Source organism: Tachypleus tridentatus, chromosome 3, assembly GCF_004210375.1.
Source record: "Tachypleus tridentatus isolate NWPU-2018 chromosome 3, ASM421037v1, whole genome shotgun sequence".
Classification (NCBI taxonomy): Eukaryota; Metazoa; Arthropoda; class Merostomata; order Xiphosura; family Limulidae; genus Tachypleus; species Tachypleus tridentatus.
The window spans coordinates 85903231-85975319 of NC_134827.1; the positions used below are offsets into that span (position 1 = coordinate 85903231).

The 72089-nt window shown below is 34.9% G+C and overlaps 1 protein-coding gene across 1 annotated transcript; it reads left to right on the top strand.

Moving 5' to 3' along the window:
- Window positions 1-3597: 3597 nt before the first annotated feature.
- LOC143247396 (glycine receptor subunit alpha-2-like) lies at window positions 3598-45752 on the top strand. The gene is made up of 9 exons (XM_076495399.1): window positions 3598-3778; window positions 18080-18170; window positions 21351-21430; window positions 24661-24728; window positions 25476-25702; window positions 30200-30282; window positions 33724-33858; window positions 37700-38079; window positions 44003-45752. Exons 2-9 carry the CDS (start codon window positions 18109-18111, stop codon window positions 44174-44176), a joined length of 1209 nt encoding a protein of 402 aa, XP_076351514.1. The 5' UTR covers window positions 3598-3778; window positions 18080-18108; the 3' UTR covers window positions 44177-45752.
- The last annotated feature ends 26337 nt before the right edge of the window (window positions 45753-72089 follow it).

Genomic DNA, 72089 nt, shown 5'->3' on the forward strand with positions numbered 1-72089 from the left:
TGTAGTTTTGCGCGAAATTCAAACACAAATAAATACTTACACTCGAGGACCTACAACTTTTGTGAATAGGCAGGAATATCGCAATACAGATTTAATAGTACAGGATATGTGCATTTTTAAATATATATTTAACTGAAACTAACGTGGAGGTTAAAATAGATGTGTGATAATAAATCCGTCCTTACAGCTAAACCTCTCCTAGTAATGGATTATTTATTAAACTATTTCTTTTTCGTGTCGATGTTTAGCTATTAGTATAAACTTTCTTTCTACAGTTTAGCCCTCTATTGTCTCAAAGGCAAATCAAAGGCTTTTATAGGTGAATTTTCAACAAATTTAATAATTGCCTTAGAAACTGTACTTTGGTTAGATATAATTCCTGTGTGGTTGCCATATTTTTAAACACTTTAGTTTTTGAGTAAAAAATGAAACAAAATATGCGGGTCCTCGAACTCAAGGTCCTCTCGGTCGTTCGGCTGTTTCCGTGACGTTTTAAAACTATGACGTAATAGTTGCCAAACACGTTTCGTTGCGCGCCGACCATTTTGTTCCTTTCAGTGCCAGTGTTTTATGTAAATCTATCGGTGCTTTTTTCGGATTACATACTTTGTGAGACTATTTTTTGTCTTGATATTGCTACTTTATGTTTGTTTTATGATAACATGGTTTACTGTGTTGCTTATTACTGTAAAAAATAGTTCGGCATCGAGCAAAAGCTTCTTTTCGTTTCCGTGCAAGAAGAAGGAACCGGCAAGATGGCGACAGTGGGTGCGGATGGTCAATCGGAAGAACTGGACACCTTCACACCATGCAAAGCTTTGTCAAGATCACTTTGAACGCTCATGCTTTGTGTCGGATCCCACAGTTTTAGATTCCATGAGTTTGAAGTTAGGCAGGTTGAGACTGATAAAACCATCGGAAATAGACAGGATTGTTCCCACCATATTTCCTCGTGTAGAGTTGAGGACTGATCTCAGCCTGCAGCGTACAGGTTCCACCCCTCTGATGCCATCACGAAAAGAACAAACTTAAAGTATGTGTGCAGTATAAAGCGATAAACAATAACTAGTATAATATAATAATTTAAAAAGTACAAGTTTTTGAAGAATATAACTAGACATACACATTTCACATTCATGAGCGTGTTTTGCATTTGTGGCACCTGAAAGTCAGTGAAATCTTAATCTCCTAGTCTAGACAGTGGACAAATCTATCCCAAATAGATTATATTCCAAGTTTAAAAGCTGGTTGATCATTCTGTAGATGTTTTTGTATCATTTTTAAATATGGAAAAGTTTGAAGAATACCATTTTTCAAATTTAACATTTCAAGATAAATTGAAATAAGACTATGTCTTGAACATGTTGAAGTGATCAAGTACATGTTATGTATTTTTAAAAAAATTCTAGACTTGTAAAAAATCAAATATAAACACAATAACATATTTCCATAACTCTTCATAATAAAATTAATCTTAACACAGTACTTTGACATTGTCATATTAAATATAAATCTCACAAACCTCATAAAGCATGTTATTTTAATATATAATCTTATATCTTCAGCTTTTAGAGGAAAGTGCTGCTGATGACACAGTGCCTACTTCTGTAGAGAAAGTTGTGATCCAGCCCACCCCTGATAATGACTGCCAAGACTCTAGAGCTGACTCATTTCAGAGTGTGTCTGTTCAGACTCTTGTAAGTAGATCATGATTGTTAGATTAAACATTCATAAGTTGCAATAATTGATGTAAAATTTTATTTACATTAATTTGAATCTGACCGTGAAAGAATGTTATTATTTCAATACCTAAATAAAACCTATTGTTTTAGCCTATCTTAAGTATTCCAAGAGGAACACAGACTGGCTGGTATTCTGTTTCCAGAGGTGTACAAGTATTCCCACCTGGCTTGAAGATTGTAGCTACCCAGACAGAAATATTCTTCCAACAATAGAATTTTCTTGTGGTACTGATAAGTTAGTTTGAATATGAATATGACATTTTCATTCATGATTTAACAATATTCAATAATCAGATTAGTCTTGTTAATATTATTTTGATTATTTATTATAAACTATTGCTGGTAAACAGTACATTGTTCATAAACATGTAATTCTTTTACTGATTTTTGCAGAATCATCACCTGCTGCTAAGAAGTCCTCTGTATCACAAGTGACAGATGCTGATGATACTGATGATGTTCATATAAGTGATGATGAAGGTGCTAATCCTGACTAGATCTTGTCAGATCTGTGTCAAAAGTAACTATTCTAGGTTCGTTCAGAGTAGGTTCGAATTGATATGGCTCTATTCGACACTGTTCAGAACACAAAGTCAAAACAGACTCTGCCTCTGTTTCTCCGTATGCACTGGCCATGTTTATTTACATTCAACGCGCTGGCATTGGCGGTTTGTTTGGCAACTATTACGTCGCAGTACGTTTCCTAGCGGCAAACGTAAAAAATAAAACGTTGGGATTGCCGTTCGGAAAGGGCTCTTTCTGCACCATGTTCTATGTTTCATTTATTAGCATATATTTTTATAAAAAATGTGAACCTGCAAAATTAATCAGTATGAGTAGTTCTTTTGACTGCAAAGTTTTCTTTTTTCTGTAAAATTCACCTTTAACGCTAGAAACCGGGTTTCGAGGTACATGATGGACACAGCACGGTACAAACGGTGTATTGTGTATCTTTGTGCTTTACTATAAACAATCAAACTTTTTACAGTTTATTTCTCAGTCAAATTCACGTAAAACATTTAATTGATTTCAAATTTATCATAAAACATCCCATAAATATGTTACAAATTATGGAAGTAGTACACAAACAAATTAAGCCAAAATATTGTAACCATCTTTTATGGTTACTTCCACAGCCGAAATTGGTGAGTGTGTTTAGAAGTAAATCTTAGATATTTTCATAAGCAGATCTAGAATCTGCCACTCGGCCACACCATATCTTCAAATTATAAACGTGAGTTAAAGTCTCTATAGACCCGGCATTGTCATCAACTTAAGGCACTCGACTTGTTATCTGAGGGTCGCGGGTTCGAATCCCTATTGCACCAAACATGCTCGTCTTTTCAGCCGTGGGGGTGTTATAATGTTATGGTCATTCCCACTATTCGTTGGTAAAAGAGTAGTTCAAAAGTTGGCGGTAGTTGGTGATGACTAGATGTCTTCCATCTAATTTTACATTGTAAAATTAGTGGCGGCTAGCGCAGATAGACGTCGTGTGGCTTTGCGCGAAATTCAAACCAAATTTTATATACTCGAAGCTACCGCAGCAATGACTAAACTAATAATTAATCATATACTGCTTCTAATACTAGCTTACTAAGTACAAACTAAACAATTTCATCGATTTTATTTTCTACGTTTCAGACGTTTCATTCACTCTAATACATCTTTGGTAATTTTGTACCACATAATTATCTGGAAAATGGCTTCTAGTTCAACAGTACTACCTCTATCGTTCTTTAGCGGCACAGTACTTGGAAGGTAAATAGTATATTAGTGATTACCACTGCGCATGGTCTAACATCGTTTACCGCATTCCTATAAAGGCTGAGAAGAAAAGGCGAGTGCAGACTTTGAGATGGCGCGGTGTTAGAAACGCGTGTGTGGTGTAAGAATATCTTAAAAGTTGTTGAATACAGCCTCGTGAAATTCAGATAGAAATTAGCAATGTGACCATTCAGAATGACTATTTCTCACCCTGTTAAGGACACACTTATGAAAGGAAAATCTCCCTTGAACATTTTAAAATTTCAAAGGTAAGTAAAATTATTTTTCTTCTTCTTTGCTTATTGGCTAGAGAGAAAGAAATGTAGCAGCATTTAGTTTTAGTGTATAATGTAATTGACAACTGAAATTTGATTCGTTTTATTTTAATATTTGATGTTACCTATGTACCTATTTGTCTAGAGATTTTTTTTAAAGTAAAAAAAGCTATGGATACTAGAGTCACTGGCATGGCCAGGTGTTTAAGGAGCTCGTCTCGTAATCTGAGGGTCGTGGGTTTGAATCTCCTTGCACATCACACATGCTCGCCCTTTCAGCCTAGGGTCGTTATACTGTAACGGTCCATTCCACTATTCGTTGTTAAAAGAGTAGCCCATGAGTTGGCGGGGGGTGGTGATGACTAGCCGTCTTCCCTCTATTCTTACACTACTAAATTAGGGACGGTCAGCGCAAATAGCCCTCGTTAGCTTTGCGCGAAATTAAAAAAAACAAACAAATAAACTGAAATTGGCATGCTTATAAAATAAGTTTGAAATTTAAAATAGAATGATTGTTTTACATCAATAATGTTGTTCAAAATTATTAAGAAGCATGTGAACTGGGACTGATTTATCTATTTCTAGACTTTGCCTGTCCAAAATCAATATGAAATTTATTTACCACTGAAGTCCTTATCTCTACATTTTATAAATTTATTCCAAGTATATTTATATAATCATCTGCGAGTTTATTAATGTACTACAATACTCTTTAAAGTTTATTTTAATTTTTTAAAAATTGACAAACTGTTCACCACCGAATTCTTCGCCTATTGTAGTGATTATTATCTGGTGGATGTTTGTTTTCGGTCACAATACAGTTAGACGTACTCGTGAGAAGACAACGCAGTTGTAAATTGAGCTGACAAGGAATCTATGTATCTAAGCAAAGAGATACAGGAAGCTGCATTCTGTTTGTTTTCCAATGATGCCATCCACCTAAGTATCAGCCAGTGATAGTTTTCTGTAGGTGCGAATGAGAACTGCTATAAACTAAACAGACTAAACATTCGATTTCTTCCGTAGCAATGATCAGTAATATTAGACTGAAATATGAAACTGTTTAACACAGTGGAGAAGTAACGTACTGTGAAGAATCTTATATGGTTACTATAAGAAACAATAAAAAGATGGCTGTTTGAATAGTTGGTTTCATGAATTATAAAATAATAAAATGATGTGTTTTGAATTTTACACAAAGCTACACGAGGGTTATGTGCTCTAGCAATGTAATCTAATTTAGCAATGTAAGGCTAAGGGGAAGGTAGATAGTCATTAACACTCACCGCCAACACTTGGGCTACTCTTTATAACGCCCCATGACTGAAAGGGCAAGCATGGTTGGTGTAAGGGGATTCGAACTCGCGACCCTCGGATTACAAGTCAAGTACCTTAACCACCTGGCAAACGTAATTTACAAACGTAACAAAAATTGGACTGTTGACCAGAGGAAAGAAAGCCAATCAGCAACACCCTACCATTCATCATAAGGTTTTGAATGTCACTCTTATAACATACCGATATCGCAGATTGGTGTGAAGATATTTTGAGATCCTGTAGAGATTCAAAGCTGCTTGATACTTCCAAACTTCAGAGTTTTATCGTAAGCTCGGCATGGCCAGGTGGTTAAGGCACTCGACTTGCACTCTGAGAGTCGCGGGTTTGACTCCCTGTCACACTAAACTTGCTCGCCCTTTCAGCAGTGGAGGCGTTATAATGTGACGGTTAATCCCGCTATTCATTAGTGAAAGAGTAGCTTAAGAGTTAGCGGAAGGTTGTGATTACTAGCTGCTTTCCCTCTAGTCTTACACTGCTAAATTAAGGACAGTTAGCGCAGATAGCCCTTGCGTAGCTTTGCACGAAATTCAAAACAAACAAACCAAATCAGAGTTTTACCTAAGGGCCAACCAGCGTTTTAAATAAGTTTAAATATTCTGTATTTCCACAATAAATATTTAGGAAATAAATGAACGAAAACATTATAAATGGACGGCATGAGAAAATTTCTTTTACTCATCACTAAAATATTTTAAGGAACTGGTATTTAGCTCGATTTAGAATTTTAGAACTTGTTCTTATCAAAACGAAACATTAGTCTTATTAGGAACTGTTCTATGATTCGTAGAAAATGTTTTATTTTCAATTCGGTGTCGAATGGGAAAGAGTAAATGCTTACTTAATAATTTAGACTAAAGAGACCTGGGAAGAATGAAATACCCATTAAACATTTGTGTGTTCAACTGCATATTTTAGCACGAAGTAGCATAGGATGGATATATTCGGAAACAATAAATTGTGATTACCTCATTTGAGTCCATCTTCCTTTTACATTCGACTCGAGCAGGGGAAATAAAATGCGTTATCTTATAAAATAATTCATAAGACTTCTTTACCTAACCTCATAAGATTTCAAAAGTTTCTCGGTATGAGAAACAGTATTTGATATGTGTATCTTAAACAGTAACACACAAAAATCTCAAAGCAGGATAAATAGTAAAACTGATTGTATCAGATTTAATTTTGAAACGAAAATTTGTTTGGTTGCTGTTGTACGTAAATGTACAGAAATTTATTTCTTTTACCTCTGAAAAAGACCTGTGAAAAGTTTTATTGCTCGGTATCTTTTTGCTTAATATTATGTACCAACCTTTCTTCATCTAACAATATGGCGTCTCCAGCTCTTGGAAACAATCTCCGAATGAGAAATATTGTTTCCGGGTTGAAATGTTTTCCAAAACTAATCACAATTCAAACCAAATCTCCGGAAATAATATTACATTTCATCTCTTATAATTCTTATGAAGTCTGCAACAGAAGTACGTCAAAATAAGCCTTCAGACTGTTTAAAAAAAAAATAAAATTAGTATATAACTCGTTTTATGCCTTACCTACTTTAAACTAACATGTAATTACCACCTTTACTTTTAGGGCTAACTGTTTATTGTATAAATAACTCGTTTACTCAAGATGGGTGTTCAAATACCAAAATCTCAGTATAAAGTTAGTCTAGAATTATTTTCAATTCAGAAAAACAGTTGATTTATCAGCTTCAAACTGTGATGTTTTTTATGTACTTTCTCTTGGAAGTTTCACAAAGATATTTGTATTTTTTTCATCCATCAAAACAGGTAATAATTGATAAATGATTGTAATATTTCAATAAATGACCATTGTCCATAGTTCTGGTTACTTATACAAAACTTTTGGGTTTCATTATGTTTTGAATTTTGTCTAACGTTTCAACGTTTGTTTAAACTTCGTGTTTTACCATCTGCAAAATAAGATGTTTTAAGCAAGCCAGCCCGCCTGCTAATTTGTTCTTTAGCAAATGATGGAACAGTGTAGCAAGAGACTCGTTGTTTTTGTTTGGTTTATCTCTATTAATCTTTGGATCATTAATCAATACCAGAGACATTAAGATTCGAACGATGTCTCCATTTGATACTTGACTGACTTTGATTAGTCCTATTTCATGGTAGCTCTTACTTCTCGCCGAATTTAGTTGGACTCATTTGGAAACACGTAAACACATAAAAATGACTTAATTGACGAATGGAACCCAATATAATATAATATATTATAATATTATAATATAATACGCCCCCTTACATCTCATTTTGAAAAGAGCAAGCTTTGAGGAGATCGAATAATTTCGTTTCTAGCTTTATAAGTTATTTTTTCTTTTTCATATACGTTATTTTGTCATAGTGCTCGACATGACCAAGTGGTTAGGGGCATTTAACTCCTACTCTAAGAGTAGTGGGTTCGAATCCCGTCCCACCAAACTTCCTCTCTCTTTCAGCGAATTTCTTATATGTACATATGCTCTATTTTGATATATTTAAAACATTTGCAATAAAAGTGAAATTGTAAAAATCATAAAACGGTTCGATTTTTCCCATAGTGAAACACATTTGGTAGAAATAGGAGTCACTATACTTTCAAAACTGTAGCTGCCCACAAATAAAGCATTCTTTTGGAATGTTTATTTTGGATATTTGAGTAAAATGACATAAGGGCTATCGGTGATAACCGTCGATAATTTCCGGTTCATACACAAAAAGGAAGACATCGAGTCAACAGTACTCATGACAACAACTTTAATTGAATTGTACGATTTGACAGTCACTCTTATAACGCATCCATGGTTTCATAATTCAGAAATGGGTATTAAGACAACTAAGTACAAACAATGGACCGTCAAATTCATAGTCCGACGCTCTAGCCTCTAGGTCATGCCGAGCGCATGTTAGAACGAAATATATTAACATATGATTATACAATAATAAAGCTTATTTCTATTATTCTAGATTGATATCGATAACGAATTGTAAAGTTGAATAAACATTTATGTTTTGAAATATTTACGGATGCAATAAAACATTTTGTCACATCAACTCGTGCTGATCTATTTACAACAGAATGTCTACCAATATACAAATATGAAAACCAAAACCGAGGTTGCTTACGATGAAATTCTCACATCAAAAAGGTCTATTGCTAGTCCTTGTCTTTACTCATTACCTTACAACGCAAAATGCCTGTGGTCATAGCTGCCATTAGCTTTGGGAACATTTATTCTCTCAAACACCAATAAAATACAAATGTAACACTAGAATACCACTACGGAATTTTCAACTTACGGTTAGGAGTTGAGTATTTTGACCAACAACGTTTCAACTCCTTCTGCCTTCCACTGTCTGCAACCAGTTGTGAAAAAGGCAGTTACCCCAATATAGTGGCATAAATTACACAAGATAAAATAATATTCCAGTATATATAAACCCCCCTACATTTCTTCGATTTCCACCTTCTCCTTTAAAAAAACGTATTCAGGTTTAGTCTGGGTAAACTGAGATCAATCGAGATATCTAAGGTATGTTTGTTAGTTTTCAGTTTATCAATACACTAATGACCGAAATTTAGTTTTTCCTCCCCGGTATATTGAACAAATCGCTACTTAAACATAATTATTTAAAAATTAAAGATTCCTTGAATAACTAGGCACAGCATGGCCAGGTGAGTTAAGTCTTCCGACTCGTCATCTGATGGTCGAGGGTTCGCATTCCCGTCGCGCCAAACATGTTCGCCCTTTCAGCCGTGGGGGCATTATATTGTTACGGTCAATCCCACTATTAGGTGGTAAACGAGTAGCCCAAGAGTTGGCGGTGGGTGGTGATGACTGGCTGCCTTCCCTCTAGTCTTACACTGCTAAGTGAGAGACGGCTAGCGCAGATAGCCCTTGTGTAGCTTTGCGCGAAATTCAAAAAACAAACTTAAATAACTACCGCCCTCTTTACGACTCGACAGATACTACGTACATGATGAACGTAGTCCTAAGTACCTCTCTCCTATAAATATATATTTAAGAAATATAAATCAAGCTGGCCACATGCACTGGACGCTTTATATTTTATGTTTTTTATTTATTTATTTATTATTATTATTATTATTATTATTTATTTTTCTCTTCTTTCTTTTTGTTTTTTTAGTATTATTATTTTAATTTTTCCAATAAATATATATGGGAAAAAATAGAAAATATTAAAAAAGGAATTAAAGTAAAAAAAAAGGGCAAATCAAGACAATACATGGACATTGCCCTGAAAAGTGCCGGAGTACTGTGGGATACTCTGGTCCAAAATCTAACAACAACAAATAGGAGGAAGAGGTCTTGTGCACCTGACCCTCCTGGGTATTTACAAATTGAACATACCCAAATACACACAAACAAGCGTAGCACCCTCTATCTGCGATAGTCGTCCTTAATTTAGCAATGTAAGACTAGAGGGAAAGCAACTAGTCATCACCACCCACTGCCAACTTTTGGGTTACTCTTTTACCAAAGAATAGTGGGATTGATCGTACATTATAACGCCTCTACAGCTGAAAGAGCAAGCATGTTTGGTGCGGCGGGGATTCGAACCCGCAGCCCTAAAATTACGAGTCGAGTGCCTTAACCACCTGGCCATGCCGGGCCTCACTATATTAGAAGTAACTGCCTTTCCACAAATGTCTGCAGAGAGTGAAAGACAGAAGGAGTTGAAACGTTGCTGGTCGAAGCACTCAACTTCTAACTCTTAAGTGATTTTCCTTGAGTTTCGGACTAGTTTGATATTTGCGTATAAATCATGTCTGATAGATGGAATATCTCCACCCCTTTAGAGTACTATTGTCATAAATATTATTCATTGTGAGTTCATCAATAATGACAAGCTCTTGGAATGATTTATTTTAAAGTTAAAATTCGCAATACAAATTTCGGTTTGATTTTTACAATAACTTACGTCAATGTTATGTGTGCTAATTTGATTATCTTTATATACGATTAATGTAGTTTAAAGTGTTAAAATTGTTTACTTATTTCCATATATATGTCTTAACTACATATAAATATATATAGTAAAGAAAACACTAGGCTATATCGAAATATCAATTGTTTACTGTTTTCTAAATATCAAATTATTTTTGGTTAGTGTTAATTGAAAGTTTATTTTTAAAGTTACATGAAATCACGAAAACATTGAAGGTTTCTATATTATTCTTCACTGTCACGGGTAATGACGTATTTGTAGTAAAATTAGTTATGTTAGAAATACATCATGTGTTGCAAGGAAAAGTAATAATACCAATTCATGGATCCATCCTTTTGGCTCGGCAAGGCCAGGTGGGTTAAGGTGTGCGACTCGTAATCTGAGGGTCGCGGGTTCGCATCCCTGTCGCCCTAAACATGCTCGCCTTTTTTAGGCCTGGCATGGCCAGGTGGTTCAGGCAGTCGACTCATAATCTGAGGGTCTCGGGTTCAAATACCCGTCGCACCAAACATGCTCGTCTTTTCATCCGTGGGAGCGTTATAATGTGACGGTCAATCCCACTATTCGTTGGTAAAAGAGTAGCCCAAGAGTTGGCGGTGGGTAGTGATGACTAGCTGCCTTACCTCTAGTCTTACACTGCTAAATTAGGGACGGCTAGCGCAGATAGCCCTCGAGTTGCTTTGTGCGAAATTCAAAAAGGAAACAAACCAATTCATGGTATTGTTAGAAGTTCATTATGTTGGAAAGTGATGTCAAATGTTTGAGATAAAACATTAACTTTCCAATTTGTTCCAACTTCCTTAATGAGTGAATTAATTCAGTGTCAACTACATAATACCTTTTATCATTTAAAGAAGCGAACATGAACGCTGCAATTACCGAATATAATGTAGAAATGCCTGTCCACTGTGCATAAATGCGCATTTTTGATGAACAAGCAAGGGTCGTCTTTCTAAACATTCGACGAAAATTAGAAATCATTGTTTAAACGCTACCAGATTTATAGAACGTCTTTACAAAGCTTACAAACCTTTAACAAAGACATATTATATACTGATTATTTAACCTTTCCTTTATTTTATGGTAAAATTATCAGTATAAAGAAACTTGTAAATAATTAATTCTTTACCGAACAACAAAGATCACCTCTCTCGGTTATCAGAAGAACGTGTTAGATTGCCGCTTCAATCAGAAATATTTTAAATCCAAACATGAAGAAATAAAAATCTTACTTTTCAATAATCTTGTTTTGTTCATTTGTTTATTTTTTTAATTTCGCGTAAAGCTACTCGAGGGCTATCTGCGATAGCCGCCCTCAATTTAGCAGTGTAAGACTAGAGGGAATGTAGCTGGCAATCACCACCCACCGCCAACTCTTGGGCTATTCTTTTACCAATGAATAGTGAGATTGACCATCACATTATAACGCCCTACGGTTGAAAGGGCGAGCGTATGTAGTTCGACGTGGATTCGAACCCTCGACCTTTGGATTACGAGTTGATTGCCTTAACCACATGGCCATGTGGGGCCGTTTAATAATCTTATAGCTTCAAAAATCTTTGTTAATAATTACACAACTATCTTTATCCTTTTCTACATTTAAGTTGCCAATCGCCACATGTCTTTTTCTCGCCAAAAGTAATTTGTCTAGAGTGAATTTGTTGAAACGGTTATATCTGCTATGTCCACCACGGGTAGTATCAGGACCCAGTTTTTAATCGAAATATTCTTAGTAAATGCATGAGGTGCATTTAATTTGTTTATGGAATCGATACTAGAGGTGTCACTACACCAAATGTTCAGTGTTTTCACCATGAATTTCAATTACTTCGTCCAATCTACAACAGTACTGGAAGGATATTGCACAACGTAACGTCTTTCCAGGAATCGCTCGAAACGTTGTGTTCTAGTAGTATCTTTTGCTTGAAGACTTGTTTCTGTGTTAAACCCAGGGTTTCATTGTGTAACGTTATTGCATGTAGCTCAGTTTCGTAGCTGCAATGAGACAGATAGTTCGGAGGCCGCAAAACATACTTGGACATTTTATAACAGGAACGGTTTCATAAAAAGAATTATGACAACAGAATCATCGTACCGGTTCTCTCCCTCTAGCATCAAACCCTGTTTACATCGATAAACCTGCATCTGTTGAAACTTTATGACTAATCACCAAGGTTGTCGGATCAAAGAAACAAAGGATGACTAATCACTAAGGTTGTTGGATCAAAGAAACAAAGGATGACTAATCACCAAGGTTGTTGGATCAAAGAAACAAAGGATGACTAATCACCAAGGTTGTTGGATCAAAGAAACAAAGGATGACTAATCACCAAGGTTGTTGGATCAAAGAAACAAAGGATGACTAATCACCAAGGTTGTTGGATCAAAGAAACAAAGGATGACTAATCACCAAGGTTGTTGGATCAAAGAAACAAAGGATGACTAATCACCAAGGTTGTTGGATCAAAGAAACAAAGGATGACTAATCACCAAGGTTGTTGGATCAAAGAAACAAAGGATGACTAATCACCAAGGTTGTTGGATCAAAGAAACAAAGGATGACTAATCACTAAGGTTGTTGGATCAAAGAAACAAAGGATGACTAATCACCTGGTTGTTGGATCAAAGAAACAAAGGATGACTAATCACCAAGGTTGTTGGATCAAAGAAACAAAGGATGACTAATCACCAAGGTTGTTGGATCAAAGAAACAAAGGATGACTAATCACCAAGGTTGTTGGATCAAAGAAACAAAGGATGACTAATCACTAAGGTTGTTGGATCAAAGAAACAAAGGATGACTAATCACCAAGGTTGTTGGATCAAAGAAACAAAGGATGACTAATCACTAAGGTTGTTGGATCAAAGAAACAAAGGATGACTAATCACCAAGGTTGTTGGATCAAAGAAACAAAGGCCCGGCATGGCCAGATGGTTAAGGCACTCGACTCGTAATCTGAGGGTCGAGAGGTTCGAATCCGTGTCACACTAAACATATTCGTCCTTTCAGCCGTGGGGACATTATCATGTGACGATTAATCCCACTATTCGTTGGTAAAAAGAGTAGCCCAAAATTTGGCTGTGGGAGGTGATGACTAGCTGCCTTCCCCCTAGTCTTACAGTGTTAAATTAGGAACGGCTGGCTCAGATAGCTCTCGTATAGCTTTGCGCGAAATTAAAAACAAACCAAAGAGACGAGGTATAAATAAATTAGTGATTGTCATGACAACCAGTCACATTCACGAAAAAAATAAGTATTTAGTGTTTTACCTGGTAGGTTTGTGTATAAAACAACTTGTTTTATAAGTAAGGAAATATATTTTTCTTAGTTTCAAGGCCTGGCATTCATTACCTGATGGTTAGATCACTCGACTCGTAAGAAGTGGGTCACGAGTTTGCATCTCAGCACTGAACACATCTACTCTTTACCAATTGGGACGACATAAGATACGGTCAATCCCATTATTCTTTGTTAAAAAGATTTGTTTGTTTGGGAATTTCGCACAAAGCTACTCGAGGGCTATCTGTGCTAGCCGTCCCTAATTTAGCAGTGTAAGACTAGAGGGAAGGCAGCTAGTCATCACCACCCACCGTCAACTCTTGGGCTACTCTTTTACCAACAAATAGTGGGATTGACCGTCACATTATACACCCGCACGGCTGGGAGGGCGAGCATGTTTAGCGCGACACGGGCGCGAACCCGCGACCCTCGGATTACGAGTCGCACGCCTTACGCGCTAGGCCATGCCGGGCCTTTGCTTTAAAAAAAAAAAAAGAATCACAAGAGTTGGCGGTGGATGACATTAACTAGCTTGTAGTATGTTACTCCAAAAGTAGGGACGACCAACACAAATAGCCCTCGAGTAGCTTCGTGCGGAACTCAACAAACAAACAAGTTCATCAGCCGACCCTCAGGTTGCGAGTTAAGTATCGTAACCACCTAATCATGCCGTGCCTACGAATGGTGGGATTGAAAATAACATTATAATGCCTTCACTGCTTAACTAAAACCAAGTACAAATTCCAATCTGCTATTTGAGAAGCTCCATCCAGTAATCTTGGATAAGAGCAAATCAAATGAAAGAACACAAAGCTAGGTTTATGCAAATTGGGAACTCTTTATTACCTGTATGTTTTTAGCAGTATTTTGCTCACCACAGTGAAACAGTACTTACATTTACATTAATTTTGTCACCTGTAATGGGAATATGGCAATTAAAGCACCATTCATTTAATTAGCGTTTCACTAAAGAGAAATTAATTACCACAAATGTCTCGTGATTTTCACTTGACCATCTGTATTTAACGTAAGCACAAATATATGCAATAGGTTGTCGTGCTTTGCCCATTAAGGCTATCGAAATCCAATTTCTAGGGTTGTAAGTCCGCAGACATACCGCTATGCCACTTGTAGGAGGTTTGATGAACGAAAACATTAATCTTAACGCTAACAAACGAACTGATATCTGTGTTTTATGTTTGTGTATAAAAGGAAGTGTGCATGCATACGAAACTAAATTACATATTTTTACATGTTATCTACTACTGGGAAAAACGAAGTCACTTTTTTGGGGAATTATATTAATTCGGGTTAATATAAGTCAATGGAATAAAAGTATTCAAAATTTGGTAGGAACTACTTTCCTAGTTTCATGTAATAAATATCATAAATGACAACTAAGAAACTGACAAATAATTTATTGTTGTAATCTACAGATTGCCATGTTGGATTACACACTGCCGCGATAGCCTAAACACTGTTATGGTAATCTACAGACTGCCATGGTGGATTACATACTGCCATGATAGTCTAAACACTGTTTTGGTAATCTAAAAACTTGGCATGTTGGATTACACACTGCCACGATAGTCCAAACGTTGTTGTTGTAATCTACAGATTGTCTTGGTAGTTTACATACTGTCATCATGGCCTGTATATTGCTATTACACAATAGCAAAATTACCTACACAATGCTACGGTAGTCTACACAATTCTCTGATCGCCCTTGAAGTCAAGAAAAATGTGGGGCTTGTTCATGAAGGAAACTGGCGTCCAGTCTTGTACAGCCTCATTCAGGTGGTTTTCAAACCAATTTCTCAATTTCAGTACAAGGTGTCTGCGCCATATACCAGATTATTTGAACGTTTATATGAGTCGATATAGGATCATGAGAGTTATTCTGCTGTACAGTCAGCAGATGGCATTTCCTGGGTTTATCACCCTTTTCATTCATTTCTGTTCTAATTCTTCACACTAATGTTAGATCGATACAGCAAACTACACTTCAAACCACGTTAAGATTCTTGTAAGCTAAAGTGCTTTCACACATGTGTTGTAGCGACAATGGTATCAAATAAGAGTATTAAAACACAAAAACTAGAATCAGGCCACGTGGTATGGACTATCTTAATTTGTAAAAGTTCCTCCAACAGAAACATTCATAACTCACATGAGTAATGTTAAATGATAAGTGACCGAGTGTAACAACTATTTAAACTATTTACTTGGCACTTAAATCTAAAGCCCACTGTTTCTCATGTTCTTCTAAGGTACAGAAACATATAAGTATTAGGTATTTGTTAAGACAATGATTCCTAGGACATTTTGTGTAGTATTTACTACAAACATTACTGAGTCTGTAATAAATGTTTAAATATTGCTTGGCATTAACTTCATTAGCGAAGATACACACTTACGTGGAAGACAAATTTTCCTTTGCGAGAATCCCACTTGGTGAACTGTATAACAGATTACTGGTTAATTCAAAGTAATCATTATGAAGTTATAGAACGAGTTACTTAATTATATAACAACTTATTCATTCAGTCAAAGTTTTGATGAGTTATAGAATCAGTTATTTAATTATATAACGACTTATTCGTTCAGTCAAAATTATAATGAGTTATCGAACCAGTTATTTAACTATACAACAAATTATTGGTTTGGTCAACGTTATGATGAGTTACAGAACCAGGTACAGCCCTATATTATTTATCACGTATGTGAACAATGTCTGTCTAAACGATTCAAATTTGATGATTTTCGATTTGGAAAAGTGAAGACACACCACAGCAGTAGCGGGTCACTGATCCGCAAGCACAACGAAACACAACAAATTATTATTTCCAAAGGTGTCGTATTAACATAAACAAACTAATAGTCATTACAATACAACAGAACGAAACAAGTGTCCTTTAGAACTATACATGAATGGTTCACTCCTCCAAACAGAACCAAACCAGTGTCCTACAGAACTATACATGAATGGTTTTCTCTTCCAAAGGAAAACGAAATAAGTCTCTCAGAATAAAGAGAACGAATTTGACTGAAATCGCGAATATTTATTATTTACACAATACAGAAGCACTAAAACAGAAACAAACCTGGAAAGAGTTCCACAATTGAAGTTAAACTACTACAAAATAGTTTTATTAAATAAATCTATTTAATTGCACGACGTTGAATTTATTTCATGACATTCATGAATTATTGAAATTTAATTGTTAGTTTGTATTTTAAATTTCGCGCAAAGCTACACGAGGGTTATCTGCGCTAGCCGTCCCTAATTTAGCAGTGTAAGGCTAGAGAGAAGGCAGCTAGCTAGTCATCACCACCGACCGCCAACTCTGAGGTTACGCTTTTACCAACGAATAGTGTTATTGACCGTTACATTATGACGTCCTGCAACTAGGAAGATGAGCAAGCTTGGTGACACGGGCATTTGAAGTTGCGACCCTCAGATTACGAGTCCAGAGTCATAACCACCTAGCCATACCAGGCCAAAAATCTAACTAGTTCTTAAACTTTCGATAGGATGCTCCAAGCCTAAGTATTAAGAATGAAATTTATTGAGTTTGTCTGTTTGAGAGTAATGGATTAATTTATATTTACGTTAAGCATTTTGTTTTTTTAAATCTAACTCTTATTTCTTCTTACTGTTTAATTTGCCTTTAAAAATATTGTTGATATATTTGCTTGAATATTAACAATGGTAATGATAATAATAATTACAATTAAGAAATTAGTGCGAGAAATGTGAAATGTAATCGTTTTTAATTTACATATTATTGAGATTCCTAATAGCGTTTGTAAGCATTCAGTGGACTTGATGAATGTATCCCGAAATTTACTCAATTTTGACGTTACTGTATTAATTGCATATATATTTTCACAGAGTTCGTAAACCACATAACATATAATTAGGTTGACATGTGTGCTGTCATTTCCTTTAAAAAAAAGATAATATTATAATTTCTTTCTAGGGACGGTGTTCTTCATATTAAGAGCGAAAACGCAAAATCCTACTTTTTTGGCATGCTGAAAGATCTAATCATGTTGATAGATTGTTTAGGCAGAGTGTTCATAATGAAACTTTGTAGAATGGACGGCACCTGATACAAGTGTGGAGGAAGACGTTTCGAAAGTCTTTCACCTGAAGACGAAAAGCGGAAAACTTTCGAAACTCCGTCCTCTACACTTGTGTTTCGACGGCAACAAAGTTTCATTAGATCTAATCACTGTTATTGGTTATAACCGGCCAGTGCTGGTAACACAGTAACTATCACAAGTGATAGTATGTGTATATAATGTTATTTAGGCTAAACTAACACTGTAGAAATTTATCTCAGTGAAGCTGAACTAACGCTGTAGACACCAGTCCTAGTTAGGCTAAACTAACACTGCACTCACTGATCTTAGTGAAGTTAAACTAACACTGTAGACACTAGTCTTATTGAGGCTAACATAACACTGTAGACACTAGTCGTAGTTAGACTAAACTTGCACTGTAGACATTAGCCCTACTTATGGTAACTGTGTTACCGAAACTAGTTGGGTATAATTAATAATGATTTCACTTTTAATTTTGCAAAAAAAAATCCGACTGTGCTTTTTACTGTTATTAGATAGTATTGATTTAGTGAAAAAATCTTTGTACGATAAAAACCTAATGACAAATTATAGCTTTCTGTTGTTTTTCAGATAAGGCTCTGGAAGAACCTACATGCAAAATGAAAGAACCTAGAGTAATATCCATCATGTTGCTCAACGTTTGTATTCTATTGAGTAAAAGGTATGGATTGCTTTAAAATAGTTTTAGTACCTTATTCTAACACAATGAACCAGTTAATATTCTTTTCTTTCTAAACTTTTATTTCTCCAGTTAATACGAAATATCTCCAATTTATTGTGGTATTTTATCACATACTTTAATGTTGTGCTTCTTAACGCAACTACATCAACTGGTAAAGCACAAATATGACGTTTAAAATAGTTGAGACAGCACTAAAACACGCCTATTGCATCACTAATTAACTTGAAAATTGTAATTTCACACAAAATACAAAGAATACTTTATTGCATATTCATATTTGACACAAATCACTCCTTCGAAGAAACAGTTGTATGAACAGTGGCGTGAATTTAAAAAACAAATAACGCGCTGACTAACACAATACAGTAATAATAATATATGAGGAAATCAGTTTTTACTAGTTTATTGTTTGTTCAACTTTTGCACAAAATAATTTTTATACCTTATTCATTATCCTTGACTACCTTACTCTACCTGCGGTACATTTCCAAAGAAATAGTTGTTAAAAATAATATACTATTGTGGTAAATTTAAGCTTTTATCTCCAACTCTAACTACCATTAAAAATGCAAACAAACCAACTTGGAACTTGTGACAATAGAAAAAAAAAGTGTCCATTGATAGTTAAGGACGTTAATGTAAAACATTGACATTATAACATATTGGATTATATAGTAACGTGTAGTGAGAGTATTCTAACCACACAATGTTCACTATAAGCCATCGTCAACGACGCGTTTTGCCCCATCCAGAGCTCCTCTGGCTGGTTGAGATATAACAAACAGAAAAACGCAAACTAACGTGGCAGGGGTTTAGTTTAGAGATAGAGAAATCTGAAGAATTCTATCTCCAAACGTTGTGATCAGGAACGTTGTGGTTCCTCTTCGTCCCCCTTCGTGAAAGATTATTGAAATTAGCAGGTTTTTTTTTTACTCTTTTTTGGGTGAAGGAATGAGGTTGATCATAATATTGATGAGCGAGACAAAGGTAGCACCGGAGAAAAAAGACAGACCAGAACTCGAAAAGCAGACGTTAAAGTAAATATGAACATGAACATAAACGCGAAACGACCCGAATCAGAGCATGGCAATAAAGTTGCCTTGGCTGGGATCTAAAGATCCAATGCCTATGATTTGGCTGTGGGGGAAAACGGGAGTGCCCCGAGACAACCCACTGACTATTACGCAAACGCTAACTGACAAAAAAAAACAAAAACGGGGCTCTTATTCCAATAATTATTGGAACGCTATTTATATAAGCCATTCGATAGTTCTTGTGGTATATATATATATTTTTTACAATCTTTCGAAGAATGATTACAATCATAGTTATCATAAGACGTCAGCATTAGGACTGTCACATTTTGAAATACTACATTTTTTACCTAGTTCCTTGGGAGTTTCCAAAATTTCAGAGTGTATAATAATAGCATTTCAAAAACACTATATTTACCATATACACTGCTAACGATGTGATTCGCTCAATCCAGTACTCATCAACTGGGTTGGGATACAACGAACACAGTAGTGGACGGAACGTTATTTATGTAAGCTCTTTGACAAGTATTATTGTAATAATTTTTCGCCAGCTCGTAAACGACGTACACACCATAACACTCTAATTTTACCAGCTAAAACCTAATATGTAGCACATGCACGATGCTCGACGTACACACCATAACACTCTAATTTTACCAGCTAAAAACTCCGAAGTATATGTCTAGCACAGGATGCACGAGCGAGCTCGACGTACACACCATAACACTCTACCAGCTCCGGTATATGTCAACAGGATGCACGAGCTAGCTCGGTTCTGTTCAACAGAGGCAAGCATAACAGAAACGTGATATTTAAAAACTTAATGACATGTAACACACTGTACTGAAGAAAAGGTTCTATGACTGTTAAAACACTGAGAAAAACATCGTAAGACCTTTGTGAGAGAAATCAAAGTGTATGTAACAATAATATGTGAATCACTTAACCTCTGCTATATCCAGTGTTGCCAATGAGGCCTTTCACCAATTCCATAAGTCATCAGGCTGGCTGGAATAAGAAAGATATATTAATAGTCTAGGTTCTATTTATAATGTCACATGCTTAAATAACAACTGTATCTGTGTACATAACATTAAGTAAGCGACGCATAATTATTATTATAATATTTTTCCAAGCAAAAGATTCTACGTCAACGTTTATCTTTATTTTTGTGAGAAAACAATTCATCAGCTCACATCTTCTATTCTGTTTTCTTGATATTTCTTTTTGCGGGTTCGAATCCCGTCACACCAAACATGCTTGCCCTTTCAGCTGTGTGGGCGTTATAATGTGACGGTCAATCCCACTATTCGTTGGTAAAAGAGTTGGCGACGGATGGTGATGACTAGTCTTACACTGCTAAATAAAAAACGTCTATCGCACATAGCCGTCGTGCATCTCTACACGAAGTTAAAAAAATAGAAATAAAATTCTCGTATTTTTGTTTGTTTTTTGTTTGTTTCAATTCATTAACTGAATAAAAGTTCTGAAAAACTGTACGTTTACCCTGGAAACCAATAACTGTGGAACTGCGAGGCTTGATTAATCACAGTACCGAAAGTCCAAATATCATTCACATGCATATGAAAGAAAGTCAAGCTGAAATATTAACACCGAACGTGATCTCGAATTCAAAATATTATTAACGTGCACGTATTTAAAAACAAAAGAAAATAAATTTACTAACAACATATCATACAATGTTAAGAATAAATGTACAAAGAATGTGACTGCAGAGTTACCGCATTTCTGAAACTACGAGCAGTCAGGACTTAATAAGTACAACTTCTTCAATTACTAGTGATAATAAAAACCTTGAGCTAAGTGTAACACTTTATTTATCTCTTTATATATACGAGTGTGTAAGATAGTAACACATATGTCCCGTTTTTATTGCCTTCATTTTAACCAGCTACCCATTCCGAAAGCACGTGCTCTCTTTAACGTTCATACCTGGAATATAACTATATCTTTCTTCAAGAATACGCACTTATATGTTAAAATGCAAGATTTAAGGACAGAGGAAATTGCTATTATGGAATTGATTCAATTTCAACTTGTGTATGTGTAGGTGAGCACGTGTATAGGGTCCATTACTTTTAGCCCTTCATTTTAATTTCAGTCAAGAAAATCTGGACCTCGATGGCATTTTTCCGGAAAACCCTAGAGACTACGACCGACTCCAGCCACCGAAAGAAAATGGTATTGAAATTAACTATTATTTTTTATAATACTTTATGCAGTCTATTATTATCCGGTGTTTGTTTTTTCAAGTACAAACTTTAACTTATAGATCTGATCACAGCCGCAGCTACTAAAAATTCCCTCTTGTTCATGAAAAAGGAGAGCTTATTGTAACTGTTAAGATCTAACCCTAAGAGCCATTGAGGTCTCATAAGGTTAGTTGAAACGTTCTAATTTATTCGACAAACTTTATTTCTACTCTAATTATATACTGATTAGGCACGGCCAGGTGGTTAAGGCACTTAACTGGTAATCTGAAGGTCGCGGGTTCGAATCCCCGTCGCACCAAACATTCTCGTCCTTTCAGACCTGGGGGCGTTATAATGTCACGGTCAATCCAACTCTTTCGGTGGTAAAAGAGTAGCCCAAGAGTTGGCGGTGGGTAGCGATGACTAGCTGCTTTCCCTCTAGTCTTTCACTGCTAAATTAGGGATAGCTAGAGCAGATAGCTTTCGTGTAGCTTTGCTCAAACTTAAAACAATACAATTTTAATACTTGATCACAAAAACACAATCATTTTAAAGTAGTTATTTACGTAAATATTACCGTCATAGGTTTCACTTTTCATTCAAGCTCTAACATACAATACTTATAGATATTTATTTGCTATTGTAAATAGAAATAAATTAGAGTTATTTTGTATATACGATACTCTCATTGTAGTTTAAAGTGAAAGTTTTGGTCTATATATTTATTTCCGAAACAATATTTTTACATCACATGAAATAGCATTGTAATTACAATTGCCATGTTACAATAAGAAAAATAACCAAAAACGATTATTGTAAAACAAAAACAAACAAAATGGAATCTTCAATAGCCGTGGCAATTGGAATTATTTTAGGCAGAATTGGAGTAAATTCATCTATGAGGGCTTTTCTTCTTTTTTATTGGCTGTAATTTTGCGCGCAAGCATTACTAAGCATGGGTGCGTATATACACGATTCGCTTTTACTACTGATCAGAATTTCTACAAGTCTAACCTTAAATCGAAATTTTTTAGGCACAATTAGAGTAAATTAAATTATGGTATCTTGGGTATGATAAAATACATCAATCGAAACAGTTTGAACCTCCTGACTTCAAAAGTGTAATTAGATCGCAAATCGGTCAAGAGATGACGGAGCTATGAGCTAAATATTTATAGTTGAAAGAAAAACAAAAACAAATTTAGAGCCGTTCTATGAGCCACTATGCCGCAGCTAAAAACAATGCAACGTATGAATACGTCTATAGCATTAAATACTTAAGTAAGGTATAATGTAGAAGTACAGTTTCTTAACTGGTAAGAAATTATGTTAAACATGTTGTTATTAATATAAATATCAGAATGTTCGAAGCTCCACCTCGTATATATCTGCTCACCAATACACCGTCATTGGTGCAATGAAATTCCAGTAGTCATTACTGCAGAGATTCGGAGGGTCTTTCGTCCCCTTTAAAACACAAATTAACAGTTTTATAATAATATAATTTATGGAACCTGGATCAAACTGTATAGACGATACTTTCTCAGGATTTAACGACAGATTAAAATAAAAGTTGCTCTAGAAAGTCAGACTTCCATTAGAGATTTTATTACATTTATTTATTCGTCTTCTCTCTTACCAGGCTACACATTGTCGCTGTCACGAGGAGATAAAAAAGTTTACGTCTTGCAAGTAATCTGTTCGTTTACACTTAAATGTGTAAATACTACGTTTCAGAAGCATTTAATCCATCTCAGTTATTACTGAATATTTCCTTTACTGTCGTTTGTCAAGAACATAAACATTTCTTTCTGAACCAAAGTCTCAAAATACGCTCGAAAGATATATACAGTCCACCACATTAAATTAAAGCCAAATGAAGAGTTGAAAATGGGTTAATTAGTTCTATCAGCGACACTGAGATGGAAATATGTATAATAAATCGTAGTTTATTTGCATATACCCTGAAATGACTTCATTAAATCTGCTGTATTTTTTTTATATAAGTAACGAAATGTTTCTAATTTCAATTCAACAACTCCCCTACACACACAAACACATCAATGTCATGGCTTAATAGTAAGCATATACTCTACAAAAATTGGGTTCGCAGATATTCCATTGAATAACTTTAGGCTTACGCCTAAACAAACAAAACTTTATATTAAACACAATTGTATTATATGAAAATCATTAAAGTCACTAAAGGTTGTAATAGAAATCGAAAGTTGTATAACTGGCAACAGAGAACAGCACTAAAAGAAAACGCAAGCGAAAATAATTATAATGAAAATGTCTGCTTGTTTCCCCCAAGTCAAGAAAAACAAGAACATTATATTCATATATAATAAGAATGCAATAGCGAGCTTCCTAAATTATATGTTCATTTATTCTCGTTGAATTTTCAAAAAGTGTTTCTGATTAGTTTTGTTGATAACCGTAATCTTTAACCTTTAATCTCTTGGTAATCACTGTGGTTTCCACGTATATCATATCCACTTAACTATCTATATACGAGAATAACTGTACATATTTAGCAATATTCTGAGCTGATAATTTCTCTGGAAACTGAGCTTCGTAATTTTGTTTGCTTATATTCACATTTATTATGAGAAACTCAAGGTCAGCCGGACATTTTGTGCCTGTTTTTGTTTGCGTATGTGCACGTTTATGAGAAACTCAAGGTCCGACGGACATTTTGTTCTTGTTTTCGTCTGAATATGTGCACGTTTTTTATTAAAAACTTAAGGTCCGCCGGACAACTTGTTCTTGATTTTATTTATCTATGTTCACGTTTATTATGAGAAACTCAAGGTCAGCCGGACATTTTGTTCTTGTTTGCATATGTTCACGTTTATTATTAGCAACTCAAGGTGCGCCGGTTATTTTGTTCTTGTTTTTGTTTGCATATGTGAACATTCATTATCAGCAACTGAAGGTCTGTCGGACATCTTGTTGTTGCTCTTGAGATCAAACAGTTGAGACAAAGTTCAAGTTCGTTTAATAGCTAAACCTTATTTTCTTTAAATTATATATAGTCATTTATTTATTGATAAATAATCTCTGTGTAATTACAGTTTTAAATATCCAGTGATTTAACAACTTACTTTTCAGACGTTTTGTTTTCTAATACTCCATATATGCTATATTTATATATAAGTTCCTTTAAAAGAATGTATAATAATTACGTTTTTTACTATTTGATATTTTAATGTACAGGGGAACCAACGATTGTGAGATTCCACGTAACTGTTCTGAGCTTGGACACAGTAGATGAGGAATCAATGGTGTGGATTCTTTCTTGGCCTTTATGCTGTGGTTAATTAAGATCTCGTACTGAAAGTTATTTCTCTTTCAAAGGAGGAATTTTCATCGCTACTGATGAAATTTCCTGTAGCAGGAACACCCAAACGAACTTAAATACTTAAGTCAAATTGCTTATTAAAATTTAAATATTGTGAATGTACCGTTTAACTTAATAATTCATGTTATCCATGTCCATAGAATAAATACGGTGTACCTTATTGGTTCGTATTATCCATGTCCCTAGGATAATAAGTACAGTGCACCTTATTGATTCGTGTTATCCATATCCATAGGATAATAAGTACAGTGTACCTTAATTATTCATGTTATCCATGTCCATAGGATGATAAGTACACTGTACCTTACTGATTTCGTGTTATCCATATCCATAGGATAATAAGTACAGTGTACCTTAATTATTCATGTTATCCATGTCCATAGGATGATAAGTACACTGTACCTTACTGATTTCGTGTTATCCATGTCCATAGGATGATAAGTACTAAGTACACTGTACCTTACTGATTCGAGTTATCCATGTCCATAGGATGATCGCGGTTGAAGCTAATAAATATACATTTAAATTGTGAGGATACATGAGATTGAATTTATAAAAATAAGACAAACAACTCGTGTTGATTAAGATGTTATAATTACAATATTTATCTTTGTTTGTCTGGATCTTGATGTTTTTATTAAAGGCTCAAAAACGTTTTATTCGATATCAGACTTACGTGGCGGACATCTTCCTCTCTCAAAGCTGGAAAGATCACAGACTTCGACTTCCAGAAAACATGACCAACTATTACCGCCTCCTACCAGTAAGTTGGTTGAAACGTATGTGGAGACCAGACTCTTTCTTCAAGAATGCCAAGAAGGTCACGTTCCAGGAGATGACCATTCCAAATCACTATATCTGGTTGTACTACGATAAAACCATTCTTTATATGGTGAAGTAGGTGTTGGTTTATTATTCATTTAAAGTGAGGATATATACTATTATTATATATAATACATATACATCAGTGAACATGATCTTGAACTGTTCTGTTGAGCATTAGACAAGAATAATTATTATTTTTATTATATATCTAACATTCTACTACAGTACCAGTTACTTTTAACTTGTAGACATGAGCGAACTATGTTGAGCCGCACGTGATGACAAGAAAGTTACTTAAAACAAAAATGTATTCTTAAGACGGGAGATATGAGTAGTAAAACTATAATTAAAAATAAAGTACAGAACAACACTTTGACCTTCTTAGGTCATCTTCAGGCTAACAGGTTTTGAGAATGCATATGTTAAGCCTTTTTTTTTGTCATGTCTACCCGAGAAATGGATTTCATTTTATTTATTCATCATAAATGTTGAATAAATTCAAATCTGTGAGCATATTGATCTCAAATGCTAAGCTAAGAACATATAGAAACGAGGCTTAACTACTTTGGTTTCGACTATAACCTTCTACATTGTGTTTGCAGTTTTGAATAAATATCCTATATAGTCTTAGAATTTGCATAAAAGCTGATAATTAATTTATTATAATAACTCATTATAATCACAGTTTGCTCGATTAAGTTAAACACATAACGATAAGAGGTTTTATTGTGATGCTTGACTGAGAAACAACATAATAGGATATGTCATTTCTGTCTCAAACAATATGAAACGGATTAATCGTTCGATAAATTTCAAAGACCTAGAAATGTACTAACGCGCCACAAAGTAGATATTTTAATAAACCTTAATCTTAATATGAGATAACGTGGACCCCAGTGGCACTATAATTGATCGTTTAAAACTTATAGAGTCAATAGAAAACAGCATTGTTCTTATACATGTAAGTTCTTAAACATGTGTTGATCTTCACATTAAACACTGTGGATACGACATAAGTATTGTTATCAAACATGAGTTGATCTCCACATTAAACACTGTGGATACGACATAAGTATTGTTATCAAACATGAGTTGATCTCCACATTAAACACTGTAGATTCAACATAAGTACTGCTATTAAACAGTGCTTTACCTTTTCTTCTTCTATCATACTTACGTATTTCAATTAGAAGAACAAAAGGAAACTTGACAGTGGCCAAGTTGTAAAAGTATAAATTGTGTTTTGAAACATATAATTAAGGTAGAGGTTACATACAGTTTCATTAAATCTGTTAGTTCTATTACCTCGGTGAAGACATGACATTCTAATAAATGAATGAAATTCTCAGGTCTTTGTTAACCTGAAGGTTGTCTAGGAAGGTCGAAACATTCTCTGCTTATCAATAAAAGTGTTAATACCCATACCAGCCGTTCTGAGATAAATGCTAAACTTTTGTGTATTATTAAGGGTTATAATAGCCTACTTTGTTACCACTGGTGTTCTTGTTGAGTTTACAACATCAGTTGTATTCAATTTATTTCATATCTATTCGACTTTACAGACAAACCGTTAGCATAAGTTTTCTCTTAGAAATCTACTGCGAACAAAAGAACAAACAAGCAACTATCAAGTTTTTTTCCTGAGTGACGTTTCGGTTTCTATAATGAAGCCTTCAGTTCCTCAGCAAGAAAGACCGAAACGTCGTCAAAAGAAGAGAAAACATATGAAGTAGTTCTCTGTTTCTAGGCCTAGGGGATCATCAAATAAAAAATAAACTATAAGTTATCCATTCATTGTTGTAACGAAAAGATATACAAAAGATACTGAGTGGATTTATTATATAGATTTGATTCACTATGGTTTCTAATATATACATTAAATATTCTCTACAGTACACAAAACGGACGTTTTTTTTAATTACGTTTCTTCGGCCAGTGAAAAGAAGCGTGTTTTTCTTATAGCAAAGCCACATCGGGCTATCTGCTCAGCCCACCGAGGGGAATCGAACCCCTGATTTTAGCGTTGTAAATCCGGAGACATACCGCTGTACTAGCGGGGGGCGTGTTTGTTTTGTTTTTTGTTTTTGAATTTTGCACAAAGCTACTCGAGGGCTATCTGTGCTAGCCGTCCCTAATTTAGCAGTGTAAGACTAGAGGGAAGGCAGCTAGTCATCACCACCCACCGCCGACTCTTGGGCTACTTTGACCATGCCGGGCCACGGGGGGGGGGCGTGAAAAGAAGAAATTTGTTTCTGGAAAACAGGGCGAACAGCCTCTAAAACAACAGCTGAAAACACGCGCGAATATCTTCTACGAGCAAAGCTGAACACATTCGAGTACGACTTGCAGTAATTCTTTCTCGCTCAATCTGTTGGCAAAACATTGTTACAAACATCAATCCAGATACACTTAGGCCAAGAGACCGTTGGATCTTGGAAGAAAATCCAAGTCATTACCAAAAAAACAATGATATAAGCCACGAACAAGCTGAGGTTGAATATAGAATCAAGAAAACATAACAAGAACGATTCTATTCCTAACCACAGTGTACGAAATGCTTCAGTGAACTTGACAATAGTTCATGCAGGTAAAAATCAATACTACAAACGGAGAAAGCATGACTCGTTCATAAGGAAATATCCCAGTGAAAGATATTTACACTGCCCGAAGAGTAAATTACGTTGCCTTTATTAAAACATTATTTGTTGTTGGACATAGTTATAAATATATGATTTTGTTGTTGTATAAATGTAAGTATGTGTGTCCATATATACACCCTTGTGCAAATTAATTGAAACAAGACGGAAAATTACGATTTTTTCAAATTTTTGCGTTTTATTTCTAAGAATCCAAAAATTACTCAGAAATTAATACATGACATGATCGCCTTTATTTTTCAGAAGTTCATTAATCCGCTTTAGCATCGAGTCCACGAGTTAACTGCAATCTTTACTAATTTTTGGATCGCGGTACCACACCTCAATTATGGTCTCAATCAGCTTATCTTTTGTAGTACAGTCTTTTCCCCGAAGTCTTTCTTTACAAATCGTCCAAAGATTTTCAATTGGATTTAAGTCCGGAGAGTTTCCAGGCCAGTCCAGCACCTTTATTTACGTTGTAGTCATAAAATTCTTAACAAGTTTCGATGTATGGCACGGAGCCAGATCTTGCTGAAAAATGCCAGATCCATCTGGAAATCTCTTTTCAATTCTGGAACGACTCTTCTCTGCAAAACTTCGATGTACTGTGGCCCTCGCATCATACCTTCTACGATATGTAAGCCTCCGACGCCATAATAGCTGAAAAAGCCCCAACACATCTTCTTCAAGGGATGTTTTACGAACTGATTGATGTAAGATTCTCGAAGTTTCTCACCTGGAGATCTGCGAACATGCAGACTTCTTTGACCCTGTACGAATAAATGAGTCTCATCACTGAATAACACCTTTCTCCATTGTTCTTGCGTACAATGTTCTTGTATTTCAGACCCCATTGATACCATTTTTTCTTCACTGAGTTGGTAAGAATGTTTTTTGGACTGGTCTTCTTGCCCTTCTAACGCAATTTCAAATGAAGTAATATTCCTCAAAATTTCGTCATATATACCAAAAATAGATCGACCGTACTATAAAACACAGCTAATGACGCCGTCTTTGTGAGAAAATGACTATTAAAGAAAATCAGCGGGTCCAGCGAGCCTACACCGGCCGCCATGCTAAAAATATTGTAACATGACCATTTTTTCAATTAGTTTGCACAAGGGTGTATTTAAATTGATATTTTGAATGGGAAGAGAATGGAATGGGTAGAAAAGCCACTAATAGAAGAGCAAACAACGTTTCGACCTTCTTCGGTTATCGTTAAGTATACAATATTCGGTCAATGTGGGTTTTCTCGTCATCACGGATTATAAATGTCATTTCAGTTTCGAAATAACAATGACTTAACTCATTTTGATCTCAAGGACGCTAATTTATACCTAAATAGCTAGGCCTGGCATGGTCAAGTGTGTTAAGGCATTCGAATCCTAATCCGAGGTTCGCGGGTTCGAATCCCGATCGCACCGAACATGCTCGCCCTTTCAGCCGTGGGGGCGTTATAATGTTACGGTCAATCCCACTATTCGTTGGTAAAAGAGTAGCCCAAGAGTCGGCGGTGGGTGGTGATGACTAGCTGCCTTCCCTCTAGTCTTACACTGCTAAATTAGGGACGGCTAGTGCAGATAGCCCTCAAGTAGCTTTGCGCGAAATTAAAAAAAAACAAAAAAAAACCTAAATACTTTAAATACGAAATGTTCTAGCGAAACCTGTCGCGGGACTTTTAATTTGGTATAATATTCTATTTTAATATACTGAAATCTTTAATAAAAATTTCTTAAATACCAGGCAGATACATTTTCGAACGCTGTTGTCTCGGATTGGATTTCTCGTTATCAAGTTTTAATCTGTTTCTTGGAAAGCAATATTTTGTCAGATTGTGCTTTATTCCTTTTACAATTACACTTTCAGGTGTAAAAGTCTGTCACATAAGTACAAACGTTTCTAAGCCACTAACCCATTCTCTTTGAAGGTTAACCCTGCTGCTCTCTTGCGCTATGAAGTTCAAATCTTATCCTCATGATACGCAGACGTGTTCGTTGAAAATTGAAAGTCGTAAGTTTCTCTGTCTTATTTTGAATTACAAATGTAATTAATGGAAATTAAAATTGGTTTAATAGGCCTGAGAATTACAACTGGTTTTCTTTATTGCAGAAAATAAAACAACAATATAGAAAGCTCAAACGTTTTCCATACAACTATGTGAGGTACTACATAATCTAATATATAGATGTAGTAGTACATAATCTAATATCTATGTTAGGTAGTACATAATCTAATATCTATGTCAGGTAGTATAGAATCTAATATCTGTGTAAAGTAGTATATACTCTAATATCTATGTAAAGTACTAGACAATCTAATATCTGGGTAAGATAGTACATAATCTAATATCTATGTAAAGTACCAGACAATCTAATATCTGGGTAAGATAGTACATAATCTAATATCTATGTAAGTAGTAAAAAAATTAATATCTATGTAAAGTAGTACATTCCCTAATATCTATGTAAGATTGTACATAATGTAATAGTTATGTAAGGTAGTGTACAATCTAACATTTATGTAAATTAGTGCACAATCTAATATCTATGTAAAGTAGTGCACAATCTAATATCTATGTAAAGTAGTGCACAATCTAATATCTATGTAAAGTAGTGCACAATCTAACATCTACGTAAGGTAGTACATAATCTAATATGTATGTAAGGTAGTACATAATCTAAAATCTGTGTAAGGTAGTACACAATATAATATGTAGGTAACATCGGATACAATCTAATATATATGTAAAGTAGTACATAACCGAATACCTTTTTAAGTTAGTACACAATCTAATATCTATCTAAGGTAGTACATATCTTAATATTTATGTGAAGAAGTACAAAATCCAATATCTACACAAAGTAGTACATAATCTAATATCTATGTAAAGTAGTACATAATCTATTACCTATGTAAGGTTGTACTTAATCTAATATCCATGTGAGGTAGTATTTAATCTAATATCTAGGCAAAGTAGTACTTAATCTAATATCCACGTGAGGTAGTACATAATCTAATATTTATGTAATGTGGTACATAATATAATATCTACGTGAGATAGTATATAATATAATATCTATGTAAGGTGGTACACAATTTTATATCTAGGTGAGATAATAGATAATGTAATATCTATGTAAGATACTACATGATGTGATATCTATGTAAGGTCTTGCACAATCTAATATCTATGTAAGGTTGTACTTAATCTATTATGTAATAAAGGTAATACATAATCTAATATATATATATATATTTTATATATTATATATATATATATATAAGGTAGTACACGTTCTAATATCTATCTAAGGTAGTACACAATCTATTATCTATGTAAAGTATTAACTCAAGTATTATCTTTTCTGAAGAATACAAACGTATGAAGTTTTTAAATTCTGTTCTTGTTAATTATAGAGATTTCATTCCAAAAACAAGTTTTTGAGTCTTAAACTTTAGATAAGTCTGAAGAATGTGTAAGTTAATAAGACCTTTATTTGACATTTAACCATGTGGTCAAGAATGAGTACTCGATGCAAGAAACCTAGTTTAGAAAGAATAAAAACTTGTTTTTCCTGGCCAATATACTTTTTTGTATAGTTACAGTTTGTGCCTAAACAAGTGCTTCAGATCTGAGCCAAAGACTTGACAGTTTTGAGAAGAATAATGATTTAATTAACGAAAATATAATTAATCCTTTAATGTGAATTCTGGCATGTTATTTAATTATAACGTAACCAAAGCTATTCTCACAATATTACTTATAAAGTATTCTGTATATTTGTTTCAAACAAAGGCTAAAAACATTACACTTGTTTTAGAATGAAAGGGTTAAGACCATAACATAGCAGTTTTAAAGATGGCTCCTCAGTCAAAATGGCCGAAATGTTTCAAATTATTTTTCCTAACTGATACAGGAATAAAAAAAATATTATTTTATTAACAACTCTCTGTTCAGGTTTGATTTGTTTTGAATTTCGCGCAAAGCTACACGAAGGCTATCAGCGCTAGTCGTCCCTAATTTCGAAGTGTAAGACAAGAGGGAAGACAGCTAGTCATCACTACCCACTGCCAACTCTTAAGCTACTCTTTTACAAACGAATAGTAGGGTTGACCGTCACATAATAACGCCCCCACGGCTGAAAGGCAAACTTGTTTGGTGTGACAGGGATTCAAACATGCGATCCTCAGACTGCGAGTCGAGTGCTTTAACCACATGTCAATGCCGGGCCACTCCGTTCAACGCTGTAGCTATTGTAATTACACCATAAAGACTGTAATACGTAGCTAGCTAGGTCTATGCATGGATTATCTTTTTGTTCTTCGTGGTAAATATAATGAATTAACTTAATATTTGAACAATTGTTTAATCTGAAGTCTTAGTTTAAGGAATTTCTAATTCAATCTACACTTTAATCAACGTGTGTTATTGTGTTGAGAAGTTAAATTCTCCTGAACTAGTTTAACCCAATAACAGACGTTAATCAAAGTGCAGATCGGGGTCCGGCATGGCCAGGTGGTTAAGGCGCTCTACTCGCAATCTGAGGATCACAGGTTCGAATTCCCGTCACACCAAATATGCTTGCCCTTTCAGCTGTGAGGGCGTTATAAAATAACTGTCAATCCACTATTCGTTGGTGAAAGAGTAGCTCAAAAGTGAGTAGTGGGTAATGATCACTAGCTGGTTTTTTTCTAGTCTTACATTGCTAATTAGGGACGGCTACTGGAGACAGCCCTCGTGTAGCTTTGCGTGAAATTCAAAACAAACAAATAAAGTGTAGGTTTAGCTGTACCTCCCTTAGACTTAAATCAGCTTACTATTCCAAAAATTGTTTAATCTTTATTATGTGTTATAATGTGTCTATGTAATATGAGGAACTTAGCAGTGACCAATAAAAGGTTTTCTTCACTTCGACTATCCAGTGTGTAGATTTCTCTCATAGTGACTATAAAGCACGTATGTTTAATGGTAAATTTACTGTGTGTTTTTTATTGCTTTTTTTTTTGGTGGGATTAGTGGAACAAAAATCAGAGACGCTTAAAACAAGATGGACATATTACACTTGACGTCTTACTGAGACTCGTCAAGAGTGAAACCCGTTTTGTCGGTGTGCATGTTCACACGTCAAGGAAAAAGGCTTATGAAGGAAGACGAAATCTAAACCTTAAGAGCACCAGAAACACGACATTTCCAGAGAACTTAAAAACAAGAATTATTATTATTTTTACTTTATCTTTCACTAAAATATTAATTCTCAAACTTTCGTTGGTTCTCAGTTTCCTTATTTATTTTTTGCTAGACTCCTAGCGTAAAAACTTGGAAAGTTATTAGCACACTGAGTTTTAATGTGTTTGTGTGTATATATATATATACATATGGCTCTGTAAAATATTTTCACTTATAGTTCTGTCTTGTTTTAGTATCATATACTATTGATGATTTTGTTTTAGTATCATACACTACAGATGATCTTGTTTTCGCCTGGGAAGAGTACGTTCCTTTGGTAGTAGATGAATCAATCGAACTTCCACAACATAATCTGATTGAAACTAAACTAGGGGACTGTACGCAGATTTATTCAACAGGTAAAAATATTTTTTTATGTAATTTACTGTGAAATTGAAAGGCTTAGTGCGTAGTCCAATTTTGCTGTGTTCTTTTCAGATTTGGTATATAAATATAGAACTTAGCAGTCGAAATAACCCAATAAATAAACAAACACACCCGATTGGAATGAGCGTCTTGAATAAAACTGGGAGAGACTTCTAAAACAACAAATAAATAGAAGAATTTTGAATTCCACCTTTACGAAGTTGCATATACCTCTGACAATTGTCAAAAGTCTTAGAATAATATCAGTAAAGTCAGTAAAAGTAAAAGAATCAAGAGATGTCTGAAATGGTTCTTAAGAAGTAAGAAATATTAAAGTTACCTTCGATTTTCTTATTATAATGTATGGAATCTATACAAAAATTCAGCTAATATTTTCAAACGTAAAGCTACACTGTAAGCTATCTGCACTGTGCCTACAACTGGTATCAAACACAGATATTTTAGCCTTAACCTCTAGGGACATTCATCTAATCTTAATGCAAATAATTCAGTATTATTAAGTTTATGGTATATAAATATTACTATAAACTATTTATTTTTGTATTACGTTTGAAGTTTGGTTTATTTTCAGCTTTATAAGATATATGAAAGTTTACGGTAACATACATATATATATATATATATAGTTAAGCCTAACAAATTCGTGGCTTATTTTTCATTTCGCTTGAAATTTCCTTATTCTTGGCTCCATCTATGCTTCGTCTTTCTTGTAGATATATTTGCAGATATTTTACCCGGTCAGATAAACAAATTCACATAGATGTAACTTCACTTCAGTTAATAAAATTACATATAAATTAAACAACCAAGTAGAATAATGGCATTTATAACAGCGTAAAGAGTATAAAACAGTTGTTTGTTTGAAGTTAAGCACAAAGCGACACAATTGTCAAACTGTGCTGTGTTCACCACGGGTATTGAAACTGAGTACAAAACACGGTTCTAAAAGTTGAAATAAAGAAACCCGCGGAAATGGAGAAAAGCCCGTACAAAAGAAAGAAGAAACTAAAGATGTTTATAGTAGTCTGCTAAACGAATCGAAACATAAGTTATTTCAAAGTAAAGTAAATGTAAAGTTGTAATGAATGCAAACTTAGCTGATGATACATAAACGTCTGAATGCATGTGTACAAAGTGATAAGATTATCATTTTGAACGAACTGTGCAGTAGTTTTTTTCTATGAAATTACATGCGAATTAAGCGTTTTTATATGAAATACTTTGCAACTGAAAACACTAAAGTTGAAATCAAAACCACTCGTCACATGTTCAACTGAACATCGTGCCCCTGCGTCGAAAGTATATATTTCGTTTGAAAATACGAGCCAAGGTTTTTGCATAATATTGTGTTCAACGTGTGACGACTAGTTTCGATTTTACTTCCAACAGCTAAACAGAAAGAAGGAAATAAGTCTGCAAAAGCTGACGCTCACAAGGTTTTTTGTTTTTTTTTACCAAATAGCAGAGTTGAATATTATGTAACTTAAAAGTATGGAATTTGCTCAGTGGCATGTTGCAAAGTTCAAAACCATGGATCTTCTCATCCGAAGCGCGGCACACCAACCATTGTGTCACACCCGGCTTGGTTTAGATTTATCTATAAATGTTTAAAATAAACTCTTAACACTTGGGTAGAAATAATACTGATAGCAGAAGTAATATTATAATAGACAAAAAACAAAACATCGAACATTGCATTATGTGATGTTCAAACAGACCTTGTATCTACTTACAACTCTAAACTCCCTCTGGTAGACACAACATATTGGCCAATATAGCTTTGTTTGTTTGTTTTTAACAGCAAACTTCTTGAACAAACTTATCTATATTTTTAACATATAAGAGATATTGCACCTGAAATATTTATAGTTATAACTCCATGCAAAGTTAATTATATAATAAAGTAATAACTCTGTAATTAGCATATTAATATTGTCATGTGGTTTATTGTAGCTCCTTATTCACCTAATCGCGGTCTCTTAAATGAATTACTATATTTATTAATTCATTACCTCAACAGGACAATTACACTTATTGCGTAAACTAGTAAGTTTCACTTCAATCGTTATATCATTAATTCATCTCACTGAAACCGCGTCTATCTTCCTTAAAAGTTAAGGAATGGTCGATATATTTAAGTACCAGAACTAATTTAAGAATTAGCATTTAAACTGTAGCATTTGATTAGCTAATTTGAATCAAAGGCAGGAAAGCGATTCTGTGGTTATTAGATGTTAGTACAAGGTAAGAAACTCCAACATTTCGCGAACATGACATGAACACAGTGAAACATAATATAGATTTCAGTAACTAAATCATATCAATGTTATCTATCTCCGCGATGCTCAGTGATAAAATATAAGGCTATATAATTTTAAAACTCGGGTTCGATTCAAAAGAAGACAACTTAGATTCTCCATTATGGAACTGCACATTTAAAAATATATATAAAAAATTAGAGTAGAAAGTGTTTAAAGTATGCATGTTCTAAGTTTGTTCGCTTGTTTCGTTATTAAGTGCAAAGTTGCACTTATGGGCTATTTGCGCTGAGTTTACAGAAAAATGTAATACAGATATTAGTGTTGTAAAACCACAAATTTGCTGTCGATCCATTGAGATGCTTATATTAGATTAAAGACATATAGTTATAGAGAAAATTTAAGATAAATGGATAGGAGAGCTCCTCCGTCATCAAGCCTTATATTTAACATTTTTTATATTTATTTTTATTTAGTCTTCACTAGACGAGCAGAATGTTTTCAAATTCTTAGCCCCTTGACACCCAAAAATATAAATCGCGGTCTGTAGTTTGACACTTATGGTATACCATAAGAACTAGAGAAAAATCCAACAATTCCATCAAGGATGCACCACTTTATGACATAATCATGCTGTGATCACTTCCTATATCCGTCAACAATAGGGGCACTATAATGTTACGGTCAATCTCACTACTCGTTGGTAAAAGAGTAGCTTAAGAATTAGCGGGGATTTTTGATGACTAACTGCCTTCCCTCTTGCTTATTACTTCAAAATTAGTGACAGCTAGCGCAGTTAGCCCTCGAGGAACAATGTGTAAAATTCAGTTAATCTTCAATAACAAACTTCAAGGGACACGAACCACTAATTTCTTTATTAAGTTTAAAATAAGGAAAGAAAAAAATTCTATCGTACGTCATGCGGGGTTTGTATTTAAAAAAAAATCAATAAATCTCTAACCGAAATAACGACGTACCATGAGACGAAAGGAAATTACGAACTTTAATTCTTTAATTACAAAAAGAAAACTAAGGCGTCATTGTTGTGTGTGCTTTCTGGACACAAGAACTTTTTTTCTGGTAGCTATAACACAGCTTCGGCACTATTTAAAGAAGTGATTCGGTTTTTTTCAACTCTAATAGTAAAATTCTGTTTTTTTTAAACACAGTTATGTACCTATGAAACACTTTGTATTAGATCTAAAGTAGATTAAGTCCGAAAACACTCAGTATTGCTTCCACTTTATTTATCGTTTAGCGCCTTCCAGAGCACGTTGTCTCTCGTGCAGTCACATTCACATTCATAACGAATAAATAAATAAAGACACTGGAATTGATGTTTACGTGAACTGTAAATTCTACAGCAATATTATTCCTTTGAGAATATATTATAGGTGTAACAGGATTGTTAGAATAAAGAGGTTAGTTTTAAGTTGTGTTCATTAAAGTTATAAAACTAAGCCAAACTGTCTGTAACTATAGTTCTTTATTTGTTAAAATCATCGTATTATCTTCATCCACAGATAAGATCTTAATTCCGAATTCGTGATTTCAGGAAATTTTACGTGTATCAAAGTGATGTTTACGTTAAAGCGGCGCCTGGGTTACTACATGTTTCACACGTATATTCCAACCTGTTTGATAGTCATCATGTCCTGGATTTCTTTTTGGATCAGACCGGAAGCTGTCCCAGCACGCGTCACGCTCTGCGTCACGAGCCTACTGACGCTATCCACTCAGCATGCGCAGTCTCAGAAATCTCTTCCACCTGTGTCGTATATCAAAGCAATTGATATATTTATGATTTCGTGCACCGTGTTTGTTTTTGCCTCTTTAATGGAATATGCTTTAGTGAATATTCTAATAGTAGAGGCAGAAGAAGACACGCCAGTGAGAAGAGGCTTGGATGGTGTTGTAGCTTTAAGGAAAACGTCGGTAAGTGTGACTTAATATGGTAATAATAATTTTGTATGCAAAAACGGCTCGTTTGGGTTGAGAAAATATTTTACATAGAAGAGCGAACAACGTTTCGAAAGTCGAAACGAGCCGTTTTTGCATATAAATTTCTCAACAAGTGGGTTTCTCGACATCACTAATGGTAATAATAAATTCAGTCTTTGTGTGGAAAAACTAACACCAATTTTAGCGCATCGTTTTTGCTGTTAAAGTCCAGAGATTGTTCCTAATATGTTGGTCAATTGAAAATAATACATGTTTTAAATAGAACATAAAACTTCCAATAAAAACAAATTAATATGTCAGTACTAAACAACCTAGTCAGTAATGTTAGATTGTTGTGAATTTCGAGCACAGCTACACGAGAACTATCTGCATTAGCCGTCCATAATTTAGCAGTGTAAGACTAGAGAGAAAGTAGCTTAGTCTTCACTTCCCAAGGCACCCACCAACTCTTGGGCAACCTTTTTACCAACAAATAGTGGGATTGACCGTCACTTTATAACACCCCTTCCCAGCTGAAAGGGTGAGCATGTTTGATGGAATGGGGATTGAGACACCATTCGTTAATTCAGCTAGTTAAATACAGCATCCACACTTTATTTACCATATTTAATGCCGAAAAGGCCTTTGGTCAAATACCAAGGTTTATCCGGCTTTGTGTATGCGCTATATACGTATCATCAGATTCCATGAATAACGATTTTGTAATGAAGTAAACAAATGTTAAGTATTGTCTATTTTAATTACAAATCAGAATTTTTAGGCTAAGGATTATTAACATTTTATTATTATTTACTTTTGTTGTTTCATTTAAAGTAACTTTATGATAATTCAAAAGATCATGTAATCCAGAATGCCAGTGTAAGACATCAAAAAGCATAGTTTCATTATTAAGGATCTCTTAGTGTTAACAATATTTTGGGCCGTTTTCTCAACATCATCGCACGAAGCTCGGGTAGTTAATGGAGACTTGAGTGAGTCTTAAATCTTAAGCAGTCCAGTGGCACAGCGGACTTACAACGCTAGAAACCGGGTTTTAATACCCTTGGTAGGCAGAGCACGGATAGCTCGTTGTGTATATTTGTGCTTGATTAGAAACACGCGTACATCTGAAATCCATTTATTGAACTAAAATTACAAAATGCCATTTGTAATTAAACATAACAATAATAAGAATTAGAAGTAATGTAACTGGGTGTATTCAATATTTCATTAAAAAATATTTTTCATTGAAAAGTTAACAGAATACAGAAACGCTGTTAGTTTTGTTCGCTGTGGCGAATTTAATGTTCCTTGAAAAAAACTAACATTAAAAAAGTGACATTTATACACTACATCTGCTCCCCAGTATCACAGCGGACTTCCAGTGCTAAAAACCGCTTTTCGATACTCCTGGTAGGCTAAGCACAGATAGTCCACTGTGTAACACTCTTCACCCTAGCGATATCTTCCAGCTAGTAAAAAGCGATTAAACGGTTCAGACAGTTTAAGTTTAAAACACCTTGACACCTGAGATAAAATACATTACAAAGGTAGCAGAACTATATTACATCTTACACAACAAAAACAAAACTAACACCTATGACGATAAAAAATATATATAATAAAATAAATAACCAAATAAGAAGTGGACCATGAAGTCCTTCGTTACATGATAAGAAAATTGAAATCTAATTAAATGAGATCTAATAAACGAAAATATGTTAAGAGAAAGAAACCATGTATTCATCTAAATTGATCAATAACCTAAATTTATTTCTTGTTACACTAGTATCTATAGCTATCACATAAAACTTCTGTTTAAATGGTAATTCCGAAACAAGAAGCCAGGTGGGTTAAGACTTTCGACTCGTTATCTGAGGGTCAACATTCTTGTCCTTTCAGCCGTGTGTGCGTTATAATGTGACGGTAAATACCACTAATCGTTAGTAAAATAGTAGCTCAAGTTTTGGCGGTGGGTGGTGATGACTGGCTGCCTTCCCTCTTGTCTTACACTGCTAAATTAGGGACGGCTAGCGCAGATAGCTCTCGAGTAGCTTTGCTCGAAATTAAAAACAAAACAAAAACAAAACAAGAACAAAATATATCTTATTTCTTAATTAAACAAAGCACAGCTATGTTTGTTTGTTATTATATGTATTTCGAAGGCTTCTTACAACTACGTAACGTAAAAGATGTTTCTCAAATATCCTTATTTAAGGAAATGAAATATCAGGCTTTAGTGAACAGGGAGCAGTCTAATTTGTTGTCGTAATTAAATAACATATTTAGGAAACGTTTTTTCAAGTTTACGTCAAAGTGATGAAGTAGCAATTATTTAACAGCAAGTTTTGATTAATCTAGGAATTATTATAAATAATTTATCAATCTTTTAATTAGCATTTATCAATCTCTCTATTTCTTAAACGTTCACTTATAAATATAGGTAGAGTTCGGTTTACTTCACTGCAGTTTGCAATTTAACAGGAAACTTCACAATGGTCTTTCTGTGCCCTGCTTATCACGGATTCCGAAACTCGGTTGTTAGCGTCGTAAGTCTATATAAATACTTCTGTGCCACTGGAGGGTTCAAATGTTGGTTAGCAAAGGATTTGTTTATTAAAAAAAGAGCCTCAAACAATAAAATAAAAATTATTAAATACACGTTTATTTTCAAATGTGTTTCGAAATAACGACCTTATTTTTCACTTATAGTGGTTATTATCCAGCAAATTCCAATTTATCGTAAATGTATCCAGTGTACTTTTACAGAGAAAGAGCTTTTATTTTCCATGTCCATAGACAATAATCAAACCTTTTAAAGACAACTGTACTTTGGCTTCTTTGAAAATGTGTAATCCTAAAAAGAGCCAGAGTTTTTCGTAATCAGAGCAATGTTTTCAATAATCTCTTCCCGGACTGAGAAAACATGACGTTATGTGGAAAGAATAAAAATGCAATCCTTATTAGGATGGAGTTGCCACTCATGTTACTGGTGTCCACTTATACAGTAAAACAAGGCGTTGGAAATTATCACCAACACTTCAGAGTTTGTAATCTTCCTTGAGAGAAAGCACATGTGATACCCTGAATGAGTTATCTAATTTAGTAAGTAACTAGGATGAGAAGAAGTTAATAGTTCCCTTGACTGACTTTCTGTATTGGGAACATAAACATATGCAAACACATATGTACATAAGGTTAACAAACAATGTTTCTTACAATACTTTAATACCGCAATAAATTTTTACTATGCCCCAGAAAGCTTAAAGAATGGAAGTTGGTCCAAAATAAAAGTTTAAGAAACGGAGCCAATTTCCATTGAAACATTATAAAGACTGTCAATAAAATTTATTTATTTGTTTCCATGCTTTTTGCTTAATATTATTATTCTAATAGAAACCGTAACTTAGAAACTGTACATGCATGTGACCTCCTCCAAGTTACAATTAATCGATTTTGTTGAAGAAATATCTATTGAAAATGTTTGATCTATTCCAAAACCTATTTAGGCTCGGCATAGCCAGGTGGTTGAAGCACTCGGCTTGTAATCCGAAGGACGCGGATTCGAATTCCCGTTACATCAAATTGCTCGCCCTTTCAGCCGTGGGGGCGTTATGATGTGATGGTTAATTTCACTGTTCGTTGGTAACAGAGTAAGTAGCCCAAGAGTTTGCGGTGAGTGATGATGACTAGCAGCCTTTCCTCTAGTCTTACACTGCTTAATTAGGGACGGCTAGCGTTGATAGCCCTCGTGTAGATTTTCGCGAAATTCAAAAACAAACAAACAAATAAACCACAACCTATTTATCTGGATCAGACTTGACATGCTATATGTTTTTCTTTGTATAAACTTACATTTGCTCTAGTTGTGGAAGGAACCCTGAAACACAGCAATAACCCAAATACAGGGTTTCGATACCCGTCATGGGTACATCACAGATAACCTTTGTGTAGTTTCGTGATTAGTTAAAAACAAACCACCAGAAAATTAATGTAGTTAGCGCCTTTAAAATAAAGCACATTCCGGTTACCTCTAGTTAAAAACTTGTTTCTATCCAAAGGTGCTTATTTAAAACGTGTATAATCCTTCAACAATATTTTACTACGCTAAAGATAAACACACACGTTACATTTTAAGAGTTCAGTAACCGTACAAGAACAACAGGTAATCGAAGACTGGCGATGTTCGTTGTTATTCTACTGCTCTTCTGATTGAACAGCTTTATGATTGTACACTCTATTGGTCGTAATTAACACCCCCGAAAGTATTGCGAACTGCGAAATGGAGAGCGCTAATTATTCATATGTGATTTGTTGATTTCAAGGCTAATAAGTGTGTGTATATATATTTTTCTTCTTTTTTCGAATTAAAGTAATAAAAATGGATTAAGTGTTGGAGTACTCTAGCTGCCAAAACTACAGTAATAAGATGGATCGCAGTAGAGGATTATATGTGGTATTACTACTGCTGTTACAAAAAGTAAGCTTTATAAAAACACCGATAGGGAGATAATTAAAAGAAGTTTATTTGAAATATCGCGTAAAACTACACAAGGGCTATCTGCGCTAGCTGTCCTTAATTTATCAGTTCAAGACTAGAGTGAAGGCAGATAGTCATCACTACTCACCGTTAACTCTTTAGCTACTCTTTTACCAACGCATATTGAGATTGATAGTACATAGTAACGCCCCCACGATTGAAAGAGCGAGCATATTTGGTGAGATGAGGAACCCGTAACCCTCACATTACGAGTCAAGTGCCTTAACTACCTGGCTATGGTGGACTTTAAAGACAGGGTTTTATTTAGGGACAATGTTTTATTCACTTTTTAAAAATAATAAGTTTCATGTGGTAGTTTATTGTGTTAGTCCAGAGCTACCAAGTAAGTTAATCGCACTGAGCCCAATATGGGGAATCGAACTGAGTCCTCAACTACGGAGAGACATATGAACTTGAAGTAATTCATATTATAGTTATTTTCCTTTATCATCGCTCTAAGAAAAATATGAGAAAATAACAATAAAGTAATATATCCCTCCCCAGAAAAAGTCTAAAATGTGAATACATAGTGTTACTACGCATTATTTTAAAAGAGTGTTTTCGACGTTATTTTACAAAGTTTAGTTTAATGGTTTTATTCTAGACACTAGACTCACAGGTAAATTGAATGACATCCACATTGAACTATCTGCTGTGTACAGCATGGGAATCGAGCTGTTATTCCATATGGAGATGTTACTTAAGCGGGCGTTGACGGACTTCATGATAAAGTTCGCCCTCATCATACGTGAACAATTTGTTTGGTAATATTTCTTTTCATTAATTTTAGACCCCACTGGTACAGCGGCAAATCTACAAATTTACAACGCTAAAATCAGGGGTTCGATTCCCCTCAGTGGACTCAGAGATAGTCCGATGTGACTTTGTTATAAGAAAACACACACACATTAATTTTAGCCGAAATTTGAAAAATCGTCCTCTAGTGGACAACGTCGTAAACTACAATTAGCTATTTCAAACCTTAAAATGAATTAGTGTTGTTTCTTCGAGGAACGCATAGTATGAGCATTATAAGCCACAACTGGTGTTCCCAGTTAATGATGTCATTCCTTGACATAATACCCCATCAAATTCTACCACTGCAGTAGCCAAAGGCAACTTTCTGAATGTTAGAAATCCAGAATAAAATATTTAATTGTAATTAGTAATGAGAAAACACACTTGTAGAGATGACCGAAGAAGGTCGAAACGTTGTTCGCTCCTCTACATAAAAATTTTTCTCAACCCAAACCAGCCGTTTTTACATATATATTTAATTGTAATATTTTTTAAACATTTATTTTAATGTCAAAACTCTAGTGACTAAAAACATAAATACATGTTGTTTCTTTTTGTGTTTTGTTCTTGCCTCCGTAGGAAGGTGAACCGCTTCCAAACGGGACCAAAAGAAGTGCAAACGCTTCTTTTACGCAACGCAAAAGAGAACAAGCTCTTTCAATTGACAAAGTATCTCGAGTTTGTTTTCCGTTGTTGTTCCTGATTCTTAACGCCATCTATTGGTCATTGTTTCTCATTTTCACGCCGGAGTAAACATATGACGTATTCGGGCGAATCGAGGCTTATTCTACGATCATTGAAAGATGGGAAAGAGAAAAGGAAAGAGATGGACTTTGATCCCTACGAGTCAAGTTAAATGGAGTTGATTTCAGTCGTTGACAGGTGTTTCCAAACAAATTGTTTCATAAAAAACAATGAAGTAAAAACAACTGAAAAAAGACATGAGAGGAATTTTGCAAAAAAAATTAATTAATATCAACTGTACTGTGATTTTAATATTTTATTCACTCTGAGAAAAACATACCGAGAAACGTTTCATCTAAAGTCTAAAAACCCTTCCTAAATGAATATTATTTTCACAAAGACAGGAAAAGACCAACTCGAGTGAATTGCACTTGTCAATGTATTGTTGATTGCACTTTACATTTATTTATTCTTTCTATCTTAAATTATAAAGTATGAATATACACCTTCAAACTTAAATATTTTATGTATATGAATGTTAATATTTCATATCCGGAATTTTTAAAAGAATAATAAGTTTCTTCAAGCACACATTAACCTGTTCACTACCAAGTATTTACAGCTGCTACAATACAACTCTAATGCTTCTTCATTTTGTAAGTTATTTCGTGACGCCATTTTGGATCGAAAGTGAAACAATTTGTAAGTAGGTCAAATGTATGTATGGTACTGACATCTAGCGTTGAACTTAGGTATTATTGAGAACGAATTAACTCCACCGTGGCACTGTGTTACCGATCGGCTTGGACGAGTTATCTCGTCTACGGCAATGAACAGGTTAAAAGTGAACGCACACTTGCAGTAGTAACTCGATGTATGATTTTCTTCGCAAAATACAAAGATGCTAGGGAATAAAAATAGTAATAGAATTATTACAATATAAATGAAAGCGGGAAGTAAAGAACTGTAGGTCTACGCTAATGACTGTATTACATATGGTTAGCATAGCTAAGTTTCCTCAAATTCCATATTAGAAAGTTTAATCATTTAGGGAGATACGTAGCAGTTTTTAGTTTAAACTGTTAACTGTTAAGATATTAACCTGAATATGACCTAGAAAGGTCGAAACGTTGTTCTCTACTTTTATTTTAATTGAAGTTTTAATACCCATACCAGATGTATTCAGATGCATTTTTACTTTAAGCGGGTTTCTCGTCATCACGAATAAAATTATTTTATTATAATTTACAGCTCTTAGAGTAACGCTGGTGCTAACATTCGCACGTGCACAAATCGTACCAATGAGCGAAAGGCTGTTTCTGTTTTATTAATACCGTTTTAACTTGTGCACATGAGAATAATCTAATTGGTGATAGCAACAGCAGCGTCGAACCCTTTATAAAAAATGTTCTACATTACGTAAAAAAATTTAACTTGTAATGAAATAATATTCGTATCCAGTAAGTGAACTTAAAACCTCACTACCAATTCTACGTTGTCTTTAGTGTCACCACGATGAACATTCGTGTCTGATGTCAAGAAACGATAAACTTCTGGTAATCAATATTTTATTCTTTTGTGTAAATAGAGAAATTTTGTCATCATGTTCTATGTAAACTCTAAATGATGTTATAAATCTAATATTCTAAAAAAAATCAGCGTGTCAAATTATTTGTTCGTATTTTATTTTTTAGTATAGTTCGATTTAAAAAAAACAATTACATTTTTATAGACGTTAGCAGCAAAATATCAAAAAAACATTTTTTAGTTTTTAAAGTACTATGTAAATATAAAAAGTATTTTATTTCCTATAAGAGAAACCTTTAGTAGGATAATAATTATCTAACAAATTAGTGTTAAAGTAAAATGAATATTTTAAACTTCAGTCGATATATATATATATATTTTAATTAATACACGTCACCAAATGATACAATTGTAATTCTACAACACTAAAATCAGGGGTTCGATTCCTCTCGATGGACACAGCAGATAACCCAATATAGCTTTGCTAAAAGAAAAACACACACACAGTTGATACACACAAAAATATATATGTTTGTACATTAACATATTTTTGTTGTTGTTTTTCATACGTTTATTATTAGGTACATAAGAAAAGTGTGGTTTACGTTTCACCAAGCCAACCTGATATCATGCTGTACAAGGCTAACCAGAGATATCTTTACATTAAATAATAGACAAGTTTTAAGATTACAATCGTTTATTATGAAAACTGTATAATTCACACCCTTGCTACACTTACAATGAATAATTCTGAGTTATTTGGCGTGTAAGGTATTTTGAGTGGGAAATGAGTTCCTTTATGATTGCTAAGTGGTGTGGGAGTATATTATATATTTTGCTCTTTATTATTTATTGTTTGGATATAAACGGTTGTCGTACTCATATTTAAACACGACAACTGAAGTAACCCTTTCATCATCGACTTTCAAGCACGTGTTACATTGACGTAAACAGTTAACTGGTTTTAGAAGGGAAAAAAAGACGCGAAAAAAAAGATTTTAATAAAGTGTGCAACTACTTGAACGTCAAAAATACTGTCGATTCACTATGTTGAATTTGGAAAATAAAGAAATTTATCGAAAATGCCGTACGGTATATTTTTATATATTGAAAACTCCAAACTGATTTTTTTTTCACACATACGAGAACTGTGGCTAAGCAAATTTATAAATATCTAGTACATTAATTCGTTTAGTCGGACGAACACACCAGTATAAGCTGTGAAGTTATGAAAGTACACTTCCCAAGACATTTTTACAAGTACCAAAAGTTTATTCTGAGCGTAACTTTACAATATTGAGGATGTTTCAAAACCTGAAAAAAAATCCAGCAAAAACCAAGCTCGATATATCAATCAATAACATCATTTTACTTGGCTTTTAAATAAAAATACATAAACATTATAACTTCGGACGTTATGTATGTGAAATACGCGTATTGGAGAACTTCACATTAATACTTGCTTTAGAAAGCTCGCTTCTTAGTTTCTAATCGTCAAGCTTGATGGATATAGCGCTAATAGTAAGACATAGGTAGTCCGTTGTATAGATTTGCGTTTAAATTAGAACGATCGAGTTCTTGTTAAAACAAAAATAGAGAATATTGTGGGATAGCCCTAACTCTCGATGTGATTAACTGAAACGAAAAGTTAATAAATCTACAATGTGTTAAAGTAGATGGAAAGTTAAGTTAAAAAGTAATGGAAACAACTTAACCTTCTGTCTACGTATGATAAGTTCCAAATAAATTAACTTTCAATACGGGAATTAAAAAAACAAACAAACGATTCTTGTAAGAAGGTGAAACAATAATGTTGAAACGTTTGTCAAATTAACTTATTTTGATTCAGGATTATATGTTTATTTTATTTCATTAAAAGTTTTTTAAAACTGTTTTTACATAAAATAATCTGCACGGCCGTGGGATCGAAACCCGTTGCCAAACATCCTCGTTCTTGCATACGTAGAAGGCATTATAATGTGACTGTCAATTCTATTTTTTTGTTTAAAGAAAGGAGCCTAAGAGTTGGCGGTGGGTGATGTTGACTAGCTTTTTTATCTGTAACCTATAAATTCGAAATCAGGGAAAAACAACGCAAATGGCCTTTGAGTAGCCTTGCTCTATATCCAACTCTCTATATGTCCCAATTTGATTGACAATGATTTGTTTTCTATGCCATTAAGTGTAGTTCTAAATAACCGATCTGAGTACATTTTAATGATTTGATTGAATGAATATTTTGGTCGAAAAAGGATGTTACATGCTACTCCTAAAAGCAACCAATTTTCCATGACATCACAGTAACATTAAACAATGTCAACTTGTCGTTCTGATACATGCTTTACCACAGCGACTTTATATCGATTGATTTTGTTTCGAGTCTTACTGAGCTAGGTTCAAGATTATTGTAATATAACGGTTACATCCTCTGTATAGTGGGGGCTGAACAAACAAACGAAACCTTCTGTTTGTTTTAATGGACAAACAAACACTTCTATAGAAGTACACAAACCAGCACACAAGTAACGACAATGCCAGATGCTTACGATGTGAGACTCAATCATGTCTTCCAGAGAGGATTCAACAGAGATTTTGTATTTGTGTGTAAGATCGAACAGACCGTCGATGACGAAGGACGATGACAGTCTTAAGTTGGCTGTCAATAGTGATTGCTGTAGTAAAATCTTAACTGAAAATAGAGACTGTATTAATAAAGGCATCAAATACCATTTGTGAGATTACACATTATGGAATGTGTCACGAAAAAAAATGGCAAGTATAAGACGAAACTTTAATCAATTTAAATGCCATGGTACAAACAGCAACCACAACTGCCTTATTACTCTAATAGACATACGTAAGCGAATGTTAATGCACAGTGAACTTAAGTATGGAATTTATAAGAATGGTTTGGACATGTGATATTTCAGTAAAATGGGAGCGGATATTTTTTAATACTGCTAATAGAAGATCTAAATAAAATTATTGTAAATTCTTCGATTTTAAGGTGGGTCATATCTTACTGGTATGGATTTCTACCAGCCATTGCACGTGAAGAATAAAAAGAATATGTTCAGTGATGGATTTAGTGGGATTGGCTAGGTCAAAAATGTGACAGTTTTTTTAAACAACAATAGTAAATTTTTGTTCTTAGCTTTGGAATTAAGCACAAAGTTACACGAGGGCTGTCTGCGCTAGCCGTCCCTAATTTAGCAGTGTAAGACTAGAGGGAAAGCAGCTAGTCATTACTACCTACCGCCAACTGCTGAGCTACTCGTTTACCAACGAATAGTAGGATTGACCGTTACATTATAACGCCCCCCCCGACTGAAAGGGCGAGTATGTTTGGTGCGACGGGGATTCGAATCCGCGACCCACGGTAGGAGTTGAGCGTCTTAACCACGTGATCATGCAGGGCCATCTCATTTCTGACAAAATATAATCTTTATCAAATAAGGTGAAGTTATGCTGTGGCAAGATATGTTTTATTAGTTTATTTCAGTGATAAATCTCTTTCTTTAATATGTAGCACCCTCCCCCCAATGGCACAGCGGTATATCTACGAACTTACAGACCTAGAAACTGAGTTTCGATACTTTTCGTGGGCAGAGCACAGATAGCCCATTGCGTAGCTTTCTGCTTAATTTTAAAGAAATAAACAAATTCATCAATTTATTTCAGTATTAGATCTCTAATAACTGGGTCGGTGCAGCTCGGAAGAATCTAAGGCACGAGGTCGATTCGCTCTTAACCCGTGTACAAGCTATAAACAATGAAGCAAATCCCGGGCAAATAATCGTAAAAGTTAGAACTGATTATGTCTGAAACCTGTGGTTTTCTATTTCAGCCATTCAGCTCGGATGCGTATAAGGCGCCTCTCAAGTTAAAAATTCGAAACTCCTTTATGTTTAAGGCTAATTTCAAAGTGCGATATAGCACTGTGCACTGTTACGATTAGTCCAACCTAATGCAATTAGGGGACTCTACACTTTATTACTTTATTATTATGTCATCACCACTTATAGAAGTTTTTCCTGAAAATATCCCCAGTGGCTCAGCAATAAATTTATGGACTTTAAACGCTGAAGATTTGGTTAAGATAAGCACAGGAAGCCTTCTATGTAGTTTTGTCCCTGAACAATAAACAATCAAACGGTTTTTCAAATATATATAAATGAGCAAATAATACACCCTCGGCTGAAGGGTTTCGATCCCGTGAGTTGAGCGCTCTGACCTCGAGACTATGCCAGGTCGTACCATAATGCACTAAAAGTGTTTGAAAATTACAATAACATAATTTTTCATACGTTTAATTACGAATTCGTAACCGTATATATGTGTATAGATAACGTTAGGCTGTAAATTTGTAACTGCACATGTGAATTTTTTTTTATTATTTCGCACAAAGACACACGAGAGATATCTGCGCTAACCGTCCCTAATTTAGCACTGTAAGACTAGAAGGAAGGCAGTTAGTCATCACCACCCATCACCGACTCTTGGACTACTCTTTCACAAACGAATAGTGGAATTGACCGTAACGTAATAACGCTCCCACGGCTGAAAGGACGAGTATGTTTGGTGTGACAAAGATTCAAACCCGCGGCCCTCAGATTACGAGTTGAGCGCCTTAGCCACCTGGCCACGTCGGGCTATCTAATATATAATAAACGTTTAGGAATCTCTTATATAATTGTTTCTTAGCGAACATACTATATTTAAATGTTATATAAACTACAAGCTAGTAGTTATATCTGTCTTTCTTTATTTATAGATATTTAGAACGATCTATTCTATTTGAAAATATATTTGTTGAACAATTTTACGATATAGAGATTAGTAAAATTACAAATTTTCAACACAGTAATTTTACACATATTTTAAATTATAAGGCTTACTTCTCCGTTAGCCAACGTCCAACAGAAGTGTCTTATTCAGTTATAGAAAGGTCTAATTAACTAACACGCTGATTATGTAGTCACAATCAGTAAAACATTCAACATGATTTTTTAATGGTTGAATGTAATTAAGCACTGTTGTTACTCTAGAATGGAATATAGTGTCAGGATATTCCTTAGGTGTAACGAAAGCTAAGTGGTGATATTATTATTTATTAAAAAAAAATCTTTTTTTAGATAAAGGTTAAGAAATATTTTAGCTGTGGCTGAAAATTGAATGTTAAATTATTTACTAGCGGTAAATAAATTACATCTCTCCTGCCATTATATATACGACAATCGCCCCCCGCTATTACTGTGGTAAGTCTACGGATTTACATGCAACGTTAAAATCAGGGGTTCGATTCCCCTCAAAGGACTCAGCAGAGAGCCCGTTGTGACTTTGCTATAAAAAAAAACACACACACACGACAATCATCATGAGCCCGCGTCAGATAACACTGGTCAACAAAGTTTTTGTTGCATTTATATCAAACACTTGGTATTACATAATTTCTTGCCCTGATTTCAGATCTGAAGTTAGTTTTTTTCTCAGTGCTCTACTTTTTTTGCAATCAAGGTATTTGAAAATCTCAAAATTTCGTCATCATCACATTGACGTCGTAGTCTATCATGAAAAATATGTGATAAAATATAAAACTCTTTAATATAGCTAGGTAATAAAAAAGAAAATGCAAGATAGTATAAATGTATTCAAGTTATTTATATAAATTCAATTTTATATTAAGTTATAATTCAATTTATTTATATAAAACTGATTAGTAGATAAGACATTTGCTACTATGAGGAGGCAAAGCTCAATTGCAGTCTACTCAGGTATGAATTTCCGCTTGTAGCTCTTGCGTTTGTGGACTGTCTCAGGGCATTCTCGTTTAATGCTCCAGGAGTAATCTGCCATCATATGTTTGTCCCATCTCCCTTGGTAACGCTCTTCCATGGTCTTGAGGTCCTGATGGAACCGCTTGCCTTGCTCGTCACTTACAGCTCCTGGGTTCTCAGGGAATCTATCAAGATGACTGTACAGGTAATGGAGTTTGACACTCATGTTACATCCCAAGATCGCGAAAAGCTGACAACATATTCGCTACAAGGGTTTCATAGTTGTCAGCTTTTCTATTGCCGAGAAAGTTTGCCATCACCGCCACAAATGAAAGCCATGCAGTCCTTTCCTTGTCGTTCATCTTTCTGGCAAATTCTTGATCACGCACAAGTGCACGAATCTGTGGTCCATCAAAAACACCTGCCTTGATCTTCTCGAAGAACAAACCAGGGAGCACAGAAAATATGTGTTGGAAGCATTCACCGTCAGTATTCAACGCCTTCATAAACTGTTTCATCAAGCCCAGCTTGATATGGAGAGGAGGAAATATGATCTTTTCTCGACTGACAATTGGATCGTTGACAATATTTGGCATACCTGCCTTCAGAGTCTCACGTATGGGCCGCTCCTTCTGGTTCCAGTGCTTTTCTCGAGCTCGGCTGTCCCACATGCAAAGATAGCAGGGGGTACTTTGTAAATCCTCTTTGTTGACCTAGGAGGAAATTAACCATTTTGAGGTCCACACAAATTGTCCAGTTGTGCTCGAGGTATTTTAGTAGGTCAATCACAGTCTTAATGTCATTATATTCCTCTCGTAAATACACAGAGTGTCCAATTGGAACAGCTGCATAGACATTGCCATTATGAAGTAGAACGCACTTCAAACTTTGCTTAAAACAATCTAGAAATAATCGCCAGTCATTTGGATGGAAAACTGGCATCCCTAATTCCTGGAGAAGACCTGAGATATTATGACAATAAACAAACATATTCTCCTCTGTAAGAAATGGCACAAAAGTCTGCTCCCGATTTTAGAAGTATGACACTTTAGTTGTATGGCTCAGCTGATTCTTTTCTTGCATACTGGAAGCTAACACTTCAGCTGCATTTTTGGAGAAACCCAAATCACGCACAAGGTCATTCAACTCTGGCTGGCTAAACGGTTGAGGAGTTAATGACTGTGGGGTCTCATAAGAAGGATCGCCACATTCTGAAAGTATTTCTTGAGTTTCATCAGCAGTCTCTTGCTCTTGGTCACTACCCACATCTTCAGATGGAAGAAATCCTTTAAAAACTGGGATTGGGAGCTCATCAGAGTGCAGAGCAGGTCGAATTGCTGAGGGGATACTAGGATATGAGATTTTGTGTCTGTTTTTCTTGCCAATGCCCTTTGTATTGACCAGACAAAAAATAGCAGTCAGTTGTGTGGTCCATCGGTTCCTGCCAGGTCATGGGAATTCCGAAAGGTAAACCCTTACGTTTCCCTTTTGTCCAGTCACGCAGCATTTCCTCGCAGTTATGACACACAATATGTGGGGCCCATTTCTTGTCTTGGTTACCAAGAGCAAGTCCAAAGTATGCTTTATAAGCACGCCTCACAAACGATGTTATATTACGCCTTTGACGAATAAGCGTGAAGCATCCGCAAATATAACAGAAAGCGTCCGGCTTGTTCTCACATTGACGTCTCCTTGTAGCCATGATCAGATCTGAAACAAAATCAAAACAATTTTAATATCTCTGTTAATAACATAAACACGTAAGTAATTAATTTGACCACAAAATCTAAACAATTTTAATATCTGTTGATAACATAAACGTGTAAGTAATTAACACGTTTCCTGCGATGGGACCCACCGGTGTCCCACTATTGTCTTACCTTCAACTAAGTTGCAGGCTAGAGACAAGTGTAACGACAACCTCACGTTATCATAGCTCATGCAGCACTGAAGCTGTCAGATGTACAAGGGCATCGCAGCAGTTGCCGGTTTGCCAATATAGGCATCGCAGGAAACGTGTTAATTTGACCACAAACGACTAGAATGAAAAACTTAAAATTGCATTAAAACTAGAGCATGTAGAGCTGAACCGTTTTCATATTTGAATTTAGCAGGTCACAAAGGGTAAGAATGAGTAAAAAAAATCTTATGCAACTGAGATTTCGAAAAAAATTGTTGACCTGTGTAATTGCTTGTTTATCGCTGGAGTGCAATGAAAATTGGGGCTCTCTGGAATCGTATACAGAAACGAACATACTAAAAAACCAGTTTATACAAATTGAATACATAAATTTATATCGACGTGAAAATACAACAGAAGAATAATACAGTTTCGACATTTTTACTTTTAGCTATTTCTCTCTATAGTTCAGGTAAACGGATTCAACGAATTTAGAATATTAATTATAGTGCTTCGTTGAGTTATTATGTTAAGTGTGCAAAACGGTAAGAAAACAATAACAGGAAAATTTTGAGCGGTTACTCAAGAAAACAGAAATATTTACTTATGTCTTCATGCGCTGTTATAAACTGGAATTTTTTACTACGGTGTGAATATTTTAAAAGTTAAAGCAAAATTAACAATAACAGGAGAAAACACTACAGCAATCGGAAACAATAACAGTAGTTTAGTAAAATCAATCATAAACCTTTTTGGAATAGTATATGAAAATTAATTACCATTGTGAATGATCAGCTGTAAGACTGAATTCAAGATTTAACTTTACAGTACATGTATCGTATCAGAAGTAAAAATAGCATTTCAATAACAGATGTTTCAAGGAATTTACTCCAGTGGCACAATGGTATGTCTAAGGGCTTATAACGCTAGAAATCGTGTTTAGATACCAGTGGTGGGCACACCACAGATAACTCAATGTGTAGCTTTGAGCTTAATTACAATCGTTAGACACGCATTAGTAAAAGCTATGTCTATTTCAACTGCAGTAATTAATAATCAAGTATGTTACGATTACATACAAATACTATCTTACGTTTTGCTCTATTGTAGATAAGTGACTTAAATATTGGTGCTCATAAAACATAAGAACAATGTGGGATAGTATAAAAATTAACTTTTCTCATCTAAACTGCCTTGTATGATTAGGTCTAAAAATGATCCCTTACAAAGGGCAACTTCTTATACTACAGTTACGACAGAAAGTGTTCGTACCCCTGCGTCCCGAGTGGTTTTTTGATCATAACATAAAAAGTATCACGATTAGGCTAATAGAAGTAAGATGTATTATAAATATTAAACTAACATATATCTACATAATATTTTATGTAAATTAAACGACAAATAAACTATTTATAAACAAATATAACCAAACATCGGAGGGGCAGAAAGTTTTTGTGCGTCTACTTTAATGGTCAGTTGTGTGGCCTTTCAGGTGAATTACTTGGCACAATCTCTCCTCATAGCCCTCCATGGTCGTTTGAAAGTACTCGATTGGTACTTTCTTCCATTCTTCTTTACAGAAGGCCTCCAACTCTTGCAAGATTTTCCGATGACGCTGATGAACCCTGGTCATCAACTCATGTCAAACGTTTTCAATTTTATTGAGATCGGATAACTGCGATGGCCACTCCAGAACGATTATATGGTTCCTCTGCAACCAGGATTGCACATATTTCGATGTGTGCTTAGAGTCATTGTCGTGCTGGAAGATCCAACGACGCCCAAGCCGCAAGTTCCGAGCATCATTCTTGATATAAGTGCCTAATATATCATCGTACTCTTCTCTTTTCATGATTCCGTTGACGCGGTGAAGGCTGCCTACACCAGAAGAGCTGAAGGAACCCCATAGCATGATCGAGCCACCTCCGTGTTAAACTGTATGGACGGTGTTCTTTGGAAGATTTCGTTCTCCCTTCTTACGGAAAATATAGCGAACATCATTGTGGCCATAAAGCTCGTTTTATTCTCGTCTGACCAAAAAATGTATTCCAATATGTAAAGGGTTTATCTACATGCTTTCTTGCATACCCTAATTTTGCTTCTAGATGAACAGGCTTTAAATATGGAGTTCTACGAGGACGGCATGCTTTGAACCCAGAAGAGCATAACATGTTCGTAACTGTAGAGGTGCTTACTTCAACTCCAGTTTTCCTTACCAGTTTCTGTATGTCATTACGTGTTAAACAAAGGTTCTACTAACTTCTCTGAGAACCTTTCTCTTGGTTCTTTCTGGAATTTTGGTGAGGCGTCCGGAACGAGGGAGGTTAGCAGTTGCTCCTGTAAGCTTAAACTTGGCAATTATGCTTTAACCAGTAGATTTCAGCACATTAAGTTGTGTAGCAATATCGGAAAGAGACACACGAGACTTGTATTTTACAATAATTTGTTTTTTTTAAATCATTGGACAGTTGTTTCCTGTTCACCATGATGACCAAGCAGATAATGACGGAGACCGCACTAAATTGCCAGAAGTACATTTTTTGCTGGCTAAATTCCAATAATTTTGATCCCAGTGTCTAGTTCTGTAATGGTATAATGTAGTTTATTCACCAAACTAAACAAATTTTTTTACGGAAATATCAGTTTTTTCACACGTTCTGAAATGTACGAACACTTTCTGCTTCTCCTGTGTTTGGTTATTTGTTTATAAACAGTTTATTTGTCGTTTAATTTACATACAAATTTATTTAGATGTGTGTTAGCATAATATTTATAATATATTATACTTCCGTTAGCCTAATCGTAACACTTTTTAAGTTATAAGCAAAAAAACCACTCGGGACGCAGGGGTACGAACACTTTCTGTCGTAACTGCATACTTTGAAGTGTTACCATGAGTATTAGACCAAAAATGATCCTTTACAAAGAACCACTTGTTATACTATATTTTCAAATACTACCATGAGTATCAAATAAAAAATGATCCCTCACGAAGAAGGATATATATCCAAAAATGTTACAAAAATACACAGGATTTCATAGGATGTCCTAACTTTTTCACCTGACTGTACATTCAAATGTTACCATGAGTGTTAAACCAAAAATGATCACTCACGAATAGCTACTTGTCATACTATACATTCAAGTGTTGCCATGAGTATTAGACCAAAAATGATCCATTACAAAACGTTACTTGTTATACTATACATTCAAATGTTACCACGACGATTCAATAAAAAAGTGATTTCTCACAAAGAACTGCTTGTTATACTATACATGACAATGCTATCTCTTTGAAACCGTAATAGTTTTAATTAAGATAACGGTTCAAAAGTTTCATTTTAATAAAATATTGATATAGAGAAATACCACTTACTTTGATTGTCAGAAAATTATAACAGTTTAAGTATGCGTGATAATATATGATAATTCTTAGATGTTTTATAAAGATCCTAAAAATGTGTTAGTTATATATCTGGCACATATTTTTTGAATATAAAGAAATATTTAATGTATAATTATTCTTATAAATATATAACTATACGACGTATCCCAAAATAGAACAAAGATATGTTTTTTTAAAACCTAGCTTTCGCTTACATTTCATTTTTAAGAATGTTGTTTATGAATTTATCTGTTTATTTTCAACATGTTTATATTGGTGCTAAAAAATGACAGATCTTAGCTGAAGCGATGGAGCTCACAAATTTAAGATATTCGAACTGATTACGTGTATTGGGAGCTACTCAGGGTGTGCGTGACGTACCGTGATAGAGAGTCTCCATACTTTATATGGAGCTTGTTTATACAAATTGGCAGATGTGAGATAGTGAAACGGAAATGTAATTCGTTTAATAATATCAGTCACGTTACTTTGCATTACTTTTTTAATTCCGCGCAAAGACGAGAGCTATCTGCGCTAGCCGTCCCTAATTTAACAATGTAAGATTAGAGGAAAGGCAGCTAGTAATCACTACCCACCGCCAACTCTTAAGCTACTGCTTTACGGATTGACCCTCACATTATAACGCTCTTACGGCTGAAAAGACGAGCATGTTTGGTGTGAAGGATACGGTAATGTTTTACGTTCTGCACCTTTCTGTCTGTCTGTTTGCCTGTTTCGAATATTCACGCAAAGCTACAAAATGGCTGTCCGCTCCAGATAGTCAACAGCACTCATCCCGAATTTGTGGATTACTCCAATCGAGTAGTGGTTTCTTTTATAGCGTACACATGGCTTTGATGCTATAAACGTAATTTTTAGGGACGAGGACGCGAAACATAGAACTCCGGGTTCCACTATAACCTTGAAAGTGACGCACGGTATGCGTCGAAACTAGAAAGGGTTATCGTCTTCATATTTAGTAAGTTTCTGTTTGCTCTTTGTTATTTACTTTGCGCTTATAAAGCTGTTAACTTTAACAAAATCTGTAAATATCACAAAGTGCTAGTTAAATTGTTTGTCTGAAAACAATCTTTGTATTATTGTTTAATGCCCCCCGCTAGTACAGCGTTATGTCTCCGGATTTACAACGCTAAAATCAGGGGCTCGATTCCCCTCGGTGGGCTGAGCAGATAGCCCTTTGTGGCTTTGCTATAAGAAAAACACACACACATTATTGTTTACTGTGTCCTTTTCATAACAATATTTTGTTTACTACGTTGATATAAGATTGGTTTGACACCAGACAAACATTATTACAATGTTTTCCACTTTGCTTCCAAATACGAGAAATGTATAAAAAGAACTTCAACGTAATGTGTTAAAAATTCAATTTTTTTAGCAAATTTTCTCCTAAATTTCTAGCATTAAAAAGTGGGTTTCTTAAAACATATATGTATAATCGCATGTTTCAAATTAAAACGCTATAAGGAAAAGTTTCTTCGTAAACTCTAAGCCAGTGGTTCTTAACCTGGGTTTAACTGAACCCCAGGGGTTCGGTGAGTCAGTCTCAGGTGTTTGGCGAAACACATTGTGTGTGTGTCCGTTCCGTTCCTCCACTCGTATGATTCGTGACGTCATGCTCCACTTGGCCATCATTGGCTGCTGGTGATCACGTCACATCACTTGGCTTTAATATCCTGTGCTGCAGAGAACTTCGTGCGCTCAGCAGTCGACTTTTGACTGTAGTAATCGTGCGTTATTTGTGATTTTTTTCCTAATCTTTCAATCCCTTCATACTAACTATGTCAAGCAAAAACAGAAAGTGGTCGGACGAATACGTACAATATGGATTCACGTGTATAACCGAACATGATGGGAGCCAGCGTCCTCAATGCATGATTTGCAATGCCAAGTTGAGCAATTCTAGCCTAGCACCGGCAAAACTAAGAGAACACTCCCTAAAGCTGCATGGAGATGGGAAATACAAGAACACAACGCTTGCTGAATTCAAAGAGAGCTAGGTTCGATGAAAAGGCTACTTTGCCTGTTCTCGGCTTTGTGCCCGTCGACAAACCGATCCTCACAGCATCGTACGAAGTTGCGTACTTGATCGCAAAGCAGGGCAAACCACACACCATTGGTGAAGCACTCGTAAAACCAGCTACGTTGAAAATGCCGAATATTATGCTGGGAAAAGCTGATGAAAATAAGTTATCCAAAATTCCTCTTTCAAATGAGACCATCAGAAGCAGAATAGATGACATTAGCGATGGCATCTTGGCTCAAGTAGTTGCAGATCTGATTTCAAGCCCAGCAAAATTCAGCCTTCAACTCGACGAGACCACCGACATTTCCAGTCTAAGCCAGCTTGTTGTATTCGTGCGCTACGTGAAGAACGACGAGATAAAAGATTTTTTATTTTCTAAGTCTCTTACAACAACAACTAAGGCAGCCGACGTGAAGAAACTTGTGGATGACTTCTTCAGAGACAACAATCTTTCGTAGGATATGGTTTCTGCAGTTTGTTCGGACGGAGCTCCAGTCATGCTGGGACGAAACTCTGGTTTTGGTGCGCTGGTGAAAGCCAATGCACCACACGTCATTGTAACGCACTGTGTCTGTACAGGCACGCGTTGGCAAAAAAAAACCTTGCCTTCAAAACTGGCAGAAGTATTAAAAATTGTAATGGAATGTGTGAACTTTGTGCGAAATGTACCCTGAAGCACCGCATCTTCAAAGAGCTGTGTAATGAAATGGGCTCTGAATTCGAGGTACTTCTGTACCATTCTAACGTTCGGTGATTATCCTGGGGAAAGGTGCTGAATCGTGTTTTTGCCATGCGTGTGGAATTAGCCCTGTTTTTGTGAGAGCACCAACATTGTCATGCAGATTGCTTTGAAAAATATGAGTTCATTCTCATTTTGGCGTACATGGCCGATATCTTCAATGCTCTCAATCATCTCGATTAACAGATGCAGGGCGGTGGAGTCAACATCATCAAAGCGGAAGAAAACCTGAAGGCTTTTTAAAAAAACTACCGTTGTGGAAACGACGAACAGAGAATGATAACTTCGCAAACTTTCCTCTGCTGGACGACTGTGTAAGTAAGATCGAAGATGTGTCTGAAATCGGAGACATTTCTGTACTTAGGGAACTGAAGCAAGCAATTGCCATGCACTTAGATGAGCTCACAAAGTCTTTCGACGGATACTTCCCCACCAGAATGTCATATCCAGCATGGGTAAGACAGCCACTCACGTTTAGTGTTGCGACAGCAGATGTCAACGATGAATACCTCGAAGAAATCATTGAACTTCAGCAGAGCCAGGTTCAACAGCAACTTTTCAGAACAACAACGCTCTCAACGTTTTGGTGTCACCAAAACGCTCTTATTGCTAGGAAAGCCCTTGAGATATTCATACCGTTTGTTATAACGTATCTTTGCGAGCAATCCTTTTCGAGGATGGTAGGCATAAAAACGAAGAAAAGGAACAGACTTTGTTGCGAAAATAATATGAAAGTGGCACTTGCCAAGGTGAAGCCGTGCATTTCTGAACTTGTCTCTGAAAGGCAACAGCAAAAGTCACATTGATTTCCAGTAAATATTCAATGAGTTATGTTTTTGTTTTTGTGTGAAATTCATGTTTTGTTAGTTTTGTTCTTTGAACACAGTGGTATTGTGTGCAACTGATGTATGGTTCATTTTGTGCACTAATAACATATCTACTTATGTTTTAATTTGAAAAAATCATATTTTATTTTTCCAATTACGAAGGGTTCAGTGAATTCAAGTACGAAACTTCCGGGGTTCAGTTCTTCCAACAAGGTTAAGAACCACTGCTCTAAGCGTTTCAAAAAGAATATATTATACAGTTTTAATGGCTATGCAAACGTTTAAGCCTGGTACTTGTTTGTAATCTAAACCAATTGTTTCTTCTTTTTGTTTAATTTTCGTACTTCTTTATTCAAGTGAAACTGTTTAATATTTTAAGTACGATGTTCAATGCTAGCACTTGTTTTAATTAAATTTACTTTTACATGGATTTCAACTTGAAAGAATATTTTCTTTAACGTTCATATGACCATATGTATTTGTTACTTACATAAATAATATATTCTATAGGTGACTCGTGGATACTTCTAAAATCAGCAAACCTAGATATGATAATTTAAGTGTCTTTTAGTTTCAAACTAATTTGCAGCAATTATAAATCTTAGTACTTAATATCAAAGCCACACTTTCTAGAAAAACTACTAAACGAATAGAAAAGTATTAAAAATAAGTTTAAAATTTTTAAACCATATGATTTAAAAAATGAAACGTTAAAAGTACTATACATACCCAACGTTTCTAATTTCTGTTCTTATTAAGTGGCCGGCCCGGCATGGTCACGTGGTTAAGTCGTTCAACTCTTAATCTGAGGGTCGGGGGTTCGAATCCCCATCGCACCAAACATGCTCGCCCTTTCAGCCGTGGGGGCGTTATATATTACGGTCAATCCTACTATTCGTTGGTAAAATAGTAGCCCAAGAGTTGGCGGTGGGTGGTGATGACTAGCTGCCTTCCCTCACACTGCTAAATTAGGGACGGCTAACGCAGATAGCTCTCGTGTAGCTTTGCGCGAAATTCGAAACAAACCAAACTTATTAAGTTTCACCCGCTGGGACAGCGCGAGGTCTACTTATTTACAACGCTAAAATAAGAAATTCAGTTCCCGTCAGTGGACATAATAGATAGCTCGAAGTAAGAAAAATCACTCACAGATACACATAAAATAAAAATATTATTAAAAAAATTCGATTTTGAAAATAAAACAATTGTGCTGATTAGTGTTGAAGGTCAGTCAGTTCAGTGTGAAAGAATACCATAAAACCTCATTAGTGCAACAGATCATTGGTTTACAGTGTGAAAGAATACCCCAAAAACGATTATTGTTGAAGGTTACTCAGTACATTGTGAAAGAATACCCCAAAAATGATTATTGTTGAAGGTTACTCAGTACATTGTGAAAGAATACCCGCAATAACTGATTAGTGTGGAAGGTCAGTAAGTACAGTGTGAAAGAATATGACGACATTGAGGTGGTACAGTGGAACAATATAACGGTAAATACCTACATTACATTATACTTACATGAGTAATAAGTTAAACTTTATTTTACACATAATACACACATCTGACTGGTTAACACAATATTATTTTTTAGGGTTCTTCTAAACGTCTCACGTGTAAAAAATAGCTTATGAGCAAAAAATGAAATCAAAATATGTAAGAACCAAAAGAATGCGCAGAAATAAATAAATGGAACAAAAATATAGATAGCCTTGGTGTATCAATCAGTGTTTAGCTTATAGGCTTATAACGTGTATTTTCTGGCTTTGATCCTTATTGTAGGGATTTTACTGGTTGTTCACTAGAAGGCTGTGCACTTAAACAAACCAAATTGAAAATAAAAGTGGTTTTAAACGTGCTGTATTCGTTATGAAAGTAATAACTCTTATAACATGGCTTATTAGAGTAAATAGAACAAAGTAACAATATAATTATCACCAGTAGTGTAATGTGGAGAATGTTTCTATACAACTAAGGCCCGACATGGCCAGGTGGTTAAGGCACTCTACTCGTGATCTGAAGGTCGCGAGTTCGAATCCCCCTCACACTAAACATGTTCGCCCTTTCAACCTTGGGGACATTATAAAGTTATGGTCAATCTCACTATTCGTTGATAAAAGAGGAGCCAAAGAGTTGGCAGTGGGTGGTGATGGCTAGCTGCCTTCCTTCTTGTCTTTCCTGTTAAATTAGGGACGGCTAGCGCACATAACTCTCGTGTAGCTTTGCGCGAAATTCGAAACAAACCAAACAAGTTTTTCATGTCAATTTACCTTTATTTTATTGCTAAAAAAATTCAGTGTAACAGATGTGAAATAGTTTCCAGTTGTTGCTATTACACTGAGACGCTCTTTGGTGTAAAAAAATTCAAATGAACTGGTATAAACGAAACCCTTTATTCACACGTCTCTATTGCACATGCGTATTTGACAAAAAATGTTGTTGCTTAGGTCTTAAAGGATAGAAGAATGACACTGTAAAAACGATTTCAAAAAGAAACCGATATTTTGTTTTCAGTAAAACACACACCGAAGTCCCTCAGTTTTTTAACACGTGAGTATGAACTAGAAACTATATAGTAAATTCACAAGATTCATTGTACACTTACCTCAGAAACAAATGCAGGTTTTTAGTCCTAACAAAATGTAATAATCACTTTTTCCAGAGTTTCTTGGGGTTATCTCTCTAGTTAAAAGTGATAAAAATAGCACAGATGTCTCCTCTGAATTTAAGAAACATTAATTGGAAACAAATGTATAACTGAAAGGTGAAAATTACCAATAGATTATTTCAATTACACGAACTGTTATAGTATGTTCATAATTCATTGTTGTCGCCAAAACTTGGGCTGCTCTTTTGATTTAGTTTGTTTTGAGTTTCGCGCAAAGCAAAATGAGGGTTGTTTGCGCTAGCCGTCCCTAATTTAGCAGTATAAGACTAGAAGGAAGGCAGCTAGTCATCACCACCCACCGCCAACTCTTGGGCTACTCTTTTACAAACGAATAGTGGAATTGACCATCACATTATCACGCCCCCCACGGTTGAAAGAGCGAGTATGTTTGATGCGACGGGGATTTGAATCCGCGACCAACGCATTACGATTCGAGTGCCTTTAACCCACCTGGCCATGCCGAGCCGGTTGATAACGTACTGCTAACAAAAAGGTTTTATGGCTTAAATAAATTGTGCTATGTTTGTTTGGATGTTTTATGAAATAAACACAAACATAAAACGCATGTGCTCAGTTTTAATACTTTTATCCCGCCTGAAATTACAAATAATTAATTTCAAGGTAATGTGACGTTTAAAATCTTAAAATTCATCGATTTCTACATTTTGATTCGTTCTTAAAGTACATATTAAATAAAAGCTGTAATATCCGTCAACTAATAAATAATGCTCATATTTAATTACAACCAATTTAACATCAATCATATATTTCAAGGTAATAACATGAACAAAGACTTTATTTCAAAACATTAAACTTATAACATATCTTTATAAACAGCATTTGCAGTTTGTTTTCCATCTATCAACAAGTAAAGGTTTTTACAGATTGTGAGGTGATAGCACCCGTTAACACCTACATCTCGTTAACCGCGAGAAAACCGTGGATGTATAAGAAACTTTGAATACTTTTGATATATTCAACATTGTCTAAAGCGTCAACCTGCTAAGATTGTTTATGATTGACTCAATAGGTTGGGAGTCATTAAAATAGAAATAGCGTTAGGTTCACTTTTGACTGCTTAGGATATTCCCCATAGTTCGTAAAGTTCAGGTGTAAATTTTGGTAGAAATTGACCCAATAGGCTCAGAGGAGTAAGGCTCTACATAAACACACGTTTCGCTTATGTGTGTGTGTATATATATATATATATATATATATGCATAAAATACAGCCCCTTGGTGAGTCAGCGATACGCTTATGGGCTTACAACATTAAAATCCGGAATTCTAATTCTTTGGCAGGCAGAGTAAAGACAACCTATTATGTAACTTTGCGCTAAAACAAACACGCGCATATACAACGCATTCATGAAGAACTCGCGATAATTATGCTCTATGTACCAAGTAAGTAAAAAACAACAATAAGAAACAGTGTATAATAAAATCTATTTCAAACTTCTATTATATTTTTATCCTAACATTTGGATCAGGAATAAATATCGTAGCATATATGGAAGACAGACAACAGTAAGAAAGGTACAAATTACAGTGGGCAAACCTTAGAAAACGTCCCATTGTGAAAGGTGCCTGCTAAGGTATTCCCCGCTTTTGGTGGAAACACAGGCTTTATCATATTTCTTTTGTTCTTGTTGTTTTTTTGTAAATTTTATTTTTTAGAGATTAAACGGTGAACTTAAACATTACGCCTAGATATGCATATTCAATCTCAATATACCCAAAATGTTTGTTTTTTTTATTTTGCGCAAAGCTACACGAGGGCTGTCTGCGTTAGCTGTCCCTACTTTAGCAGTGTGAAACTAGAGGGAAGGCAGCTAGTCATCACCACCCACCGCCAACTTTTGGACTACTCTTTTACCAGAGAATAGTGGGATTGACCGTACATTATAACACCCCCATAGCTGAAAGGGCGAGCATGTTTGGTGCGACGGGGATTCGAGCCCGCGACCCTCAGATTACGAGTCGAGCGTCTTAACCACCTGGCCATGCCGGGCCTTATACAAATGTATTTGCATAGATGTTTCCAAATAATTTGCAATCGAACGTATATGTAATATTAATACCAACATCCAAAAAGTTACAAAGGCTGAATAACTTTACTTATTTAAATGTTATCAGTTGAGATTTAACTTATATTAATTATTTAAAGGTAAAGATTAAGAAATATTTAGATTTTAACATCTTTTTGTTATCGTAGTAATAATAAAATGTGAAAATTGTTGGGTACAAGACATGTTTCATCTTCACTCCAAACTTAAGACTTACTGACACGTGCTCTATATCACAAAAATGTTGTAGATGAGCCAAAAACGAACTGAGATCTAAATAAACGCAATTGGAATATAATACTAAATAATTATAAACAAAAAAATAATATATTGTTATTGCGTCGACAGTTACAAGAATAAGAAGAGAAAAGTAACAGATGACAACGAAATCATTATTGTAATAAAAAATAATTCAGTAACGCTACGTCGAAAAATTAAAAAAAAAAAACTAGCTTCACCACATATAATTGTTCCTACAATCTCTTTCATGAATATCTATTAATGTTGTTTTAGTACATCATTACTGTATGATTTATATGGAAGGTTTTTAGTAGGTTCGGCTCCATTCGTAATCTGAGGGTCGAGGGGTTCGATTCCCGCCACACCAAACATACTCTCCCTTTAACCAAGGTGGCATTGTAATGTGATGATCAATCGACAATTCGTTGATAAAAGAGTATCCCAAGAGTTGGCAGTGGGTGGTGATGACTAGCTGCCTTCTCTCTGATGTTACACTTCTAAATTAGGGACGGCTAACACAAATAGCCCTCGTGTAGCTTTTCGCGGAATTAAAAACAAACAAAATATGAAAAATTAAATGGGAATTTAATTATTTTTAATGTTGCCATTTTAATTCCCCTGGTACATTTACAACTACAAGTTGTTCGGAAAGTCATTGTGCACTTGTATATTTATTAACAGACAAAACTGCACAGTGACTTTCAGACACCCTGTATTTATTCTAAATTTATTTTGAAATTCTAGTCAGAGTATTCAGTCTGGCCAATTAACAACGAGACAAGAGTAATTAGTTGAGTGGTTATTTTTAGAACAAAGTCACATTGGACTGCCTGCTACGTTCACAGTGGGAAATCAAGCCCGGACTTCAACGTTGTTAATTCGTAACTTATTGCTGTCCCACCAGCGGACTACAAGTAGTAAACAGACGGCAAAGAAAGTTAGTTTTTCTTATACCAATATATAAACGTTTTCACTCACTTCGAAAACGGATTTGTATGAAATTTCGCCCAAAGCTACACGAAAATTTCCTCGTATAGCCGTCTCTAACTCAGCGGAAGGAAAGCAGCTAGTCGTCACCACCCATAAAGTTTGCCTGCAAATTACCTACGGAGGTCGAAACGTGGTTCTTTACTTTATTTTAATAAAAGTGTTAATACCCATTACAGCCGTCTTGAGATACATATTCAAAACAACGCTGTTCAATAACGTTCAGTCCTGGAATTCTGTTTTGTTTTGTTTTTTCAAAACCAATATTTGCTCTCCGCTAGTACAGCGGTATGTCTCCGAATTTACAAAGCTAAAGTCAGGGGTTCGATTCCCCTCGGTGGGCTGAGCAGATAGCCCTTTGTGGCTTTGCTATACGAAAAAAACACACACACAAAAACCAATATTTACATTATGAAGGTGGGCTGTTTATATTCTATTACAAATGTTAATTTTTTTTTTAATTTTCGTGTTATTTCACTTATGTATGCACCCATCTGAAAGGGAATGTGATATAATCTCGTTCACAGAAGGGAGAAGTAAACTACTAAACAACATGATGTATTTTCAATGGAGGCGTTCTGTATTTGTATCTGAAATAATACTACGAACGAAATCTTGGTTTAACATACATGCGGTTTTTCTGCTGAGAAACAGAGTACGTAGCTGTTGTTTTTGTTGTTTTTTGTTTTAAGGGTATAGAAATACAAAGTAAAGTTATAAAAACTTGTCATTTCTAGGCCTTAGATTGTTTAGGCTTTAGGAAGTTTGTTTTTTTTTCACATAGTTACGAGGATTACAGCTGTCAGATGGATAACAAAAATGTAATATTATTGGAACCATCTAAAATGAACGCGCCACTACAACCAGAGCTTAACAACAACAGCAAAACAATTTATTCAACAAAAACAACACTAAGAAATAAATTCAACATTTACCAAAACACGTGTAACAAGCACGTGCCTGACCAAGACTTGAGGTTAATGCTAAAAAGTAAATATCATAAATATTATTTCAAATAACGGAACCAGGAAAAACAAACAGAGAGAAAACAACACTAATCCCCCAAATTATAGGAAACAGAATATTTATAAAAATCCTTTAATATTAATAACAATATCGAGTAATAAACAACAATAATTCACTAACTATCTCGTGGCTTTCTCTCTCTTAGTGAAGCTTCTAACGTGGTATTTTTTCACTGAATAGGTCACGAGAGTACATCATACATAACTTATTTACTGATACTGTTAATGAAGAGTGTTATGTAAATTTATAATCATATGAGATGATTATAAGTAACCGCTAGAGGAGGTGGTGTCAGTTTCATCATACATAACTTATTTACTAAAAATACAAAAAACGTGAGTTAGCGTCTAAATATTAAGGAACTTCAAATTCATGACTAAATTTTAAACTGGCAGTAGGTGGTGATGGCTAGCTGCTTTCTCTCTAGTCTTACATTGATAAAAAGGGACGGCTAGCGCAGATAGCCCTCGTGTAGCTTTACATGAAATTCTAAAACAAACCCTTAGACCTACCAAAGAATTAACGGGACTTTTAAGGGGTATTAATAGGTAATTGTATTAAGACTACACTTATGATCACGTGACGGTTTACCTCTTGAATAGGCATTATCACGAACTCGTGATTAATGAAAGTTTATCTCTGGAAACTGTTTGTTGCTTTTTAACTATATTTACTCACTCGCTTACACTTACATTACCATAACTTCTCGTAGTATAACGTGTTAGTTTTAACCCAAACCAATATCTTCTAGCACAACTTACTTGAACAGAAACAGTAATAGAGTTATTTTTACGTTATTGTTATTTCTAATAATAACTTTAATGTGTAATCGGTTGAAAGCTGTTAATTATCTAGCCTAATTACGCTCTTTCATTAGCTCGTCCGTCACGATGTGGAAGTTTTTAACGAAATTAACTGCAGTTTATGGGTGTAGTATTAGGAACGCAAGCAGTATGTAGATAAACAAACAAATCAGTATTGAAATAGCAACAAATTATAATTATTGACAACAATATACACATATAACTTTCTGGTACAGATATACTGTTCTCATTTTTAAAAATACCACAAACTTCTTTAGATAAATGTTTATATCTTCTACCTGACATTCCGATTAAGCCTTTTTCGAGAGCCTTTGACCGTTCCAGGTTACAAAACCGATTTCAAATTATAGTAACTGAAAATAATATAAAAATCACAGCAGTGTAATGCAACGGTGCGCAAAGAGCATGCTGAAGGTATTGTCAAAAGAGTTAGGTTCGCAAATTATACATAAAACAAACCTTACATAAAATAATAATAGTATTATAAAGGGCCAGGTTATCCATATACTCACACAAATAAGACATTCTACAATTTTGACTCACAAAATTTTATCAAACAAAAAAGAGGCCCGGCATAGCCAGGTGGGTTAAGGCGTTCGACTCGTAATCTGAGGGTCGCGGGTTCGCGCCCGAGTCGCGCCAAACATGCTTGCCCTTTCAGCTGTGTGGGCGTTATAATGTGACAGTCAATCCCACTATTCGTTGGTAAAAGAGTAATCCAAGAGTTGACGGTGGGTGGTGATGACTAGGTGCCTTCCTTCTAGTATTACACTGCTAAATTAGGGACGACTAGCACAGATAGTCCTCGAGTAGCTTTGCGCGAAATCCAAAACAAACAAACAATCAAACGAAAAAAAAAACATTTTGTGTGATTCACAAATGACGACTAGCGCAGATAGCTCTCGTGTAGCTTTGTGCGAAATTCAAAACAAACCAAATCAGGAAGAAACGTTGGATCTCTAAATAAAGAAAAATAACTAATTTGGTGTTATAAGGTCGTTTTTTTTTTGTTTGTAGTATTAAAATATAAACTTATAGCTATATTTTAAACTTGGAAAAACCTGAACAGAATGTTAAGTAAGATATTCTAATTGATTGTTACAGATTTCAAATTTTCTTGCACTGCAATGTAATCATATGTGTTATAGTTTTAACGTGCTGAACGTGCAGATATGGCTACATTTTAAAGATGTTTCAGTTCCAATTTCCTTTTCTTTGTTTATGAAACAAACAAAAAAAACTCTATATATTTTAAGTGCCTGAGGCTTTATGCTTGTTACATGAGAATATATATGTTAATATAATTGTGTCATATAAATTTCTAGCGTTCTCTATTTAAGTATTAAATATCTCATACAACCTTCTAGTATATATTTTGTTTTTACATGTGGTTATAAATTATTCACAAGTATATAACACACTAAAATGGAGTTCAGATTATGACTCTAGCCTATGTCATGTATACTAACCAACGCAGGTTGCAATCAATAAACGTACATCAAAGTCGCTAAGGACTAGAGATGTAATCTTATTTGATAATTCCTAGGATAGTCCTTGTTATGTGCGATGAAGTTCCTCCATCACCCCGTTATCACACCTCTCCAGTATAGGAGAATAAAAGAATCTAACTCTGTTAGTTAGTCGCACTTTCTCTCAAACTATAACGCTCTCTCAAACTGTCCCTGGCTTAGAAGAAACAGTACAGATGGCGTATTGGACAAAACTTTGTATATATAACCCGTTAAAGTAGACAAAAAGAAATACATTTTCAAAATTTCTTTAAGTTCAAAGCTACATAACAGGCTATTTGAGCTGTGCCCACTTTCGGCATCACTCTCACGTGCTGTTATTAGCTGGTAAATTCACAATTAATTCTCAGTTTAAAATTCGAATCATGTATTGCTTATTACACTGTAGATGTTATTCGTAAGCTCGAGGTTAAATAATTGGCATGACGTAAATGAAAATCCAAATTACAAACAATGCTTTAAGAGTATTCAATAATCGATAAATTTTCATTTCTCTGTTGTCTTGCAGAGAAATATCTGTCTAAGAAGGAAAGGAGATTCTGATGTTGCATTTATTGATTTTAGCAAAGCATTTGATACGGCTTCTGACGCAGTATTATGGAGTACTTGATAAAAGCGATATAAATGATATAAAAGTAAATATTTTAATGAGACAGTTAATATGTGTTATAAAATAAACTCATATTTAAAATTCTAAGGCGCATTAACATAATTTTTGTTCCATTTAAAGTTATTGCAAGACAAGGATGCATCAGCCCAAATTACAGTTTTTTGTAACTGGGGGAGAGGAATTATTAAGACCAAAGCTAATAGATTATATTAACGAATAGTATTAGCTTGAGGAGAACGACAGTTAAGGGGGACGTTGTCCCCTGATCCCTTCTAGCTATCGCTTTTTTTGTGAGGAGGGTGATGGTTAATCCAATCCTGTCTTATGAATGATTTAATTACACAAATATGGAACGACAATTTAGGATTATTTATCAATAATATCCTTGAATTCACTTCAACCCCTATTATGCGGACAGTATAGCGTTCTACAGTGAAACATGTTCAAAATTATAGTATACACTATACACATTAGAAATATCTGTAAACTAGCCAAGTTAAGTATTAAACCTTCCATTACATGTTGGGTGGAACTCAGCTCGTATCCACGAAAGTACTAATAATTTTTGATAATGTAAGTGTATTTTTACAACCTTTTGCTGATTATTGGTAACCATTACAACGCTTTCGTACAAAAATTATCAGGTTTTTATATTACGTATTAAGAGATTTTAATTAAAGATTTTCGCGTAATTTTTGACTATCCAACAATGGCACGGCATGACCAGGTGGTTAAGGTACTCCACTCATAATCTGAGTGTCACGGGTTCGAATCCCCGTCTTACCAAACATGATCGCTCTTTCAGCCGTGGGGGGCGTTATAACATGACCATCAATCCCATTATTCGTTGGTAAAAGAGTAACCCAAAAGTTGGCGGTGGGTGGTGATGACTAGTTGCCTTCCCCCATTGTCTATCACTGCTAAATTAGGGACGGCTAGAGCAGATAGCCCTCGTGTAGCTTTGCCCGAAATCTCAAAGACAAAGAAACTATACAACAAGCAAATTAATTTTATTTTAAAATTAAAAATATTTTCGTGCATCAGAAAACATTCAAGTTTCACATGTGAAATATTTATAACTTCCAATTATTAAATGTTTTTAATAAAAATACTTTTAATTTTGTCTGTTATATTCATTATGGAACCAAAATCTCTGTATGTGTCCAATAGATTGGACCGATCTTGTAACTACCGTAACAAAAATAGGAAATAGATATAAATTATGCTTTTTTTCTTTCTAGAATGGCCACAGATTATAGTTCTAAAGTACAAATGTGTATTGTAGATAGCCTAAATGTCATAACATTACATACTAATGCATATATGTTATTTTTATTATACTGATTTTTCAGCCATTGCTGGCTGACATCAAAGACTGGTTTTTTTGGTTTGTTTACGACAACCTTTGTACTCATTTGCCACTAGTTATAAGTTGCTAAGCCTTTTAAATTTCGTATGTGGAGAATGTGAAACGAAATGAATTATTTCAGATTTTATGTGTATATATATATTTGAAATAACCAGAAAATTATAAATAATTATATGGATACCAAAAAATTCCATTATAATTTATCAAACTTAGTAAATAACCTATACTTAAGTGTAAGAGAAAATGACTTAACTGACTTAACCTACCTTCTTAAAGTCTTGTCTCTTAAAATGGAAATAACGACTTATACTTGAAAATAGCTGAGAACGCCACTAGATGGAATTTTGAGTTTCACACGTCATACAGAGAAGTAAGACTATATAAGGGGTAAGTGGGATCGCTGTTAAAAATGTTCGTCTTCTCTGTTTGTATTGATTATGGAAAAGTTCCTAATGAGATCTG

Excerpts from the sequence above, each read along its gene's own strand:
- LOC143247396 (XM_076495399.1), top strand. The coding sequence starts at position 18,109 with ATGAAAGAACCTAGAGTAATATCCATCATGTTGCTCAACGTTTGTATT. Across the intron at positions 18,171-21,350 it reads TGTATTCTATTGAGTAAAAG|TCAAGAAAATCTGGACCTCG; the intron begins GTATGGATTGCT and ends TTTTAATTTCAG. Across the intron at positions 30,283-33,723 it reads TTCGTTGAAAATTGAAAGTC|TATCATACACTACAGATGAT; the intron begins GTAAGTTTCTCT and ends ATTTTGTTTTAG.